The sequence below is a fragment of the Nicotiana tabacum genome, chromosome 2, assembly GCF_000715075.1.
Source record: "Nicotiana tabacum cultivar K326 chromosome 2, ASM71507v2, whole genome shotgun sequence".
In the NCBI taxonomy this organism is placed as follows: domain Eukaryota; kingdom Viridiplantae; phylum Streptophyta; class Magnoliopsida; order Solanales; family Solanaceae; genus Nicotiana; species Nicotiana tabacum.
This window is the reverse complement of record NC_134081.1, coordinates 26,749,744-26,821,832: the sequence shown is the minus strand read 5'-3', so window position 1 is coordinate 26,821,832 and position 72,089 is coordinate 26,749,744. Positions and strand designations below refer to the sequence as shown.

At 37.1% G+C, this 72,089-nt stretch overlaps 2 protein-coding genes and 1 long non-coding RNA gene across 11 annotated transcripts; 1 reads left to right on the top strand and 2 right to left on the bottom strand.

Moving 5' to 3' along the window:
* Window positions 1-18,757: 18,757 nt before the first annotated feature.
* Window positions 18,758-21,956, top strand: LOC107822315 (clathrin light chain 2). The gene is made up of 3 exons (XM_016648846.2): window positions 18,758-19,086; window positions 20,595-20,748; window positions 21,379-21,956. The coding sequence occupies exons 1-3, from the start codon at window positions 18,842-18,844 to the stop codon at window positions 21,718-21,720; spliced, it is 741 nt and encodes a 246-aa protein (XP_016504332.1). The 5' UTR covers window positions 18,758-18,841; the 3' UTR covers window positions 21,721-21,956.
* A 74-nt stretch (window positions 21,957-22,030) lies between these two features.
* LOC107822314 (putative serine/threonine-protein kinase) lies at window positions 22,031-25,849 on the bottom strand. The gene is made up of 7 exons (XM_016648845.2): window positions 25,709-25,849; window positions 25,491-25,601; window positions 24,660-24,772; window positions 24,220-24,430; window positions 23,532-23,769; window positions 23,307-23,457; window positions 22,031-22,564 (listed from the first exon to the last, which is right to left on the bottom strand). Exons 2-7 carry the CDS (start codon window positions 25,552-25,554, stop codon window positions 22,205-22,207), a joined length of 1,137 nt encoding a protein of 378 aa, XP_016504331.2. The 5' UTR covers window positions 25,555-25,601; window positions 25,709-25,849; the 3' UTR covers window positions 22,031-22,204.
* A 3,313-nt stretch (window positions 25,850-29,162) lies between these two features.
* On the bottom strand, window positions 29,163-46,624 carry LOC107822316 (uncharacterized). 9 transcript variants are annotated; one of them, XR_012699717.1, is made up of 7 exons: window positions 45,518-46,624; window positions 42,309-42,396; window positions 40,792-40,877; window positions 34,722-34,809; window positions 31,005-31,176; window positions 29,743-29,830; window positions 29,163-29,342 (listed from the first exon to the last, which is right to left on the bottom strand). It is a non-coding gene; the product is annotated as an uncharacterized LOC107822316 (long non-coding RNA). The 9 variants fall into 9 exon arrangements; XR_012699720.1 differs by having other exon boundaries at window positions 31,005-31,160; XR_012699718.1 differs by lacking the exon at window positions 34,722-34,809 and having other exon boundaries at window positions 45,518-46,623.
* Between the last annotated feature and the right edge of the window lie 25,465 nt (window positions 46,625-72,089).

Here is a 72,089-nt window from a genome sequence, read left to right as displayed (position 1 = left end):
TAGCTTTGACTATCATACATTATTTCATAAGAAATTAGATGACAAAAGAGAAAATGACATCAAAAGAGACAAAATCCCTAAAGTAAAGTGAAGATTCGACTGTTTTCCCCCAAAATCCTAATTTAAAATCCCAAATAATAAATAATTTGTGCATGCAGACAAAATATAGCTGACTATCACACAATATTACATAAGAAAACATATGACAAGATAAAATGGCATCAAAAGAGACAAACTAACCTTCAGATCCTATAACGTGACTGGAATCGAAAGCACATACCAAACGAAGCTCGATCAGAACGAGATTAATAAATAATAAACGAAAATAATATAATGGTAAGTGATTATGATCGATTTTGGAAGGGGGTGGCTGATTTTTCAAGCCATTACTAACCTAGGTTTAACAGGGGAGGGTTTGGTTACAGAGGGGTAAAAGACGAAATGAGTATTTTTTGGTTGGTCTATTGAATAAAAGAGGGGGGGACCCCGATCAGTTGGATTTTGTTTTCGCGCCCTTGACGTGTAACAAATCCATTGGTCATTTGCTGACTGGATGGACACGTTTGTGTATGTATAATACACGTGTGTAGGTTTAAGGGTCAGATGTGTTTATTAGTTAAGGGAATTATGAGTTTGAGTGTTCAAATAGGAAAGATTAAAGTTCATGTATCGGCTTTTAAAAGCCCTACAACTTTAAGTGGCCAGGAAACCATTACGCCTTTAGTATTTTAAATTATTAACTATTATGACTTGTGAAACTTTTTATGTAGTTTTTAAATATGTAAATTTTATTTCAAAAAAATTAAAGAATTTATGTCCAAATTCACATCGAGATTTTGTCAATTTGACACTTATACCCTAAAAAAGGTTCAAGTAAATTGAAACAGAGAAATTATTTCTTTATTCAGCTAATTACTTATCGCTATTTTACATTTTTCTTCCTTTATCATTGATATACCTTTTTCATGTAAAAAATGATAAATTTTGACATATTAGAGTCAAAACGTTTGATTTTTCTAGCTCAATCAGAAAATAAAATTTTAAAATATCTAAATGAAACTATACAAAAGTAGTATTTCTCCCTCACATTTATGAGACACTTTTTCTCTTTTAGTCTACTACATGACACATTCTATATTTAGTTATAATTTTATATTATTTTTTTTGTTTACCCTTAATACGATAATTTATAGCCATAAAATATCTATAAGCATTTTAGACTACAAGTTTAAAAAGAAAAATCTCCTTTAAACTTAGTTTTCAGTGAACACTCACACATAAATTGGAATGGAGGAAGTACTTCCTAAAAAAAATCTCCTTTAAACTTAGTTTTCAGTGTACTTCCTGTTGATCAAAATATGGGAAGATTTGGTATTCACCTACCCTCTAAATGGTCCTATTGCACTATTCATCACCAAGAAAATGAGGAACATTTGTTTCTTAACAGTATGGTTAGCCAGAGGGTATGGAAATATTTTAACCAGGCCTTTGGGATTCGTCAACAATATCATTGTCTGAGGCAGCTGCTTATTACTTGGTGGATGACCAAAGAAAAAAATGATTATCAGAAGATGGCTCTACAAATCCTCCCTGGTATTATTATTTGGAATATTTGGAAGGGTAGTTGCAAGAGAAGGTTTGACAATGTAAGTATGCAATCTCACCTAATTATTCTCCAAATTTGTGATCAACTTATCATTATATCTCGTAAACAATTTCCAAAGATTTCACCTCTTTTAAATTGGAAGACTTTTCAAGAGATCATAGAAATGGCTAGAGATCACGTTACTTTTGTGGCTGTCAAATGGAACTTTCCTCAAACTGGATTCATGAAACTCAACTTTGATGGGTGCTCCAAAAGTAATCCAGGTCTTAGTGCACGAGGTAATATTATCAGAAATGATAGAGGGCATCTAGTGAAAGCTTATGCTATTGCTTTTGGCAACATGACCAATAATAAAGCTGAAGCTACGACCCTCAAATTTAGAATTCAATGGCGTAATGTGGCTGGCATAAAAAATCTAGATATTGAGTGTGACTCTAAGCTACTTACTGATTGGATTTCCAAGAACAGCGATCCTCCTTAGAATATTTTGGATACTATCAAAGACATACAATGGTTTCTTTCACATATGGTGTAACGACTCGGATGGTCGTTTTGAGAATTATAACTCTGTTCACTTATTTACTGCTCAATTTATGCTTTACAGTTATTTTATGACTCACCGAGTTAGTTGGTTCGGGTCCGGAAGGATTTCGGAGTGAAATGAGACACTTAGTCTCTTAGTTGAAAACTTAAGTTGGGTAAGTTGACCAAATATTGACTTATACGTAAATGATCTCGGAATTTAATTCTGATAATTTCAGTAGCTCCGTATGGTGATTTTGTACTTAAAAGCGTGTCGGAAAAATTATTTGAAGGTTCGTAGTGGAATTAAGCTTGAAATGGCGAAAGTCAAATTTTTAAAAAATTTGACCGGGGGTTGACTTTTTGATATTGGGGTCAGAATTCGATTCTAAAAATTTTAATAGGTCCATTATGTCATTTATGACTTATGTGCAAAATTTTAGGTCAATCGGACTTGATTTGGTAGGTTCCGGTGCCGTTTGTAAAAATTAGAAGTTCAAAGTTCATTAGGCTTGAATTGGGGTATGATTCGTGTTTTTAGCATTGTTTGATGTGATTTAAAAGCTCGACTAAGTTCGTATGATGTTTTAGGACTTGTTGGTATATTTGGATGAGGTCCCGGGGGCCTCGAGTGAGTTTCGGATGCTTAACGGATCGAAATGTGGACTTGGTAAACTACTGAAGAATGCTGGTTTTTTGTCACTGGTTTCCTTCTATGCGATCGCGTGAGAAGGTCCGTGATTGCATAGGATTGTTTGAGCAGATGTGAGATTTGTTCAGTGCGATCGCGTGAAGGCAGTGTTGATTTTGTTCTTCACGGTCGTGTATGGTCAACCGCGATCGCGTATGTTGGGCTAGTCTGTGCTATGCGAACGCGTGGGATAGGCCGCGTTCGCATAGGAGAACTTGAGAGGAAGCTGGGCCATGTGTTTTCTCTATGCGATCGCGTGAAGAGGGATGCGATCACGTAGAGCTGGGATCTTGTGCATCGCGATCGCGTGAAGACAACCGCGATCACGTAAGGTCTTTTCTGGGCAATGAAAAATTGTGCTTCACGATCGTATGTGTTTGTCCGCAATCGCGTAAAGCAAATGACTGGGCAGAGAGTTTAAGTTCTGAAAATGGGACTCCATTTTTACCGATTCGGAGCTCGAATTGAGGGTCGAGTTGAGGTCGGATTTTGGTAAAATTGATATGGTTAAACTCGTGGTTGAATGGGCTTTCGGGTTTTATAACTTTTGTCAGGTTCCGAGACGTGGGCCCCACAGGCGATTTTTGAGCTAAAATTTCGAATTTTGTTGGAAAATTAATATTTTCTTTGGAATTAATTCCAATAATTTTATTGACTGAATAGAATTATTTTTGCCTAGATTCGAAGCGTTTGGAGGCCAATTCAGGAGGAAAAGACATTGCAGGATAAACAATTACACGGCTTGAGATAAGTAACAGTTCTAAATTTGGTCCTTATGTATTATGTGATTGGTTTTGAAGTGACGCACATGGTAGGTGACGGGCGTGTGGGCGACTGGCGTGTGAGCGTGCACCGTAGGAATTATGACTTGGTCAATTCCATGGAACTGTGTAGTTGAAAAATCTGTTGATATCCGTATATTTTTTCCCGTATTAGAGAAATTGATCTATGAATCATGTTTAAATCATATGTTTACACTGTTAGGGACCCACAGAGGTCGTGTGTTGTGAAATTATTTACTAAATTGTTGTTTTGCACTCAGTCATAGCTTTATTTACACATTTTTACCTCTGTCTCTCTTATTCATTATTGATGCATCATATCATTGTTGTTGGGCTGCTTATCATGATTTCTGAGAGCCCGAGAGACTGGAGAGGTTGATGACTGAGTGAAACCGAGGGCCTAATTATTATGGATCGGGCTGCACGCCGCAGCATATTTCATTGATTTATGTCATGATTGTCTTGATATAGCGCTTGGGCTGAAGGATCCCCTCCGGAGTCTGTACACACCCTTAGTGAGCGAAGGTACCTACTGAGTGCGAGTGTCGAGTGCCGAGTGATGAGCGACTATGAGGAATGAGCGACTGTGAGGAAAGAGTGATTGTGAGGAAAGAGTGAATTGAGTAACTGTTACTCTGAGAGGATGCATTGATATTATTATTTGCTGCATTTCAGCTGTCATATATCACTATTTTTGGAAATTTCAGAAAAACATTATTTTCTGGTTCGGTCAAACTTGATATGAAATTTCAGTAAAATCTTAAATGTTGAACTTGAGACCATGCCTGTATTTGGACTTAGCTGAGAAGCTCGTCACTACTTTCAGTTCTTTATTTATTATTGTTACTTACTGAGTTGGTTGTACTCATACTACACCTTGCACTTCGTGTGTAGATCCAGGTGATCCCGGATACAGTGAGTGTTGATTCTTTTACACAGTCATTTTTCTAGAGATTCAGAGGTAGCTGCCATATTTTGCAGACCTTGTCTCTCCTTCCCTATCCTTTTGTTTATTGTATTTGGTCTCATATTATTATAGACCACGTTTTCCAGACTTTTAATGTCTAGATGCCCATGTACTCAGTGACACCAGGTTTTGGGAGTGTTTGTATTGATATTTGCGAGACTTGTGGATTGGTTTTAAATATTATATTTTCAAACTTAAAAGAAATTATGGTTTATTGAGGTTGTCGGCTTGCCTAGTATCGAGATAGGTGTCATCACGATAGATTAGGATTTTAGGTCATGACAAGTTGGTATCAGAGCGAGCCAGTATGATGATCCCCATTTGCTTGTCCTTAAGGACATGGTTCAGCACGGTGATGCTTCGGAAGTCACTATTGTGAATGACGGTGTATTACGGATGCAGGGCAGGCTATGTGTGCCTAATGTAGATGAATTGCATAAGTTGATTCTCCAGGAAGCTCACAGTTCGCGGTACTCCATTCATCCAGGTGCCGCAAAGATGTATCAGGACTTGAGACAACATTATTAGTGGAGGAAAATGAAGAAATATATAGTTAGGTTTGTAGCTCGGTGTTTAAATTTTCAACAGGTGAAGTACGAACATCAGAGACCTGGCGGATTACTTCAGAGACTTGAAATTCTAGAGTGAAAGTGGGAGTGTATTACCATGGACTTCGTAGTTGGGCTCCCACGGACTCTGAGGAAGTTTGATGTTGTTTGGGTGATTGTGAATCGATTGACCAAGTCCGCGCATTTTATTCAAGTTGGTACTACTTATTCTTCGGAACGGTTGGCTGAAATTTATATCCGCAAGATTATTCACCTACACGGTGTGCCAGTGTCTATCATTTAAGATCGAGGCACGCAGTTTACCTCACAGTTTTGGAGAGCAGTACAACGAGAATTGGGCACACAGGTTCAGTTGATTATAATATTTCACCCTTAGACGGACGGTAATCCAAGCGCACTATTCAGATATTGGAAGATATGCTACGCACTTATGTCATTGACTTTGGAGGTTCTTGGGATCAATTTCTGCCACTGGCAGAGTTTTCTTACAATAACAGCTACCAATCGAGAATTCAGATGGCTCTGTATGAGGCTTTATATGGGAGACGGTGTCGGTCTCCAGTGGGTTGGTTTGAGCCTTGTGAGACTAGACTATTGGGTACTGATTTGGTTCAGGATGCTTTGGAGAAGGTTAAATTGATTCAGGAGCGACTTCGCATGGCGCAGTCTAGACATAAGAGTTATGCCGACGGGAAGGTCCGTGATGTTGCTTACATGATTGGGGAGAAGGTTCTGCTCAAGATTTCACACATGAAGGGTGTGTTGAAGTTCGGGAAGAAGGGCAAGTTGAGCCCTCGGTATATTAGGCCTTTTGAGATACTTAAGAAAATTGGAGAGGTGGCTTATGAACTTGCCTTGCCACCTAGTCTATCAAGTGTTCATCCAGTGTTCCATGTGTCCATGCTTCGAAAGTATGTCGGGGATCCGTCTCATATTCTGAATTTTAGAACAGTGCAGTTGGACGGTAATTTGACTTATGATATGGAGTCGGTGGCTATTTTAGACCGGAAGGTTCGAAAGTTGAGGTCAAAGAACATAGCATCAGTGAAGGTATAGTGGAGAGGCCAGCCAGTCAGAGAAGCTACTTGGGATATAGAGCAGGAGATGTGAAGCAAATATCCACACCTATTTGAGACTCCAAGTATGATTCTAAACCCGTTCGAGGACGAACGTTTGTTTAAGAGGGGGAGAATGTAACGACTCGGCCGGTCGTTTTGAGAATTATAACCTTGTTCCCCCATTTACTGCTCAATTTATGCTTTACAGTTATTTTATGACTTACTGAGTTAGTTGGTTTGGGTTCGGAAGGATTTCGGAGTGAAATGAGACACTTAGTCTCTTAGTTGAAAACTTAAGTTGGAAAAGTTGACCGGATATTGACTTATTTCTAAATGACCTCAAAATTTAATTCTGATAATTCCAGTAGCTCTGTATGGTAATTTTGAACTTAGGAGCGTGTCCGAAAAATTATTTGGAGATCCGTAGTGGAATTAGACTTGAAATGGCGAAAGTTAAATTTTTGGAAAATTTGACCCGGGGGTTGACTTTTTGATATCGGGGTAGAAATTCGATTCTGAAAATTTAATAGGTCCATTATGTCATTTATGACCTGTGTGCAAAATTTTAGATCAATCGGACTTGATTTGATAGGTTCTGGCGTCGTTTGTAGTAAATAGAAGTTTCAAAGTTCATTAGGCTTGAATTGGGGGATGATTTGTATTTTTAGCATTGTTTGATGTAATTTAAAGGCTCGATTAAGTTTGTATGATATTTTAGGACTTGTTGGTATATTAAGTTGAGGTCCCGGGGGCCTCGGGTGAGTTTCGGATGCTTAACGAATCGAATTTTAGACTTGATAAACTGCTGAAGAATGCTTGTTTTCTGTCACTAATTTCCTTCTATGTGATCGTATGAGAAGGTCCGCGATCGCATAGGCTTGTTTGAGCAGAGGTGAGATTTGTTCAGTGCGATTACGTGAAGGCACTCGCGATCACGTAGGCTTGTTGAGGCAGTGTTGATTTTGTTCTTTGCGATCGTGTGAGGATCGCTTAGGTTGGGCTAGTCTGTGCTACGCGAATGCGTGGGAGAGGCCGCGTTCGCATAGGGGAACTTGAGAGGAAGCTGGGCCACGCATTTGCTCTATGCAATCGCGTAGAGCTGGGATCTTGTGCATTGCGATCGCATGAAGACAACCGCGATCGCATAGGGTCTTTTCTAGGCAGTGGAAAATTGTGCTTCGCGATCGCGTGTGTTTGTCCGCGATCGCGTAGAGAAAATGACTGGGCAGAGAATCCCATTTTCCATTTTTACCGATTTGGAGCTTGAATTGAGGCGATTTTTGGGAGATTTTCAGAGAAAACAATGGGATAAGTATTCTTAACTCAATATTGGTTAAATTACCTAAATTCATGGTTGTTTTTATCATTAAATGGGTAAATTAAGTTGGAAAATTTATAAAACCTTTTTGGTTTAAATTAAAGATTTGAGGGTCGAGTTGAGGTCGGATTTTGGTAAAATTGGTATGGTTAGACTCGTGGTTGAATGGGCTTTCAGGTTTTGTAACTTTTGTCGAGTTCCGAGATTTTTGAGCTAAAATTTCAGATTTTGTTGGAAAATTAGTATTTTCTTATGGAATTAATTTCAATAAATTTTATTGACTGAATCAAATTATTTGTGGCTAGATTCGAGGCGTTTGGAGGCCAATTCACGAGGAAAAGACATTGCAGGATAAAGAATTATACGGCTTGAGGTAAGTAACAATTCTAAATTTGGTCCTGAGGGTATGAAACCTCAAAATATGTATTATGTGATTGATTTTGAGGTGAAACACATGCTAGGTGATGGGCGTGTGGGCGTGCACCATAGGAATTATAACTTGGTCATTCCATGGAACTGTGTAGTTGAAAAATCTGTTGATATCCGTATATTTTTCCCCGTATTAGAGAAATTGATCTATGAATCATGTTTAAATCATATGTTTACACTGTTGGGACCCACAGAGGTCGTGTACTTATGAAATTATTTGCTAAATTGCTGTTTTGCACTCGGTCACAGCTCTATTTGAACATTTTTAGCTCGATCTCTCTTATTCATTATTGATGTATCATATCATTGTTGTTGGGCTGCTTATCATGATTTCTGAGAGCCCGAGAGACTGGAGAGGTTGATGACTGAGTGAGGCCGAGGGCCTAATTATGAGGATATTTATGGATCGGGCTGCACGCCGCAACATGTGTCTTTGATTTATGTCATGATTGGCTTGATATAGTGCTTGGGATGAAGGAGCCCCTCCGGAGTCTGTACACACCCCTAGTGAGCGTAGGTACCTACTGAGTGCGAGTGTCGAGTGCGAGTGCCGAGTGCGGAGTGATGAACGACTGTAAGGAATGAGCGACTGTGAGGAAAGAGTGACTGTGAGGTTGGAGTGAATGGGAGGACTGGGTGACTGTTACTGTGAGAGCATGCATTGATATCACTACTTGTTGCATTTCAGCTATCATATATCACTATTTTTTGAAATTTCGGAAAAACATTATTTTCTGTTTTGGTCAAACTTGATATGAAATTTTAGTGAAATCTTAAATGTTGAACTTGAGAGCATGCCTACTCTTTTATATCGGAAAGTACTGTATTTGGACTTAGCTGAGAAGCTTGTCACTACTTTTAGTTCTTTATTTATTATTGTTACATACTGAGTTGGTTGTACTCATACTACACCCTGCACTTCGTGTGCATATCCAAATGATCCCGGATACAGTGAGTGTTGATTCTTTCACACAGTCAATTTTCTGGAGATTCAGAGGTAGCTGCCATGTTTCGCAGACCTTGTCTCTCCTTTCCTATTCTTTTGTTTATTGTATTTAGTCTCAGATTATTATAGACCATATTTTTCAGACTTGTAATGTATAGATGCTCATGTACTCAGTGACACCAGGTTTTGGGAGTGTTTGTATCGATATTTGCGAGACTTGTGGATTGTATTTAAATATTATATTTTCAAAATTAAAAGAAATTGTGGTTTATTGAGGTTGTCGGCTTGCCTAGTATCGAGATAGGCACCATCACGACAGGTTAGGATTTTGGGTCATGACATATAGAGAGTTGGTCTATCACACACTACTATAGAGAAGGAAACAAAGTGGCAAATACTTTGGCTAACTATGGTCTTGAATGCTCTGAAACTACTTTCTTTTCTGAGTCTCTATATATGTCTAGGGAGGCTAGAGGAGAGTTACATATTGATAGAATTCAATACCCTTCATTTAGGTGGAAGACTCATAAAAGCTCCTCTTGGATAGATAAAAACTTGTATAGGATCTATAATTTGATGTCCTTTAATGGGTGTTCATATTGTATAGAAGAGGTTCTGAGTGTTTGATTTTTTTGAGAGCTTACTTGAAATCCTACTTGATGTATAGAATGGAGCTTGTTCCATTCTTAGTAGGGGCAGAGAGCTTATGTGACTCTTCTGTTATGTATTTACTACAATTATTAATAAACTAGTAAATTTGCTCGCGCTTCGCGCGGTTGTTAAAAACTTTATTCGACATACAAAATAATCCTTATACTAATATTCGAATATGTTAAAGATTCATACAGTTTTCCAACCCCAATAGATTAAATTTCAAATTTTAATCCATCTTTTATCCAACAAATTAGTTTTAAAACCTCTTTCTAATTTTCCATCAGTTATGTGTTTCTAGTCTTCTAGACCTCCCCAATATAAAGATAATAACAACACAAAATGAAAGAAATTAAAAGAAAATGGGTAAAATCAAATATATATCCACAAAAAAACGAAATCAAATTCTACAAATATTTTCTCTAATTTTTTCCCTCCCTTTTCAATTCCATTTTCCTTTTTCTTCTATTTCTTTTCTCTGTTTCTTTTTCCTTTCTTACATACTTACCCAATTATTTTTCACAAAAAAAAAAAAGACAAAACTATTTTTTTCAAATCTAATAGATTGTAACACCCCAAAAAATTTCGAAGTGTTTTAAGACCATTAAGAAGATTGGCGGGGTGCTAATTATATTAATTCGGGTATGAACAAGACTGATAATTTGAATGATATCAATTGATCATGATAATATATGTATGAGGTGCATTAAGAATGGTTTATGGCCTAAGAAGAGCCCTAAGGCTAAGTCAAGTTGAAAATTATATAATGGGATAAAGTTTCAAGTGAGTTCGCACAAGACCTAACTTCAAACGATCATATATATCACGATATGAAGAGTTATATGGTGTATAACCTATCAAATGAAAGTTCTATGTGTCTAGTTTCTACTATTTTAAACCGTTTGTCATTTGGAGTTTCCTACAAGAAGTTATGACCTTTTTACTAAAGGGTAGAAGAACAGCTACGCTAGTCTTGTGTAGCCTGCGTAGCCTACGCAGGAGGCTACATAGCTTCAAGGGTCATTTTAAGGAGCTGAAAACATGGGTTTAGAGAGAGAATGTGTTAGTTCTTCATCTTGGAATGGATTTCTAGAAAGAAGGAGGAGCTCTTCCATCATGAATACACTTCAAGGTAAGTTATCTTGGTACAAGAATGATTATATAACACCATTTAGTGATAACACTAACATTATTATGGATCAAATCCATAGGAAATGGGTTAAATCTTCAAGAACACCAAAAAGAGAAAAAGTTATATTCTTCCACCAAGAGGTAATCCCTTCACTTGAATGTCATATTGGAGTATGGGTAGCATGTTTATGAGTTTTATTTGAAGTTGTAATGGGATATTGTATGAACCCTAAGGAGGGTCTTGAAAATGATATTTTGGGCAAAGAAAAAGATGAATAGTGATGAATTGATATAAAAGAAATTGTTTTGAGTTTCTAATAATTCCAATAGACTTGATAACTTAATTGATGAACGAATTGAATAGGGAATCACCATTTGGACAAGATACAACACTAATTCTTGAAATGGGTGTTCTTGAACATATGGTTTTGTTGGAGAAGACAATGAATAATGACTTAATGATGTTGGATAATTAACATAGTATTATTAATGACTCCAAATGAGTGTTAAATTATAAGAATGGAATTGAATAGGATAATGGGTGAGCCTATTGGATAATTTATGAATCTTTTCGTATTTATTTTGATGTAGTTGGGATATCTAATGGTAGGTATTGAATTGTGGGTGATATTTGAACATTTTAATCAATTGGAGCATTGTAGTATTTTTGGAGTTTAAAGGTTGAGGTAAATAACACTTCTAAACTTGGTTTTGAGGTTATAAATCCCTGAATTTCGTGTTGTATGAATTGTTTGGAGATGACGCACATGCTAGGTGATGGGCGTGTGGACGCGCATCATGAAAATTGTGACTTAAATTGATTCCTTGGAGTTGCATAATTAAATAAATGACATTATTCGCATATCCTCCACATATTAGATAAATTGAGCTGAGACTCATATTAAAGATCATATTTAGGCTACACACCGATATATTTTCGGACCCACGTGGGTCGTATTATTGTTGAATTATTGTTTAAATTTATAAATTTTGTACTCAGTCACATCTATCACTTGCATATCATATCTCAGTCTCTATTATTATTCATTGATACACCATATCATCATTTTGGGCTAGTTTCATGACATTGTGAGCCCGAGAGACTAGAGAGAGTGGTGACTGAGTGAGGCCGAGAGTCTGATTGTGAGGTTATTATTATGGGATCGGGCTGCACGCCGCAATAAATTTTATTTACTTATGCCTGGATCTGGCTTATTATAGCGCTTGGGCTGAAGGAGCCCATCCGGAGTCTGCACCCCTACGGTGAGCGTAGTTGATATATATATTTGGGATGGATCTTCCCTGGGCATGGATCTTGCCAGAGATATATATATTGAGGGATGGATCTTCCCCAAGTATGGATCTTGCCCGAAGCATTTATATTGAAGGATGGATCTTCCCTGAGCGTGGATCTTGCCATAGATATAGATATTGGGGGATGGATCTTCCCTAGGCATGGATCTTGCGCGAAGCATTTATATTGAGGGATGGATTTTTTCTGGGCATGGATCTTGCCGAAGTATTTACATTGAGGGATGGATTTTTCCTGTACATGGATCCTGTCCGAATTATTGATATTTGGGGATGGATCTTCCCCTGCGCTGGATTGGCCTTATACTGTACTGAGTGACTGACTGTCAGTTGATGGATATACATATATATTTTGGGATGGATCTTCCCTGGGCTGGATTGGCCATATAGAGTACTGAGTGATTGGGTATTTTAGATTGTGAGTACACAGAGTTTTCATTAAGGTGCATCACATACAGTATGTACAGGCATATAGATACAGAGATGTCAAATTTCTCGTATTGTCAGAATTGATCTGTTTTATTTGTACTAAAAGCAACTGTTGAACTTGAAAGCATGCCTACATTTATGTATTGATATTATTTATACTGGACTGTACCTGCGGAGTTCGTCACTACTTTCAGCCCAGAGGTTAGTTTTGTTACTTATTGAGTTGGTTGTACTCATACTACACTCTGCACCTCCTGTGCAGATCCAGGTACTCCTGGATACGGCGGTTGCCAGATTTAAGGATTTAACTGTTGGAGACTATCAAGGTAGTTGCTCAGTATCCGCTGACCTTGTCTCTCTTTTCTTCAGTTATTGTATTGTTCTATACTTTCAGACAGTGTTTTATTAGTCAGACTTTGTATTCATATTAGATGCTCATGTACTCAGTGACACTGAGTTTTGGGAATGTATTTTTATGTAAGAAATTGTGAGATTTTCTATGAAATTCAATATTATGTTTTCAAACTTAATGGAAATTGCAGTTTATTGAGGTTGTCGACTTGCCTAATATTGAGATAGGCGTCATCACGACAGATTAGGATTTTGGGTCGTGACATAGATTAAACTTCAAGTTCTTAATCCATTTTTCATTTGACAAATTAGTTTATGACTTTTTTTTCTGGTTTTCCACCACTAATGAGTTTTTAATCTTCTAGACTTACCCAAGACAAAATAATAACACATAATGAAAGAGATTAAAAGAAAATGGGTAAAATCAAATCTGTTGCACAAATCAATGGAATCAAATTTTACAAATATTTTCTCTAGTTTTTTGCTTCCCTTTTCCATTTCAGTTACTTGTTTCTTCTATTTCCTTTTTCTTTTATTACTCCTTACGCATTTATTTAGAAAAAAAGAAATACAAAACTCCTTTTTCTTCTTCTCTAATTTCTCACAAATAAAGATAGCAAGTAACCAAAGATACTCATGCATAATAACAATAGGTAACCAGTGAGATTCATAGGCATAATAATGGTATGTAACTAAAGAGACATAAAGCATTATTGATGTGATTTTTTAAAATAAAACTACCAAAAAAAAAAAAAGAATGGAAGGGTAAAAGAATAAGAAAAATAAGAATCCTTTTTTAGGAAGGTTATTGAAAGACATAGAAAGCATTAGTAGTTATTCTCATTTCGTATAAGAAGGGTACTCTCACCTCTTTAATTCTCTCTTATTCCCTGAACACCAATGAGAGAAAAATCAAACGCATAAAATAGCAAGCACATAAAAAGATTAAAAGGGGAATATGTACAAAAAACCATTGCATGCAATTTTAAAATAAACAAGAAAAGTCATCATCCCACTCAACACAAACAAAAAGAAAGAAATTGAGAATGAACTATCACAAGTCCCAATCTCCTTTGAAATCAGAAAGAAATAGAAGTTACATGAATCAAGACAAAAAACTAAAATAGCCGACGTAACGGAAAAAAAATTAATTAAAATGGACCGAATAAGATAATAAAATAGACTTCAAAGAAGATAAGGAAGCAAAACTAAGATAGCCGATATAAGTTTTCAATTATCAACGACATATATAACAATAAAATTTTAAGTACTACATTTCGTAAACTGACCCGTTATCCTTTCTCAAAAGCTATTTCTACCTTATACCTTATTTTATCAATATCATAGTACATTTATGCATTTACCATGTCAAAAAAAAATAGAATTTTAGTCATACTTTTAGTGTATTTTTCTTTTCTTTTGCCGTTGTGTAATTTTTCTTTTCCACCTCATAGCCTTTGACATAGAGATGGCCAACCATTGTAAGCATAATATATCAAGTTGCTCCTATAAGTATTCCTGCTCCTCTTGCATATATTTACCCAAGAAGCAGTAGAGTATCTCAATTTTATATATTTGTACAAAAATATCCTAATTTTATACATATACCAATATACGTATTAGAAATTACGTAGAACACTTGCACCATTTCACTCCTCTTTTTTCTTAATGCACTTCCTTTTCCATAAAGATTGCACCCGTTCTTCCCAAAAAGACAAAGAGGAGATAATATAGAAAAGAAAAATTACTCAAAGCCTTTGAAGAAATTGAAAAATAAAGTTAGTAGTTAATCAATTGAAGTAAATGAAAATATATATAGTTTCATGAAACGATAAAATCTCCAGATGTGAAATGAAAAGACAAATTAGGATTTCATAACAAATAATACCTCTAGCACACCTTCATGAATCTGCACTTTCTATTTTCTAAGTTATCACGTTTCTTCTCATAAGCTTATTTCTATTTATTCTCATAAAAATTTACTGTTTAGAATATATAATGTTTAGATGAAAGATTAAGGGTTTCAAAAGAATAACATTCAAACGTTAAAAAATTTTGTAACTTTCAACAGTTACAATGACTTTTTAATTTATTGCTTAGTGAGCTATTAAATATAGTGAGTGAGACTTTATTAAAAAAACAAATATATAGAATGAATGAGAGGAATAAAGAAAAAATTGCCAAAAAAGGAGAAAAAAAGATAAATGGATGTAACGACCCGGTCGGTTGTTTTGAGAGTATTAGCTCCGAACCCCAATTTATTGCTCCCTCTATTTTATTTTGTGGCTACGTGACTTGCCGGGAGGATTTATTTTTGGTTTTGAGTGAAATGGGACACATAGTCCTTAAATTGGGAGTTTAAGTTCTATGAATTGACCGTAGTTTGAATTATGTGAAGACGACTCCGGAATGGACTTCCGATGGTTCCAATAGCTCTGAAGGTAATTTTGATCTTAGGAGCGTGTCTGGATATTGATTTGGAGGTCCATAGGTCATTTTAGCGTCAACCGGCGAAAGTTGGATGATTTTGGAAAGTTTGACCGGGAGTGGATTTTTTGATATCGGGGTCAGATTCAGATTTCGAAAGTTGGAGTAGGTCCGTAATGTCAATTAAGACTTGTGTGCAAAATTTGAGGTCAATCGGACTTGATTTGATAGGTTTCGGCATCGGATGTAGAAGTTTAAAGTTTTAAGTTCATTAGTCTTGAATCGATGTGCAATTCATATTGTTAGCGTTGTTTGATGTGATTTAAAGACTCGACTAAGTCCATGTGATATTTTAGGACTGATTGGTATATTTGGTTGAGGTCCCGGGGGCCTCGGGTAGATTTCGGATGGTTAACGAATCAAATTTAGGCTTGTGAGAATGGCTGAAGGCACCAGTTATGGTACAACCGCACCTGCACAAGATTGACCGCAGGTGCGAGCTCGCAGATGCGAGCAATTGGGCGTAGATGCGAGGCTAGAAGAAGTGGCTTGTGGTCGCAGGTGCAACGTGAATGCCGCAGAAGCTGAGTCACTTGTGTGGAAGAATGAGCGCAGAAGCGGAAAGGCCATGGAGGCCTGTTGATCGCAGATGCGGACGAGGTCCGCAGGAGTGCATGTGCAGAAGCGCTCCTTGGCCACAGAAGCGGGTGCGCAGATGCGGTTGTCCCTTCACAGAAGCGCACACGCAGGTGCGATTAGGGTGCCGCAGAAACGAGATTTTGTGTCCTAAGTAATGGCCGCACCTGTGATGGAATTTCCATAGGTGCGGAGCCGCAGAAGCGAAATCGTTGGGCAGAAAAGGGCCAATTCCGAGGGTTTAATTTCATTCTCCATTTTTTAACTTAGAGAGCTCGGATTGAGGCGAAATTTCGAGGGTTTTTTAGAGAAAATATTTGGGTAAGGATTCTTGACTTGTTTTTGATTAATTCCCACTAAGATATCATTTATTCTTTATTTAATTTAGAATTTGGGTTAAGAAATTTTTGAAAGAGGTGAAAAAATCCTTAGGCCGAATTTTGAGATTTTGATCGAGAATTTTGTATCTGATTTTAGTGATTTTGGTATGGGTAAACTCGATATCGAGTGAGTGTTCGTATTTTGTGACTTTTACCCGATTCCGAGACGTGGGCCCAGGTCGACTTTTTGAGGCGATTTTTCGATTCTTTGCTAAAGTCATAGATTTATTATTTAAATTAGCTTCTTGTAGTTGTATTTATAATATGAAATTGCTTTTGCCTAGATTTGGGCCGTTCGGAGTCAAAAAATCGAGGGAAAGGCATTCTTACTGACTGATTGAGCTTGGTTTGAGGTAAATGACTTGTCTAACCTTGTGTGGGGAAAATTTTCTTAGGATTTGGTACTGTTGTAACAATTTATGATGTGTGAGTGTCGTATACGCTAGGTGACGAATGCGTACACGGGCTAAATGTGGAAATTCTGGTTCTTGCTGAGTAGTCTTCTTTTAAATTTCTTAACTGAGTTTCCTTAGCATGTGTAGCCGTCACGTTTAGCTTAGTATCGCATGTCTACGTGTCTTAATTTTTGCTTGAAATTTGTGCAACATGCTTAGTTGAATTACTTGCCTCCGTGATCTTGTATTCAACTTTTAACTGTATGATTCCTTGTTGTAAATTCGTTGTTCCATAGGTTATGAGTTGTGTATTTACTTCTGGGACTACGAGGCGGTACCTTGGGAGCTCCCTCTGTCGTGTATTTACTTTTAGTACTACGAGGCGGTACCTCGGGAGATCCTCTGTTGCATATTTACTTTTGGGACTACGAGGCTGTACCTCGGGAGATCCCATATTGCATATTTACTTTTGGGACTACGAGGCGGTACCTCGGAAGATCCCCTGTTGCATATTTACTTTTGGGACTACGAGGCGGTACCTCGGGAGCGCCCCTATTGTTTACCTCTATTTGTCGTGTTGTTACTTTTATAAAATTTCTCGTTGTTCATTTCTCAGTCATTTTATTGTATTATTATATCTTTTGCCTTGCTTTTCGTTTAAACTAGTAGGGGCCTGACCTGACCTCGTCACTACTCTACCGAGGTTAGGCTTGGCACTTACTGGATACCGTTGTGGTATACTCATACTACACTTCTGCACATCTTTTTGTGCAGATCCAGGTTCTTCCTACCAGACCAGATACTAGTGAGCTGGACCGTACATGGAAACTTCAAGGTATATTTGCCAGCGTTCGCAGACCTCAGAGTCCCCCCTCCATCCTTATTATGTTGCTTCCTTATTATTATTTTCTCTTAGAAGCTTGTGACTTATTTTTACCGGACTTTAGGAGTTGTAATTATTTAAATCGCAGATCTTGTTATATTTCATATGTTGAGATTTGAGTTCAGTCTTATATTCAGTTATTCCGCAAATTGTTAGGCTTACCTAGTCTTAAAGACTATGTGTCATCACGACATCCTACGAAGAGAAACTAGGGTTGTGACAATGGCAATCCTAGTCTAAGGCCTCATTTGTTTTTTTTAAGATTAAGACGTTTGAATCTGAATACACACCTGAATATCAAGATGTGTATTAAGATTAAGACATTTGAATACACATCTGAATACTAAGATATGTATTAAGATATGAATACTAAATGATTAAGATTGTTTGATTTTTAATATCTGAATGTATAAAATCTTTATTTGAAAATTAATAAACATAAAATACTAATTAATCTAATATTCTATCAATAATATATATATATTTTTAAAAAATACGATAGTTGCTGGTGGTGATGGCTAACGGTGATGTTTGTGAATGCCAACTAAAGGCGGTGGTTGGTGGTAGTTTTGGTTGATGGTGGTGGTTCAGGGTAGTAGCTAATGGTGATTAATAGTGGTGTCGATTATGATTGAGGATGGTGGTGGTAGTTAATAAGGGCATGGTGGTGGTGGTAGTTTACAATGATGGGCAGTCCGATTATGGTTATTGATGGTGATGGAGTGGTTAGTTGTGGTAGTTGAGGTGGATGAGTGTTGGTTGTGGTTGAGAATGATGGTGGTGGGAGGGGTGGGGATGATGAAATGAGGTAGCAGATAATGGTTGCGGCTATGATTGAGGATGATGGTGGTAGTGATGGTGGTGGCATGATGGTAATTGATAATGGTAGGCGATGGCGGCAATTAATAATGAATATAAATGATAGCATCTTAATGAATTAAGTCTCTATTATAGATCTTAATCATACGGGTCTATTCAGACCCAATAAGTGATTATGAAATAAAAAAAAATAAACACACTTAATGATTAAGATCTGAATAATTAAAATTTAAATTTTAAAAACAAACGCATTTAATATGTAAGATCTGAATGACTAAGATTCAGACATCAATTAAGGCGACAATCACTCACTCTCTGTGAGGGAGTTGGAGAGATTGTCAAAAAAAAAATTAAAAAAATCCAATAGTCAAGGTCTTCGTAAAAGTTGACACGTCTTGTAATGGATGAAAGTGCGATGTAGGTGATTAGTACTCCTGAATGCTTACAAACGGTTGATTTCTTCTGACTTGTTAGGAGAAAGCGAACAAGCGCACACAACTGAAACTGCGTGAAGGGACCAAAAAGGAAGAGTCATCAGACATGTCATCACAGTCAGCACACGACTACGCCGCTGACGGCGGGGCTGCGGTGACTCCGCCGTTGGACGACGATGGCTACGAGGTGGTCAAGGGTGCAGGTGAAGACTCGGGGAACCATTATTTTGGTTCGCAGCCGATGATGTCTGATGAAGCTGATCAGTCGTCCACCGGAGAAAGTGGACCGATTCTCCCTCCGCCGGAACGTATGGTGGCGGAAGAGGGCTTTGCCCTCAAAGAGTGGCGGCGGTGAGCAAAAATTTTCTGCATGCAACAAAATATATGTATATATGTATATGTAGTATAGTATGATTTAATTGATTTATATTCGTATAAAATGATTTTTTACTTCGGCGGTTACTCCAAGAAACATATTTAGTGGATAGATTTAATTGATTTATATTCGTATAACATGATTTTTTACTTCGGCGGTTACTCCAAGAAATCTATCCACTAAATATGTTTTTAGTTTGAGTTGGACTCATCATAACTGCTTGCGGTGTTTCTTGCCAAGTAATTAAATAGAGTACTGTCTTTCTTTTTCCCTTTTCTCTCTGAAACAAAATATTTGTAGTAGTTTATAGAACCCATGAAAAGTTCAATTCTCATTTTGTTTGTTTTTGTTTAGCAAAAGTACTGCTTTAAAATGGTTTTAATTTTTATTAAGTTCACTACTTCTTTAACAAGGAAGCGAATCTTTGTCCAACACTAGTACTTCCCTTAGCTCGAGCAATTAGTTGGGGTCCGTGGGAATAGTGAATTGGAATTGATGTTGTCAACCCCCCTAACATAAATTCGTTGAAGAAGAAAATTCTGCTAATACTTTTTGGAGGCCTTTGATACTGTGATAAATGAAAAGTTGATTACATGGTCTCTGACTCGAGTTAGTGTGTGGCCCGAAGATAAATTAGTTGACAAAGAAAATTCTGATTATACTTTGAGGCAGCCTGTGATATTTATTAATAACTAAGTTGTTGATGAAATAATCTAGCCATGTCATAATTAAAGATGGATCCAAGACTTTAAGCTGGTGGGTGTGCAGTACCAGCTACTTGATTTTGGCAATAGGTTCGAACTTAGTATAGATATGTGTTCTTTTGGACGGACATAGCTTATAAATTATGGGTTCACGAGAACTCAGAAGCTTTTGTCCGAACTATCTATTTAATAAGAAATCTATTAAATATAGATAAATATTTGATTGTGAATCTAATTATTATTTTATATTAACTTGAGGTCGCTGTAGGAACCCGTAAACTTCAAATCCTCTGCCTTTGAGATTAGTCCATGGTGGTAGTTGAATTGAGTTTGCCTTCTAAAGCTTTGAGGAAAATTTGCAATTCTCTCTATCCTTTTGAAATGCTTTGAAGCTGATACATAGTAGAATATTTAGTAATTCATTGTTAATATGATGTGCACTTGTATTTCTGTTTACAGCATGAAGCTTCTTTACTCATGTGTCAACGTGCTCCCTTTTCTTGATAACATTGTGTGTAGATTGTGTTTATCGTGCAGCTTCACATAGATTCTGTAGTTGAGAATATCTCAGCGTATACTTATGATGCTTTTTCCCCCCTTCATGTTTAGCTTATATCTTATGATGCTTTCAAATCTCACAATTTACTTTTGTGTGATGATTGCAGCCTCATTCACGTCCTTGCTCATTCCTTATGTTGTATATATTTGAGATGAAAATCACATGATTACATTTATGGACCTCCTTGAGTGAGAGGTATAATATTTGTTTCGTTTTCCAGATTGAATGCAATATGGCTTGAGGAGAAGGAGAAAAGGGAGAAAGAAATTGTAAGGGAAATAATTGAAGAAGCAGAGGAATACAAAGCAGAGTACTATAGGAAATGGAAACTTAGATGTGAAAACAACATAGCTGCTAACCGGGAGAAGGAGAAGGTGAGACCTAGAGCTATAAAATTTAAAAGTTTTTCTAATGCATTTTTAGGTTTGTTAACTAGTTTTGGTATAAGTTTGCTGTTCTTGGTGTTTGTTATGCTAAGTAGTGGCTTTAGTTGGAAGAAAAATTAACTGGTCCAGCGCGTTGTGCATCTAGTTACCTTCTCTTCCTAATTGTTGCTTTCAGCTCCTACTGACGGGTATATGAGCATAGAGAAGGGAGGATTAACCTAGTAAAAGTATTATCCAATTTTTAATCACGGTACTTCCTACTTAACAAGGGCAGGCACACTGAAAATTGCAGCTTCTATGTTTATCTGTTTATACTTCACATGATTTAGTGTTAGCGTTAGGTGTAAATTAAATTTTGAAAGTGGATAATTTCCACTTTAACAATTTGGAAAATTTCCCACCTGTGATCAAAATATGCTGAATGTGCTTGTGAACTTTGGTACAAATAATCTAGACTGAGTAGTTGCGGTTTAGGTGAGTTTTATTTGCTAATCTGTACAGAACCAAAATCTTTGGTCATATGATTGTTAAATCTCTAAAAGTAGTTCCCCAGTACAACAAGTTTCTCCATAGTAAATCGACGTATTGCAGTTCATGTGTCATCTTTTCTTTCCCCAGTTATTCCTGGCAAACCAAGAGAAGTTCCATGCTGAAGCTAATAAGACTTATTGGAGAGCAATTGGAGAGCTTATCCCAAAGGAGGTCCCGACGATAGAAAAGAAGGGAAAGAAGGATAAGGAGAAGAAGCCATCCATCAATGTCATCCAAGGACCCAAGCCTGGGAAGCCAACTGAGCTCTCTAGAATGCGTCAAATACTTGTGAAACTCAAACACAACCCACCTGCGCATATGACGCCTTCACCAAAACCATCTTCAGAACCGGGAAAAGATGCAAAGACAGGAGCGAACACTCCTGCTGTCTCTTCCTCTGCAAGACCTCAAGCTACTGCAGCACCTTGAAGAGGACGATGAAACTACTACTATCTTGATCTTGTAAAGTCATCCCTACATAAACTTGAATGTTATGAGTTTGAGAGTAACTCGTATCAGGAAGCGTTTACCTTCATTTCTAGTTGTAGGAGCTAACATGTGTATAAAGGAAAGGTTTCTCTTCTCTGTGACTCTCAGCTGTAAAATTATACTTTGATCTGTAATTTGGAGTTGCATAGTAGCTCATCCTGTTGGATTTTCTTAAATTCCTATCTAGATCTGTATTCTATTTCCGTGCTTGCTTATTTCCGTAACTATTTAAGAGGATATAAGTAGTAAATTTTTGTACTAAAAATATTTCCGTGCTTGCTTATAGCTACTGCTAACTTCATATTACATGAGAAGGTTTAAAAAAACCAATATATTAGTCCATGCCATAAGCCCAAGGGGGATTGCCCAGGTTAGGAGAACAACAATATACAAGTATAAAGATATCTATAAACATCAGTCAACATTATCTAGGAAGCATTTGTGTGACACTCTGAAAACTCTCAAACTTTGTTGATGTTGCAAATGGATTAACAGATTGCACCCCTTTCTTGTCCCGGGAGGATGATTTCTGCAGACTACTATAACTTGATCGTTTCGAGCTATGTGGTCTGTAGACTCCTGGCTCAGTTAACAACTTCTCATTGAGGTTAACTTCTTTAGACAACATCTCAATCACTTGTTTCATGTTAGGTCTTTGGGTAGGTGCTGCTTGTGTGCAAAAAAGAGCTACTTTGATGAAGCGCAGTAATTCAGCTTCTGAATACTCTATTAGCTCTGGATCAACGATATCTAGTAGCCGCCCTTCTTCTCTAAGCTTCCATACCTGCAGAGTGTAAACCTTCAGAATTAAAGTAACAATTATGATCTTTTTGAATAATGCTAATGGTTGGCCCATCCACTTTGTATTGACTTACGGACTTGCAAGAGTGGTCTAGCGGTCAATAAAGTAGTTGAAAACCACGGGGGATCAAGGTCCAACTTCCAACAGGGATAAGAAATTTCTTTTCATTTACCTAAACCTTGGTTGGCACAGTTTTGAAGGGGAGCCTTGGAGTAACTAGTAAAGTTGTTGAGGAGGCCACGGGTTCAAGCCGTCGAAACGGCCTCTTGCAGAAATGCAGGGTAAGGCTGAGTACAATAGACCCTTGTGGTCTGGCCCTTCCCCGGACCCCGCACATAGCGGGTGCTTAGTGCACCGAGCTGCACTTTTTGGTTGGCACAGTTTATCCGGTGCATTCAAGCAGGCTGAGACGCCACCTTTATCAAACAAAAAGAGTACACTGTCCAAAGATCCAGAAGACTTATTCAAAGGTTTCAGCTAATGCATGAACTTCAGAATCCATAACTCTTAGCATTTCTTTTTTCTTTTATTTCATAGAGTGAGTAATCATGATTTAACATTTACCATTTTCATATGATCTGTGATTGATCCAACATATATTAGATTTAAGTTAGGAAAAGTGCCATCAGATGCAGATATCTAAGTATTTTTAGCTGACTTCCATTTAAAACATAATTATTACTAATGAATCTTGAAGAACATAAAGCTGAAAGTATACTCCTACCCATTCCACCAGAATCAAGAGATCCACTCCAAATGCTGCTTTACTACTGCTTCTTCCACTTATGATCTCAAGTAGAAGAACTCCAAAACTGTAGACATCGGCCTTCTTTGTGAGTTGTCCAAACAAGGCATACTCGGGAGCAAGATATCCTCTGCAACACATGAGAAGATCAATAAACAATAAGACAGGAAACACGTTATTGAAATGAAATTATATGGAACTCACACTGTTCCTGCCACTTGCGTACTAAGATGAGTCACATTTTCAGGGAAAAGCTTTGCCAGACCAAAATCGCCAATTTTAGGTTGAAGGTTTTCATCAATAAGGACATTACTGGCCTTAATATCTCGATGAACAATTGGTGGTGTTGCTTCCTCATGAAGAAATGCTAAACCAGATGCTGTACCTAAACATATAGCAACTCTCTTGGGCCAATCCAGGGCAACACGTTTACCTTTAGAACCTGCAATGATAATTTACACATTGGTGGTTAGCCATGCACTTGGATTTACATTCCTTGAGAAAATGAAATACGGCCAAGGTTCTATTGGAAACAGCCTCTCTATCTCCACAAGGTAGGGTTGAGAAAATGAAATACAAAATAATAAATCTCAGATAACTTCCAAGAACATTTTCAACGGCTCAAGTCCAATTGTCAAGATATTATTGCCCCCTTGGGTTTTAAACTCAATAAAGGAATTCTTGTTCCCGCCTTATATGGCTAACTTTCCATCCCATTCCAATGTGGGATTTTCCAAAGGCAAGCTTCATATGGAACCCCTGACAAGTTCAATCGCTATTACATTTTCTGCTAATCAACCATATCTTCATGAATTGTAATGGGAACCCATACGTTCAACTAGTATATGTTCCATTTGGTTCAGAATGAGTTTTCTAACTTTGTGAAAATTACCAAGTAAAGCACAGGCAAGGCTGTTATTCTCCAAGTATTCATATATCAACATTCTATTGCCACTCTCAACACAACAACCAATCAACTGAACAAGATTTGGATGTCGAGTATCTGAAATAATATTAATCTCTGTCAACAATTCCTTGGTCCCTTGTTTTGATTCAGCAGAGAGACATTTAATGGCAACACGACTTCCATCTCTCAAAACTCCCTACATTTATAGAACAAAGTTGCGTAAGTACAGACTTACTCTAATGAAGCATATAACACAGAGTGTAAATTACTTAAAAAATTTGACTTATAAGTATATGATATCAATGTATTTTTAGTTGTAGCAAGTATTAATCCGCCTTATTTTCTAACTTACTAATCCCATTTTTTATAGACAGTTACTTGGAGTTATCTTTTTAGGGTAATTTTGATATTGCAAAAAAATTTACCTTATAAACAACTCCAAAACCGCCACCTCCTATCTTGTTAGATGGATGGAAGTGTCCTGTTGCTGATCTCAATGAGTTATATGAAAAAAGCCTCACATTGTTGGTGGCAAGCTCTAAACAATTTGAACATAAGAAGAATGTGAAATTCTCAAAACTGGATATAAAAAAGCACAATATAATCAAAAGAATTACTCCTAAGACTCTGTAACCATTCAAACTATACAATTTAGTTGCACAAAAGATATAGAAAAACATTTCTTTAGTGTTTTATGTCCTATAGGAAGCATTCAACATCCGAAAATTTAGGCCAATTTTAGCATAGAAATGAAATGGCCATATATTTACAAATTAAAATTCTCAAGCAGTAATAAGATCTAGACTTAGAATCTAAATCCCAACTCAGGCTCGAGCATCGGAAATGGAGAAACACATAGTAGGCAGGGCTACTCCTTTACTAGCACCACACAACTCGAATCTGAAATAGTCAGATCAGTGAGTTTTGGATATCGGATTGGACAAAGGGAAATTCAGAAATTCGGAGAGGACAAGTTTTGAATAAGTTACTTTGTAAACAAACAAACAAACAAACGAAAAGAAAAATTGGATTTCCTTTCTCTGAAGCTCACACATAATAACATGAGAGAAAAAGATGAAGATAGGGAAAAACAGGACAGGATCTACTACAATTCTAGCAGTTTGATGGCTTTTAGAGTTTTCAATTAATTCTAAATAGCAAAAAATCAGGCTGGGAAATTAAGAGAAAAGTAGTTACCATGATGTCACTAAGAAAAATCTTGAAAGACACAAAATAAGAGTTATGACTGTTGTTACCTTGGACTTGAGTCTCTCTATTGTTCTTACATGATTGAAAAGCACCAAAGCAACTCCAATCCATTGCTGAATAATTCAAACTTTCTAGTCCTTCTATATTATCACCTATCTCTGCAAAATTCACCAAATATAGAAAAAGAAAGAGAATAACATAAAAATCAACAATAGGAGATTCACTCAAATGGGACAATATCAAAATTTAGAGACTAATACTGTACCTGATTTCTTGGTGTGTTCGAAAATCCCAAGCCATTAGTGCGAAGAGAGTATAAACAAAAGCATGCTGAAGGCCATATGTAACTTTATAGTAGTTGCTATTATATAGATAAATTTCTATACTTTGTACCTGGTATTAAATGCTAGTATTAATTAAATGTATTTATAGTAACTTGTAAGAGAGGGAGTTAATACAAAATGAGAGGGGTTGGCTAACAAGAAGGTGAATAAAAGAGAGAAGCTGCTATTGATGTTGACTTTGTATTTTCTTTTTACATCTTTTTTTTCTTTAGTATATTTCAAGAAGAGAAATGGATTTTACTTTCTTTTTGTTGACAAGGAGCTTAAATAGTCTACTATATATAACAGTATGTTGAAATCTTTATCAGGATAGAAAAGCAATAGAATTGGTCCACCTAAAAAGAAGGTCATTTTCAACTACCATCTTACTTTCTGTACCTCTTGTGGTGTTAGGTAGAAGGAACACTATTCAACATATTTGGCATTTATTTTTATTTCAAGATTTAAATTTCATTAGTGTAATAGGAGTACTTATTTTATACAAATAATATAAAGTAATAAATTAGTGAAATTAATATCTTAGACTCTTGTATCCAATCAAATAGTATATGATTATATAAAATAAAATGGATGAAATATTTAAATTTAAATAAATAAAAACAAAAGAAGCATTCAAAGCGGAGAACGCGCAGAGGAAGTATTACGTAATTGCTCTATTTTCAGCCATAAGCTTCTTAATCTTTATTTAAAATAAAATAAAAAAGAATCATTCTTTTAGTGGGTTGAGCGACCACATATCTACATATAATATGCATGCCGTGCAAATCAAGATGTAATGTTGGAATAAACCTTTCTTTTTTTCATATACTATACTCTTTTATCAAAATCTCTCACGAAATTAAATCTTGACTTGTGATAGTAATTAAGCCAAAAAAGTCAATACACGCTATAACCTTTTTTTCCCGTAGTGTTAAAATCTTTAGGTTATAAACACAAGTTGTTAAATTAAGTAAAAGAGTTAGGTTCTAACATAAATGTGGTATTGTTTTTATGATTAAAGGACACTTTTTGATCCGAGTTCAATCTTTCAATAACTCCATGAGCAAATGAACAATAATATATAGTAGAAAGGGAACTTCAAGTGACATGAAATTTTATTTTCTTAAGTACATTTTTCTTTTCATGAGGAAAACTTTTTATATATGAGCACAGTAATCAAGAATCTGTACTCGAGCATACCATTAGTCTTTTTCAGAATGAAGAAAGATGTCAAATTCTAAGAGCATGTCTGGATTTTGGAAAGCCACAAGGAAAATGGATTTAAGTGTAATTGTGTGTAATTACACATATTGGTATGTTTATTGGGCCAAATAAATGCTTGGCTAGTGGGAAATTTGATGTAATTAGAAGGGAGTAATTACACTGCAAAATTCTCAAAGAGAAATAAAAAATTGGGTATAATTATAATTACATCATGTAATTACAAGGCAACGTTTCAAATATCCATTTTAATCAGGGAAAACAAATCAAGCAAATCATTTCTACTGCAAACTTCTTCGCAACGTGTTGATCGATTATGTACACTATCTGATAGTTAAATATATTTACAAAAATACTTGGGCCTAGTTTTGTGCTGATTATGTACAGACAAAAATTTGGGAGATTTTCATTACTAGCAGGCTTTTGAAGAGATATCACAGATGATTAGCATGAGCTAATGATTAACAAGTAGTAGCAGTAAGATATACATATAGCAATTTCCTTTCGATTCAAATATGGTATAATATCTATACCAAGCTTGCTTGTAGGCGGATTCAGGATTTAAATCTTATGGGTTCAACTTTTAAAGTTTTTAGCATTGAATCCATTATATTTTTAAACTTATGGGTTCATATCTACTATTTTTTTATAATTTTAATGAATTTTTACACATAAATTTTTACTCTGCGTCAAAAGTTAAGGGTTCAATTAAACCCAGTGATACTACACTACATCCGCCATTGCTTGTAAAGAGAAACGGTGTTAACATATTTAATATATTTCCTAATTTTTCGATGTAAACCATTCTTCCATAACATACTTAAATGGTAATATTTTCCCTATTTTGTCGTCGAAAACCAATCCATTTCATAACAGATATTTTTCTTTCCATACATGGACTCTTTTATAAAACGTAATCCGAGCAAAATTATACTTATTATGTATAAAATATTCTGTTATTATATCTTTATGTAGGATATATTATAGCATTTATATATTTATTTGTTTACCATATATATTGTGTATGTTCAAAGAATAAAAGACATATATTTCGTGAAAAATATAATGTATATGTGGTATATATATACATATATGTATAGTATAATATTCGTACATAATAACGTGACATATTTTGTTTCTATATACATATTATACCAAATTATTAAAAAAAAATAGAAAAAAGTAAAAACTATATATTATACCAAGTATAAACCATTAATTATTACACCTATAATTATTTTTCATTTTTTTGGCCCACTCGGTAGTTGAAGCCTATCGTATATTTATACATAAGGAATAAAGATGGTATATATATAATTATATAAATATTAAATTTTATTACTGTTTGTACATATAATGTATATTGAGTAATAAATAATATATTCCTCACATATATAAAATATATATATGTCAAATATACATAAAATATATTCAGATTTCATTAAATATACATAAATACATAACACATACACCGAATATGTAGAGAATTTTACGTTTTTAAATAATTATACGTCAAATATATGCTATATACATAAAAAGATATGCATATATTATGCATTTGTCTTTGACAGAAAATGAAAAATGTGATTTTAAGAGCAACTATCAATTCAAAAGGAAATTTTCATAAAAACGGTAAGTGCATAAAGTTTAGATTAATGACGAGAGAGAATTGTGGATAGATTAATATGAATCAAAACTAATTCCTTAAATTGTGGGTTAGTGTTTAACTGTTTATGTTTACGAAATTGAAGGCCATTAAATAAGGTAAATAATCTTTAAAAATGCTAAAATTGTAAATGAATATGTTGTTTTTGGAATAAAGCAAAAATACTATTACTTGTATAAATATTTTTTAATAAGAGTCCTACCGTGTAAAAATCTCCAAAAAGAAATTACTCCTCAAGATCAACCTGTTTCTATTGAAATGATAAACCAGCTCCTAGCAAATTCATCTTTCGGCATTACTAAGTCTCAAACATATTTAATTGTATATTAGAGTACAATTCAACCATTTGTCTTTCCTTCATCTTATGATACAATACTACGTGGCCCGGGCCCGGGCTATTCCAAACATCTATGTAAAAAAGTGGCCCGCTCAAAAAGTATGTCATATTTGTTCATAATTGTTTAGTAGGATAACCAAAAAAGGAAGCAATACCATCAGTTGACAAAATATTAACATAACATGCTTCATATTACGTACATTCATTTGTAGAATAAAGTTGTACAATTACATTCTTAAATATGCTTCCTTGAGAATGAGAAATACAAAAAAAATAAATTATTCATGTTCATGTTGGTGGTCTAACTTAAACATGCTGCAGTTGATTGCACATACTTTCATCTCAGTATCCGCTGAAAGAAAAGAAAATCGAGCTTTAGAATCAGAACATAGAATGTCAAGCTAAATGTCAGATGCTCAATACAAAGCAGAAGAGAGAATGCAACAATTGACAAATTTTGGAAGATTCTTAAGTTGCTTCTTCATAACTGAACAATTATATCTAAAGAGTAGGCTTAATAACCATAAATTAAACATAAATCATTTGGGGCTAAGGAGCTAATTGATACAGAGGATGACATTGAGCTTCATCTATCACTCTTTAATTATAATGTTCTATCTAAACAAAGTTCAAATGTGATAGATTTAAGAGAAAGCTTCGGACAACAGAAAGGAGGTTAAACCGCGTGCTAATTATATCATGCGCTTGAGTCAAATGGCAAAAAAAATAAAAAATAAAATATGCTAATTTACCTTCAAAATGTGTCTTTATAAGTTATGCTAGCATATGTTAGGTGCACCTTTGTCTTCTCCTTGGATTTTCAAGAAAAGCTCTATCAACCTGGAAAAAAAAACAGGAAGAAGTAATGATCTAATGTTGAGTGATATTTACTTCTACTCCCACAAATAACATGAAACTTAATTGATAGACGTGCAGTCAAAACCACAAGAGGAAAGGTAAAAAAATTTAGCGGGGCTTTTCTCCTTCTCCAACCCAGCAAAGTTAAAATGTTAGTTAAGAATAATTAGTTGGATTTTCTGCTATACCCGAGTAAAGAAGTCAAATTTATATTTATGTTGTAGTTTGGTCAACAGATTAATGCATTTATTGAAGCCGTGTTCCAAAGGTTTTTATCATACCTTTTCATCATACTTTTTTTCTTGATAAGATTTCTAGTGCAATATAGGCCGGATTTCCTATTGCAGATTTGGGATGGAAATGCAAAGCTGCATAATAAACAAGGAAATACACTGGCCAGAAACTGAACTGAGAAAGAAACCAATCCCAACATAGATCATAGTTCTGGTTCATTGCCTTTTGCTGTTTTATACAGTAAGTAATTTTATTGACAATGGGAAAAGCTCCCATATACAAGAGGTACACTAAAGAGTACAGAACCTACATCAAACATGATTCTTTACGAAAGACATCCGGTCAGCAATACAAGTAGAAATCTCAAGGGTGTGCACCAAAAAGCTAGTTCATTGCTTTAGATTTTCCATTTATATATTTTCAGACATGGTGTAAAGCTCCCATCTAACAGAGTATTTTAGAGCTTAAATCAACACGAAACATTTGATGGAATTCAAGAAAATAATCACACCACAAGCTCGTAATCTAAGAGTAAACTAATGTTTCTACAAATAAACCAATTCAAAACAAATAGAGATCTCTGTAGTCCTTATACCATTGAGTGACAATAATTGATTCCTGATATAAGTTATTGGAAGAAAAACCTTGCATGAAGAGAAATAATCACGATAGGACAAATACATCAGTAACAATACATTCCAGGATAAGGAAGTGAAAGAAATAGCTAGTAAAATTTTGAGATGCCAGCTACTATGCAATAGAATGAAACTGAAAGCAGCTAATTATTGCTAGGTTTTTCTCAAGAAGAGGAAATAATTTGGTGGCTATGTGTTACATGGCAATCTTTGCAGCACTTCCAATTACACACACACAAAAAAAAAAAAAAAAAAAAAAAGAGCAGAATTCTAGAATTTTATGTTACCTCATCTTTAGTGTCTAAGTTCCAACCTATTCACTGCAACCCCTTCTACTACATGCTTTTCATGCTGCCTTAGCTGACGAGCATTGGTGATCATGGAAAGAGTTATAGTTGGTAATAAGTTTCTTTTCTGCTTGTCTGTAGCTCCAACTCCACTTTCTACGTATTAAATAACCTAATCAAGCACAAAACAGTCTAAATATAAAAAGCATCTCCTAATAGAAGAATTATGAGTACCAGTATACTAAGGAGGTACTGGATCAGTTGAAAACCTATTTATTTTGAATGTGCACTTGTCGCAACCACTTTTAATATCAGCAAGACCATTCTTGAGATTCTTTTTCTTATACCGCAGATAAATTTTATGTGACTAAACAGTAAACACTAAGTTACCTACATGTATATATCAATTTATCCTAATGGGGTATGTCAGTTAACAGATTAAGTTATATACAGAGTTTAACTTTTGAGTATCAAATGCACCCAGCTGTCTTACAATCATGTCATAGACAAACAACAATTAAAACGATATATAAATCCATCAATAACTCTTTAGCTTTGAAGTAAGTAGTGAATGCATCATTTGAAAGATATTAACTGAAATTTTCTCATTTTCATTCATAGACATGTACAGATCTTCAGAATTGTCAGTTATTCTCAATTAGGTGCTCCAGGAAAAAAATGAGAAATACAATTTTATACAGAACTTTCAGATTAGCAGATATGGTACATAAACATTGGGGACTATTTGCTCCGCATATACTTGCACTCTTGTAGAGAATGAATACAGAAAAAGATCAAATTTCATGTCTCAAATGACATGGACTGTAAGAGCAATGCAAGTTTATAGTTTAACATGCTTGGAATCCCGGGATTTTGAAAATTCAAGGAAATGTAATATCAGTACAATAAACCTTGTGTTAGTTTCACCTCTGCTATTATTTTTTTACATTGAAAACAAGGAATCTGCATCAGGTTCTATTTAACATTTTGTGGATACTACAAACAAAGAACAAGTAATGTGGATCAACTTCTTCCCATAACTTAAAACAAAAGGGGTTAAATGGCAGTAAAAACCCCATTTCTAATCATTAAAAGTGTACTACGTTCTTGATTAATACAGTAGTCTCCTCATATACCAAACAAAGAGCTATTTAAATTATGATTGCAATCAGCCATAGAATGAAAAATATCATCAACACTAAGAAGTCACAACATAACTAAAAATACATATACAACATCATTCCGCATAGAAATTTTGTTATTCCAAGTGATAGTACAATACTGTATGGGACTCTAAATAAGTACAACTATAGATCTGTTGTATAACATAAATATTTCATGAGCATTCACCCAACAAATCAAAAAGGCAAGTAACTTTATCCTTTTCCTAATCAAGTATTACAATAGCCAACCTCCCTTATGTACCTCATCCTTTCCCTTCGGAAGCTACCATAGCTTATAAGCAGTAACGAAATAAGGTAGTAGATTTTCCTCTACCATTGTTGTCTTAGGCAAAAAGAGTAAGAGAGATGACGCATAGAAGGCTTGAAAATAAAATTTTAGTATTTCACACAGATGCCCCACACTCTGGATTTCTTTCGACATTCTAATGATGCCAAGTGAATGTAGAAATTTGGAAGTTCTAAAAGATGGATCTCTTTCCTTTGTTCCAAGTTGGCTGATTCCTTGGTGTTCTAGATATGGTTTATTTAAGACCTGTAGTGTAATTTGGAAAATATTTGAAGCTGGTAAAGTGAGAGTCCGTAGTTGTCAACACTCAAAATCCAACTAGTCATGATCGCACCTAACTCAACCCGTTAGGTAAGCCAATTACCAACTATCCAATTTCAATAATAATTATTAAAGCAATTTAAGTGAATAAAGATCTTAATTTTGTACAATCCCCAAGAACTGGTAGTACAAATCATGGGCTTCTAAGTCCAATTGTACATATGAAGGAAACACTTCTCGTTATGTTCAAATCGTCTTAACACATCCCGCGGTCACATCATACCCATCATACCGCCATTTCACCGCTCATCGAGCCACAAATTTCACTGTAGGGTCATCACCGGGCATATAAGTCCAATTGTACGAGTTACAACTGAAGCTACCGAGCCTAAGCTGCGGTCTAAACCTAGCCTCAAGTCCTCCAGACTGGCTCATCACCAAAACATAGAATACTCATCTCGAACTTCGTTTATGGAATCACAAGCCGGCGATACACAGCTGATACCGAGCGCTCATGTGCGCATACGAATACGTGAAAGGAATTCAAAGAGTTTATGTCTCAAGCTGAATCAATCTCGCACGATAAGGAAAGAAAAATGGGAAGTATATATCCTAAATGCCCTGTAGCCTCTCGAAGATAAGTATGGACGTCATCATACCGATCCGCAAGACTCTACTAGACATTTGCTCATGACTTGTAGAACCTATGAACCTAGAGCTCAGTACAACCGACCCCATGTACTGAGTAAGTAACAAACCTAGCCTTAGGTTGAAAGTAGTGACGAGCTTGTACCAAGGTCAGAGTCCAACTTCCATAACCAACAATAGTTCATAACAATATTAAACAAATAATACCAGAAGTAACTCAAAGAATAAATGCTCAACTAAATCATGACTTCTGAAAATAGTTCTGCCTTTCAAGTACATCAATGAAAACCCAAATCGTTTACCGAAATTACCAAAAATATGAATAAGTTTGAAAACAATAATTTTTTTCAAAATCCTTTCAATAATAAATAAAATATCTCATTTTCTTTCCAGATAACCAGTGTAAAACAAATGCATCACTATGCCCATCTGTCAACATGTGTGAGAAATCATGAATAATGTGATACCGTACAGCATGAGGAAAACACATCTCTATGCATATATGTCATGTGTGCATGTCAATGCAATGTATCTCAGAGATTGTACTCATGTACTCACACTCTCAGAGTACTCAAACTCATTGTCTCGTATTCTCTCTCACTATGCCCAGCACACTCAATCACTCAGCTCTATACAATACTTGCTGCGGCGTGCAGCCCGATCCCTGTTTATAGTCGATTGCGCTCACTAGGGGTGTGTACAGACTCATGAGGGGCTCCTACAGCCCAAGCGCTATAAGCACGGACAACTCACGTGCTGCACGGACAACTCACGTGCCATAATATAAATATCTGGATCCGCACGGCCAACTCACGTGCTGCACGGCCAACTCACGTGCAATAATAAGCCAATAAGGCATGCTGCAGGTGGGCAGCCCCGATCAATATAATAGTAATAATATATATAAAGCCAACATGGCCTACTGCGGCGTGCAGCCCGATCCCAAAAATATCTTCACAATCAGGCCCTCGGCTTCCCTCAGTCATCAATCTCTCCAGTCTCTCTCTCATGGGCTCACAATGTCATGAGAATAGCCCAAAATGATAATATGATATATCAATAAATAACAACAGAGACTGAGATATGATATGTAATGAAATGAATATGACTGAGTATGAATTTTCAATTTAAAATAAATATTTCACAACAATATGACCTCTGTGGGTCTCAATAATACTAGCACATAACCTCAACATGATTTTTAATATGCTTATGTCACAATTTCTATAGTGCACGCCCACGCCTGTCACCTAGCATGTGCGTCACCTCCCAACAATTCACATAATACATATATTCAGGGTTCATACCCTCAGCTCCAAGATTAGAAGAGTTACTTACCTCGAACAAGCCAAATCCAATGTCGAGCAAGCTAAGCAATGCTCCAGAAATTCCATTCTGCGCGTATCAACTTTCAAACGGCTCGAATCTAGTCACAATTAATTTGATTCAGTTCACAAAAATTATAGGAATTAATTCCATATCAAAATATTAATATTTTCCAAAAATCCGAAATTACACCCCAAAAATCACCTGTGGGTCCCACGTCTCGGAATCCGATAAAACTCACAAAATCCGAACCCCCATTCAACCACGAGTCCAACCATACCAAAATTACTCAAATCCGACCACAACTCGGCCTTCAAATCCTCAATTTAAACTAAGAAGGTTTTCAAACTTTTCCAACTTAATTCACCAATTAAATGATAAAAACAACCATGAATTCGGGTAATTTAACCAATATTAAGTTAAGAACACTTACCCCGTTGTTTCCCTTAAAGAACTCCCGAAAATCACCTCTTCCCGAGCTCAAATCCGTTAAAAACTGAAAATAGAACTTAAACTCTCTGTCCAGACCTCTCTTCTTCGCGAACGCGACAGGTCCCTCGCGTTCGCGAAGCACAACTCGACAGCCCACAAATTTAACCTTTCGCGAACGCGACCACGGCTTCGCGAACGCGAAGCTTTACCAGCTCAGGCCTTCGTGAGCGCGAACGCCACCTCGCGAACGCGTAGAACAAGGACCCGGGGGTCCCCAATAGCCTCACTCCTCTTCGCGAACGCGACACCTCTCACGCGTTCGCGATGCACGCACAAACCATACCTTCACGTTCGCATCCTCCCCTTCTCGGACGCGAAGAACAAAACCTCACACTCAGAAAACACTCTTCACGAACGCGAGGGCCCACTTGCGAACGCGAAAGAGAAAATCAGAAAAAATGCAGCAACAGATATCAGCAATCTCACCAAGGCCAAAAATGATCTGTTAACCATCCAAAACTCACCCGAGCCCCTCGGGACCTCAACCAAATATACCAACAAGTCCTAAAACATCATACGGACTTAGTCGAACCCTCAAATCACCTCAAACAACGCTAAAACCATGAATTACACCCCAATTCAAGCCTAATGAACTTTGAAATTTCTAATTTCTACAAACGACTCCGGAACCTATCAATTCACGTCCGATTGGCCTCAAATTTTGCACACAAGTCATAATTGACATAACGGAGGTATTCAAATTTTCAGAATCGGATTCCGACCCCGACATCAAAAAGTCAATCCCCCGGTCAAACTTCCCAAAAATTCAACTTTCGGCATTTCAAGCCTAATTCCACTACGGACCTCCAAATAATTTTCCGGACACGCTCCTAAGTCCAAAATCACCATACGGAGCTATTTGAATCATAAGAATTAAATTCCGAGTTCGTTTACACATCAGTCGACATCCGGTCACTATTTTAACTTAAGTTTTAAACCTTGGAACTAAGTGTTCAAATTCATTCCAAAACCTCACCGGACCCGAACCAATTGCCCCGGCAAGTCACACAACTGTAAAGTACAATTTGAACAGTAAATGGGAAAACGGGATTGTAATACTCAAAACGACCGGTCGGGTCGTTACATTCTCCCCCACTTAAACATACGTTCGTCCTCAAACGTGCCAAGAGTTGTTTCCAAGACATCAAATCACTGTTCCATCTTACCACACACGTACCCGGGGGTGAACCCACGTCACCCTATCCCACATAAGGCTTGACTACACAATGCAACTGAAAATCATTAATTTAACCTTAGCCCATAAACCTTGGAGTTTAATTTCCAACCTTTAAAAATTTCTTTTAAGATACAAATCTTACATTTACACACCGTATAAGTCCGAACAAGTTGCATCGAGCTATAACTATAACCCCGGATATAATCAACCAACATATTACACAACTCGCATGCTCGTAGCACCATTCCTAATCGTAGTGACTACTCCAAAACCAACCACATACTAGTATTAAACCCATATCGAACCAAACCTCATCCCAAAACCTTCGTACACTGTTGATAATAAAAGAAACACGCAGAATCTCGTAACCCCTTATCAGACCAACAGGTCATGGAGATCTCTTGCCCCAACCAGAACCATAATCACTTTTTGAGCCGATTTTCAATATTATACTCCCGAATATACCAAAATTAAACCTGATAGTACCCATTCCAGGTCCAATGACCTTATATTACTAAACATAACTGTTCCACAGACATACCTCACCAATATAACTCAGAGCCACAACTCGTACCATCCGTGCACCAATACGCAATAATTCAAATATACCCAGTCATGCAAAATGACTCAAATGAGAGAAATGCTCCGCCAGATTAACAAGTACCTCCACAACGAAACGCTGAAAATTCATCATACACCGTAGAACCATCACCCGATTCTAACACGAGGTTCATGTTATATACTCCGAGCCACCCTGCTCCGAATTAATAACGACAGAAAGGCAAATGACAAAAATACCACACAACCTGAAAGGACATAACCATTACGCTATCGATCATGCAATACCCAAATACTCATCACACTCAAATTCCGCTATAAAGCTCAAATAGAACTGCACCATCTGTGCACATAACAGATGAATCACAACTCTTCGTAGCATAAAGAAGTAACTCACAGATCATTTGAGAACACGAATAAGTTCAACATCAACCGAATGACACATCCCTCAATAATAGCAGTATGGGGACAACCATTCCGGCACGGTGTAGAATACACATCTTAATTGGGCCTGCCTATAGACCCCCAAATCAACTCGGGTTACCCACAAATAGATAAAAATCCCTTCGAAAATCCATAATGACTGAATCATAACACATTTCATCATCCGGCTAGCTCCGGCCACAACTTCACAGTCCACAACTATGAAACAATCCGCTCCTGGGAACTCCCAATCTCCAAATCTATAGAACACGCGAATCACCATATTTGATTCCATCTCCACCGCCCGAATGCCTAACACTTCTTCTCATACACGATCATCCCACGAGAAATACTTTGAAAGTTCTTCCGTACCACTTGACAAAATTTGAATATCAGCAGTCTATCAACCATGTGAGTACCACAATACTAATTTATACATCCGTAAGTCAAAATACAATGCGCCTTCTGAAGTCCGCCCCTTTCTCATACAACACCAAGTAGTAATAGTATTCATCTAGTTATTTGAAACCGTCCATGTTGTCCAACATTCGTTACCTTCTCTTCAAGACTATACTGCCACCTTGTACATGAAAATCTAGCTTTCGTACAACACATAACATCTATCTTGCCATCATGTGAAAAGCACAAGAATCTTATTATCAACTTTGAGTCACCAATAATTTACATACCATTTTAGTTAGAAACCTTTCTCTTGTTTCTTTCCAGGAGGAAATCACAATACACAACACATTCTCCACACAGGTAGAAACCATCAAGAATACTTTGAAATCCATTTGCGCATAATCAAGCCCTTAAAACTAAATTCCTCTAACTCGACCAAGCCACGCAGGTCGCCAAGTCCAAGTGTATTGCCACAAAGCGCCTGTAGAAAACCCCCACATCATAAGCACCCAAAGAACCGATCATATCCATTACCATACTGATCCAACCTACTACTCAGTTGTCCTATTTTCTCTGAGTCCCTTCCGAATTTGTCTTCAGATTGATACTTCTTCTTGCTAAAATACCATGATCTTTAACCACAACTCACCCTACAAACCTTAGCATAGAACCACAACGCCCTACGGCCCATAAGCAACTGTATTTTTCTTAAGCACCTTCAAAAATACCACAACTATAACACTCACTCTGAGAATACATTATGTGAATTTGAAATTGTTCTTCTTACCTTCCTTATATAAAAGTGTAGAATCCATAGTCATACAGAATTCCCGCAAGTCCAGGCACCATCAAACGAAAATCTCAGATTTTAACCATACGCAGGTCCGGAAACTTTCTCAATTGTTATATATAATTCTCATACCCACTTGAATTTTTCTCGGGAGTCACCCACTTTGCTCAAATTTAATTGCACCGCCCAAATGGGCCAAAAGACACGTGCCCTATTAGCACAACAACACTCAAAGAAGTAACTCTACTTTAACACCACATATCAAATTCATACTCCGTGCGCACTACATTATTCACCAATAACAACTCACTCAACCCACGATTTTTGTTTTTTCATATACTCATCCGTAACCAGGAATTTTCCTTATTCGAGTCATTTTCGAACTCCACCTCTGCAAGTCATCACTGATTCCCAAGTATACTTTAGACCCAAACAAAATTTGACACATACCCATGAATTAATTTGTCTATAGCAGGCTCCCCCACTTGGCTCAAAGCCATAGATTAAAACACTCCATAATTCACAATACCCATACCCTATTACTGTCATAATACCATAGTCAGTGCCATAAAATTCTTCTCAAGCTCATGCAAAGCCAACCTAAGTTGCTCCGACACGGCAGTTTAGGTGTCATACCCGTGTCGACACGACACTGGTATGGGTGTGGGTATGGGATCCGTACCGAATTTGGTCAAACAATTTTGGGTACTTTGACCGCGACGGACGGAAAAATTCGAGACGGGATACAATTTGATTCCCGAAATCAGAATAAAAACTAGGGCGAATTTGAAGAAAATAGTATACCTTATCTAAGAAATCAATTCTTTACTTATCTACAATTTGAGAATAAAAAAGAAATCCACACTTTACAAGCTATACATAAGTATTTCACCATATTCCTCATAATTTAGATATATTTTATTTTTTTTGAATTAGTTTTAGCCGGATCCCCGCACCCATATCCGTACTAGGATACGTATCCCCGAATCTTAGAATTTACATCTCAAAGGATCCGACCTCTAGATCCGCACCCGTGTCGGACACCCGCACCCGTGTCCGAGCAACTTAGATGCCAACCATAAAAATACCCCAAATCATCCGCTAAGATCGCGATCATTCTCTTAATACTCAGGTCGACTTTCTCAGCCAAATTCGAATTCAAATCTCCACACATACGCCTCACTGGCAGAAAAGAAACCCTCCACTCATATTACAAGGAACATACCTATGTAGATTACTCTCCAGGAGATAACCCACCTCCCTAGCCTCAAATTGGTATCTTGTTATATCTTTTCGCAGCAACAAGTTCTACGCAATCACTAAATGTTTCTGAGTCCAAACTCGTTAACCAGGCCTGAGAGTTTAATTTGTCCCATAATTTAAACACGTGAAAGATCTTTCAAAACATTCACACTCGAGACTATACGTCACATCAAATCAAAAATCAAGCATCCAATGGCCTTCCCTTTACATATGAAGGAAACACTTCTCGTTATATTCAAATCGTCTTAACACATCCCGCGGTCACATCATACCTATCATACCGCCATTTCACCGCTCATCGAGCCACAAATTTCACTGTAGGGTCATCACCGGACATATAAGTCCAATTGTACGAGTTACAACTGAAGCTATTGAGCTTAAGCTGCGGTCTAAACCTGGCCTCAAGTCCTCCAGACTGGCCCATCACCAAAACATAGAATACTCATCTCGAACTTCGTTTATGGAATCACAAACCGGCGATGCACAGCTGATACCGAGTGCTCATGTGCGCATACGAATACGTGGAAGGAATTCAAAGAGTTTATGTCTCAAGTTGAATCAATCTTGCACGATAAGGAAAGAAAAATGGAAAGTATATATCCTAAATGCCCTGTAGCCTCTCGAAGATAAGTATGGACGTCATCATACCGATCCGCAAGACTCTACGAGACACTTGCTCATGACTTGTAGAACCTATGAACCTAGAGCTCTGATACCACCTTGTCACGACCCAAAATCCAACTAGTCGTGATGGCACCTAACTCAACCCGTTAGGTAAGCCAATTACCAACTATCCAATTTCAATAATAATTATTAAAGCAATTTAAGTGAATAAAGGTCTTAATCTTGTACAATCCCCAAGAACTGGTAGTACAAATCATGAACTTCTAAGAATAGAGTATACAAAGCGGAAATGAAATAAATACATAGTCTGTTTGAATAATACATAAACAGAGCTTTTATAAATCTAAGGCTACCCTGAACAAGAGGCAGCTACAACAGGAGTGCATGTACATCTTCAAATCCAGCAACCATCGAACACAGCAACAATGGCAGCCAATATCTGCACGCAATGTGCAGAAGTGTAGTATCAGTACAACCGACCCCATGTACTGAGTAAGTAACAAACCTAGCCTTAGGTTGAAAGTAGTGATGAGCTTGTACCAAGGTCAGAGTCCAACTTCCATAACCAACAATAGTTCATAACAATATTAAACAAGTAATACCAGAAGTAACTCAAAGAATAAATGCTCAGCTAAATCATTACTTCTAAAAATAGTTCTGCCTTTCAAGTATATCAATGAAAACCCAAATCGTTTACCGAAGTTACCAAAAATATGAATAAGTTTGAAAACAATAATTTTTTTCAGAATCCTTTCAATAATAAACAAAATATCTCATTTTCTTTCCAGATAACCAGTGTAAAACAAATGCATCACTATGCCCATCTGTCAACATGTATGAGAAATCATGAATAATGTGATACCGTACAGCATGAGGAAAACATATCTCTATGCATATATGTCATGTGTGCATGTCAATGCAATGTATCTCAGAGATTGTACTCATGTACTCACACTCTCAGAGTACTCAAACTCACTATCTCGCATTCTCTCTCACTATGCTCAGCACACTCAATCACTCAGCTCTATACAATACCTGCTGCGGCGTGCAGCCCGATCCCTGTTTATAGTCGACTGTGCTCACTGGGGGTGCGTACAGACTCATGAGGGGCTTCTACAGCCCAAGCGCTATAAGCACGGCCAACTCACGTGCTGCACGGCCAACTCACGTGCAATAATAATATAAGGATCCGCACGGCCAACTCACGTGTTGCACGGCCAACTCACGTGCAATAATAATATAAGGATCCGCACGGTCAACTCACGTGTTGCACGGCCAACTCACGTGCAATAATAAGCCAATAAGCCCTGCTGCAGGTGGGCAGCCCCGATCAATATAATAGTATTAATATATATAAAGCCAACATGGCCTGCTGCTGCGTGCAGCCCGATCCCAAAAATATCCTCTCAATCGGGCCCTCGGCCTCCCTCAGTCATCAATCTCTCCAGTTTCTCTCTCATGGGCTCACAATGTCATGAGAATAGCCCAAAATGATGATATGATGTATCAATAAATAACAACAGAGACTGAGATATGATATGTAATGAAATGAATATGACTGAGTATGAATTTTAAATTTAAAATAAATATTTCACAACAATATGACCTCTGCGGGTCCCAATAATACTAGCACATAGCCTCAACATGATTTTTAATATGCTTTTCAGCTCAATTTCGTTAACTCATAAAACCGCATGGAAAATGCTAAGATCATTTAACTACAAAATTCCAAAGAAACAATTATGTCACAATTTCTATAGTGCACGCCCACACGCCCGTCACCTAGCATATGCGTCACCTCCCAACAATTCACATAATACATATATTCAGGGTTCATACCCTCAGCTCCAAGATTAGAAGAGTTACTTACCTCGAACAAGCCAAATCCAATGTCGAGCAAGCTAAGCAATGCTCCAGAAATTCCATTCTGCGCGTATCAACTTCCAAACGGCTCGAATCTAGTCACAATTAATTTGATTCAGCTCATAAAAATTATAGGAATTAATTCCATATCAAAATATTAATATTTTCCAAAAATCCGAAATTACGCCCCAAAAATCACTTGTGGGGCCCACGTCTCGGAATCCGATAAAACTCACAAAATCTGAACCCTCATTCAACCACGAGTCCAAGCATACCAAAATTACTCAAATCCGACCACAACTCGGCCTTCAAATCCTCAATTTAAACTAAGAGGGTTTTCAAACTTTTCCAACTTAATTCACCAATTAAATGATAAAAACAACCATGGATTCGGGTAATTTAACCAATATTGAGTTAAGAACACTAACCCCGTTGTTTCCCTTAAAAAACTCCCGAAAATCGCCTCTTCCCGAGCTCAAATCCGACAAAAACTGAAAATGGGACGAAGTCCCATTTTGAGAACTTACTCTCTGTCCAGACCTCTCTTCTTCGCGAACGCGACAGGTCCCTCGCGTTCGCGAAGCACAACTCGACTGCCCACAAATTTAACCTTTCACGAAAGCGACGTGGCTTCGCGAACGCGAAGCTTTGCAAACCTTACACTTAGCGAACGCGACCACGACTTCGCGAACGCGAAGCTTTACTAGCACAGGCCTTCGCGAACACGACCGCCACCTCACGAACGCGTAGAACAAGGACCCGGGGGTCCCAATAGCCTCACTCCTCTTCGCGAACGCGACACCTCTCACGCGTTCGCGATGCACGCACAAACCATACCTTCACGTTCGCGTCCTCCCCTTCTCGAACGCGAAGAACAAAACCTCACACTCAGAAAACACTCTTCGCGAACGAGAGGGCCCACTCGCGAACGCGAAAGAGAAAATCAGAAAAAATGCAGCAGCAGATATCAGCAATCTCACCAGGGCCAAAAATGATCTGTTAACTATCCAAAACTCACCCGAGCCCCTCGGGACCTCAACCAAATATACCATCAAGTCCTAAAACATCATACGAACTTAGTCGAACCCTCAAATCACCTCAAACAACGCTAAAACCATGAATTACACCCCAATTCAAGCCTATGAACTTTGAAATTTCTAGTTTCTACAAACGACTCCGGAACCTATCAATTCACGTCCGATTGACCTCACATTTTGCACACAAGTCATAATTGACATAACGGAGGTATTCAAATTTTCAGAATCGGATTCCAACCCCGACATCAAAAAGTCAATCCCCCGGTCAAACTTTCCAAAAATTCAACTTTCGGTATTTCAAGCCTAATTCCACTACGGACCTCCAAATAATTTTCCGGACACGCTCCTAAGTCCAAAATCACCATACGGAGCTATTGAAATCATCAGGATTAAATTCTGAGGTCGTTTACACGTAAGTCGACATCCGGTCACTATTTTAACTTAAGATTTAAACCTTGGAACTAAGTGTTCCAATTCATTCCAAAACTTCACCATACCCGAACCAATTGCCCCGGCAAGTCACACAAAAATTGTAAAGTACAATTTGAGCAGTAAATGGGAAAACGGGGTTGTAATACTCAAAACGATCGGTCGGGTCGTTACAGTAGTATTGTATGTTATTGCATAAGCAAATGTACTCTAGCTAGTTTGTTGTACATATCAGCACAATCTCTGTTGTTTTTTAATAAAAAGTTTACCTCTGTAATCAAAGGAGACATAAGGAGAAAATATGGATAAAGAATATAAAATCAGGGTTGATTAACACACTTATCCTGAAACAAAAAGAACTCAACTTACTAAAAAGATTGATTTAATCTGCTCAAGCTCAGCTAAAACTATACTTCCCCCTAAAGTAGGATTAGGATTGCTCTGAAAATCCACATCACGAGATTTATAAAAGAACATCTTAATTTTCCAAATAATTCATTGGTCGTTTTCCCAAAGAAAGGTTTTAACATTCAAAATCTCTATAAGAAGACAAAATGGAAGGAAAGCTGAAGTATTTTTCTTTGCTAAACATTTAAAAATTAAATAAAAACACATTTGAGACTTTAGTTTGCTATTTCAGTACCGCAGAAGTAGCCTTGTATAACATGAATTCTGATAGCCTAATATACAACCATTTTATGTTAGCACAACAATCCTATAAAGCATGCATCAATAAACCATCAAAAGTCAGATAAATACTACTTCTCCTCAAGCTAGTTCTCAATTTCTCATAGACTAAAGCATGTAAGAATTTATAAGAATACGGAATAATAGTCCAAACTTGCAAGGCAAGGCAAATTTTTATATGCACTAATTACTACATAACACCTGCCAAACTACTGATTAAGGAGGAGGAGGAGGAAGAAGAGGAGGAAAAGAAAGGAGGAAGAAAGGATGTCGCATGAAGAAAAAGAGGAGGCGTCTCAAGTTGTAAAAATTAGGATATACAACAACAACAACAACCCAGTATAATCCCACTAGTGGGGTCTGGGGAGGGTAGTGTGTACGCAGACCTTACCCCTACCCTAGGGTAGAGAGGTTGTTTCCGATAGACCCTCGGCTCCCTCCCTCCAAAAACTCCCCACCTTGCTCTTGGGGTGACTCGAACTCACAACCTCTTGGTTGGAAGTGGAGGGTGCTCACCACTAGAGCAACCCACTCTTGTCTTGGTGCCAAATATGTGCAACAAAAAAAGATCTCTATCCTCTCATGTCTTTAGAGAGCTAGGAAAATCTACAAAAAAATGTTTACATCCTGGGAGCATCTTACAATTACACCAAGAATATAAAAAACTGCAATGATTTGAATTGAACACATGGTAAGGCCTGTTAAGTATTTTCAAAACGACTATAATATCTTTCCACGTTGTCCAATAAATGCACGAAGGAACTTATTATTGGATGCCTTTGTGAATGTGAGAGGACATCAAACATCTAAAACAGGTTAAATATGTTGGTACAAACAGTCAAATCAATATTTAACACTGAAAGCCAATTGGAACACACCTATTCTGGGTAATAACTCTTATAACAGTACTAACCAGCAAACCTTATTTATGACAGGAATTGTATTGACTGTAATTCTTCTTTCAGTTTTTTCTTCACTTCTCAACCTTAGTCATCAAGCTTATTTCGCAACTAAAAGAAATAAACAAATGGTAAGAGCACAAGTAGCAAGGATGAATGAGTACCAGCTATCTTTGACAGAGGTAAGAAGGAAGGGCATTTGTCTCCTCCTTTTGATTTCCTAACATTAAGTCAGCGCAAAATAAATTTGTTAGCTCAAACACACAAGAAGCCTTTTTACATAAAAGGTATTAACGCATAAAAAGCTTGTAGATTATGAGATCTTTAGGAAGTTGCTGATCTATCTAGAGATTTTCGCTAGGAAGGTTCCATTTTTGACAATGAAAAAAATATGTCCATTTCTCTAATGAAATTAGCACAATAGTCATAATAAGCACTTGCATGGCAAAAGATCAGTTAACAAAAGATGCAGAAAGGGTCAAAAGATCGAAATTAAGTATCAAAATACTACAAAGTTCCAAAGAGAAATTCAAACATAACTAAGACGAAGACATGCTACAGTAGAAAAAGAACACCAGGTAAGGCATATAGTCAGGATAGTATCAGTTTGGACAATTACGCTAAGCTTCCCCTTGTCTCTTCTTTAGCTGATGATAGAGCAGATCCCTAAAGTCAAAGTAGTTTGAGAAGGTAAGAAAACATATCTGGCATGAGTATGTTCTATGTCATCATTGTTTCAAGTGTATCGACACAACAGCTACTGCTAGAGCTATCTCCTGAAGCAGTAGGCATTATTTTCCTGACATTTTAGCAAACACTTTATGGGCATCAGTAACATCCCCTGATGTTATCTATAATCAACACCACTTCGGATACCATTCTCTAAGGGGCTATGAAAAATCCAGATATCAAACGAAAGAGAAACCTATCGACATGCAAAAAAAATATGTATAGAATCATGTCCTTAAGAGAAAATCTTAACCAAATTCTTAAAACCCCAATTTCAAACCTTAAATTGAAAATCTCAAAATCCTTGTAAAACTATAAAATCAAAATAAATTACCCTCATGCAAAAAGTAAAACCAACAAATCAAGAATAAAGAAAACCAGCGAGGAAGAGAATAATGAAGAAGAAGAAGAAGAAGAAGAAGAAAGTCGAACAAAGAATAAATCCGCAATCAGTTCAAAATCGATATAGCAACAATCTCTGAAGTCCCCACTACTACCAAAACATGAAATAAATCAAACATATGCTAAGCATCGCTAAGTTAAACATGTTATAATTCTATATTTCTATAATAAACAATTAAACTTTCTTAAAAAATAAAACAGAAAGTTAGTAATACTTATTTAACGAAATAAATTCTTGAAAAAAAGTATAGGAATAAATCGAGCTCACTGAATACACAGTGTGTCCTTAAGAAAATTATTCTCCTCAAGTACCCGAGGTGCTGGAATATATCCTCCCAGGATAGAATGATTTAACTCACCGGAGTATTGGTACAAAAACGTCGGTGAACAGCGAGTCACTCGAAGGTTGTAAAACACACTGGAATTTTTTTTGTGCAGAAGAAGAAGCTCAGAAAATTTCGTAAGGAAAGATTCTGGGATTCAAACTCTATTTATAGAGTTACTGACATTGTTTCTGAAAAGTTTTGTAACCTTTCAGAAACAGCCATGGCTGTTGATACGGGAAAATGTATTTAAAATAATCCGGGAAAGAAAACGTGCCTGACCGAACCGGGTCGCGGGTCATGGGTTATTCCGGATTGAATTTTTCGTTAATTATTTAATTAATTAATTAAATAATTGAAAGAAATTTTGTCCAAAAAGATTAATCAATCAATCTTTGACTGAAGCCGAAGCCGAGCCGAGCGAGCGAACGACGACGACGGCGCGAGGCTTGCCTTCTTCTTAACTCTTTAAGAGCTAGAAGAAGAGCAATTATATATATATACCCATCAAAAGCCTTTTCTTCCTCCGATATGGGACAATGTCCCTTTGCCAAGGGAAACTCAAATATTTTATTTTCCCTCCATTTCTCATTCACCCTCTTTAAGCTACACAAGCTTAAAATCCCAACAATCCCCCACATGAATGGGGAATGGCTATAAAATAAAGGAATGCACGGACGCGTGTGTGTTTTACATGCAAGAATTAATTGCATCTGGATAAGTAGGTTTCCCTTTGAACTTTCCGTAGTGAACTTATATCGGATATACTCGGTCAATCGGTAGATTTGATATCTTTGAACCGTCGAGCTTTGTTGTATACCTAGACAACATAAGTCACACAATCAATCCTTAACCATCTATGGTTCTCACGGTTGTGTTCGTTTCAGCCATGAACACCGCCTGGTTTCATGAGTGCTTAGAGAATGGGCCTTTACTTTCATTCCCCTTGAAGCGGCTTACACTTCACACTCACATAGGTGATTTCTAAACGTGTAATCCTCTAGACACATTATCTGGTCATATCCTGCCAGACTTAGCAAATCATTAAAAACCTTTAATCTTTGTTGACTCATCAAAAAGCCTTAATGTTTTACCTCAATTTCTGAACATTGTCTTCATCACGAGAATGGGTTGAGTTATTTGACAATATTGAACCGTCATTCATAACTTTGTTTGATCTCCAGTCTGCTAGGTAGAGTTACCGTCATGATAACTTGTCCTAGACCTTAACCCTATTCCCTTTGATGATCTTTCAACTGCCTTTCTAGATAGGCCTTTTGTAAGTGGATCCGATACATTATCTCTTGACTTTATGTAGTCAATTGTGATAACACCACTAGAGAGTAGTTGTCTAACAGTATTGTGTCTCCATCGTATATGACGAGATTTTTCGTTATACATATCGCTCCCTGCCCTACCTATTGCCGCTTGACTATCACAATGTATATAAATAGGTGCCAAAGGTTTTGACCAAAATGGAATATATTCCAAGAAATTCCGGAGCCATTCAGCTTCTTCACCAGCCTTATCTAAAGCTATGAATTCAGATTCCATTGTAGAACGGGCGATGCACGTTTGTTTGGATGATTTCCAAGACACTGCTCCACCCCCAATTGTGAAAACATATCTACACGTGGATTTAACTTCAGATGATCCAGTGATCCAATTTGTATCACTATATCCTTCGTTCACGGAGGGATATTTGTTATAATGCAAAGCGTAATTTTAGGTATGTTTGAGATACCCCAAAACTCGTTTCATTGCCATCCAATGTATGTGATTGGGATTACTTATAAACCGACTCAGTTTACTAATAGCACATGCTATATCTGGTCGTGTACAATTCATGATATACATCAAACTTTCCAATACTCTTGCATAATCCAGTTGTGAGTCACTTTCACCTTCATTCTTTTGAAGTGCATAACTCACATCAATTGGAGTCTTGGCAATTTTGAAATCCAAATACTTGAACTTGTCAATTACCTTTTCAATGTAGTGAGACTATGATAACTGATAATGCTAGACCTTGTGGAGTCTTGTGAATTCTGATTCCTAAGATCACATCAGCAACTCCTAAGTCTTTCATATCGAATTTGCTAGCCAACATGCGCTTAGTAGCATTTATATCTGTCATGTTTTTTCTCATTATCAAAATGTCATCAACATATAAACAAACAATGACTTCATGACCTGCAGTATTTTTAATGTAAACATATTTGTCGCACTCATTGATTTTAAACCCACTTGCCAACATTGTTTGGTCAAATTTGGCATGGCATTGTTTGGGTGCTTGTTTAAGTCCATAAAGCGACTTAACAAGTTTGCACACTTTCTTTTCTTTATCAGTTACCACAAAATCCTCAGGTTGTTCCATGTAAATCTCTTCCTCTAATTCTCAATTTAAGAAAGCTGTTTTAACATCCATTTGATGAATTTCAAGACCATACACGGCCGCTAGTGCCACTAACACCCTAATAGATGTTATCCTCGTTACTGGCGAGTAAGTGTCAAAGTAATCAAGGCCTTTCTTTTGTCTATAACCTTTGACAACAAGTCTTGCCTTATATTTGTCAATAGTGCCATCAGCTTTCACTTTCCGTTTAAAGATCCATTTCGAACCTAAAGGCTTATTTCCCGGAGGAATATCTACCAATTCTCATGTATGGTTATCCAAAATTGATTGAATCTCACTATTGACTGCCTCTTTCCAAAATGCTGAATCAGAAGATGACATAGCTGCTTTAAAAGTTTGAAACTCATTTTCAAGCAAGAATGTCACAAAATCTGGTCCAAAGGAAGTAGATGTTCTTTGACGTTTGCTAAGCCTTGGATCTTCTATACTTGGAGTATTTTCCTTTGGTTCTTCCCGAGGTCGTTTAGGTCTTTCACTTAACGACTCACATTCAGTTTTATACGGATAGATGCTTTCAAAGAATTCAGCATTATCTGATTCCATTACCGTATTAACGTGAATTTCGGGATTATCGGATTTATAAACCAAAAACCGACATGCTTTACTGTTTGTAGCATATCCAATAAAAATATAATTAACAGTTTTTGGTCCGATTTTAACCCTTTTAGGTAAAGGAACTTGTACCTTTGCTATACACCCCCACGCTTTGAAATATTTCAAGTTGGGTTTTCTTCCTTTCCATTTTTCATATGGAATAGATTGCGTTTTGCTGTGGGGTACTCTGTTGAGTATTCGGTTAGCTGTAAGGATAGCTTCGCCCCACAAACTCTACAGTAATCCGAAACTTATTAATAAAGAATTCATCATTTCCTTTAATATCCGATTTTTTCTTTTCGCAATTCCATTGGATTGAGGTGTGTAAGATGTAGTAGTTTGATGGATAATTCCATATTCCGAATATATTTCTGCAAATGGAAATTCATATTCTCCACCCCTATCACTTCTAATCATTTTGATCTTTTTATTCAATTGATTCTCCACTTCATTCTTGTATTGCTTAAATGCTTCAGTTGCTTCATCCTTACTATTAAGCAAATAAACATAACAATATCGAGTGCAGTATTCAATAAAAGTAATAAAATACTTTTTTCCCACCTCGAGATGGTGTCGACTTCATATTACAAATGTCAGTATGAATTAAGTCTAAAGGATTTGAATTCCTTTCAATAGACTTATAAGGATGTTTTACAAACTTAGACTCAACACATATTTGACATTTTAATTTATTACACTCGAATTTAGGTAACACTTCTAAATTAATTAACTTCCACAAGATTTTGTAATTGACATGTCCTAAACGAATATGCCATAAATCATTTGACTCCAATAAATAAGAAGAAGCTGCAATTTTATTCATACTGTCAACATCCATTACATTTAGTTTGAAGAGGCCCTCTGTGAGGTAGCCCTTTCCAACATACATTTCATTCTTGCCTACAACAACTTTATCAGAAACAAATATACATTTGAATCCATTCTTAACAAGCAAAGAAGTAGAAACTAAATTCTTCCTAATAGTAGGAACATGAAGAACGTTGTTGAGCATTAACACCTTGCCGGAAGTCATCTTCAGGAATATCTTCCCATAACCTTCAATCTTGACTGTTGCAGTATTTTCCATGGAAAGCTCTTCTTCGGGACCAGCAGTAGAGTAAGTCGCAAATGCTTCCTTGACAGCACAAACATGTCGAGTGGCTCCAGAGTCAATCTACCACTCCTTCGGATTTCCAACTAGGTTGCATTCCGAAAATATTGCACACAGATCATCAATGTCATCATTCTTCTCCACTATGTTGGCCTGTCCCTTCTTCTTATACTTTTTCGGGAGACGACAATTAGGGACTTTGTGACCAATTTTTTCACAATTATAGCAGCTACCCTTGAATTTCTTTTTGTTCTGCTCCTTAGTCTGTCCAGAAGACCTCTCTCTCTTCTTACTTTTTGGAGCAGTCTCCTCAACGATATTAGCTCCCATGATCGTTGAATTTCCACGAGACTTCTTCATTGTTTTGTTGTCTTCCTCAATCTTAAGATGAATCACAAGATCTTCCAACTTCATTTCCTTGCGCTTGTGCTTAAGATAGTTCTTGAAATCTCTCCACGAAGGAGGCAATTTTTCAATCATTGCAGCCACTTGAAATGCTTCATTCACGACCATACCTTCAGCAATAAGGTCATGAAAAATAAGTTGAAGCTCCTGAACTTGGGTTCCAACAGTTTTACTGTCTATCATTTTATAGTCTAGAAACTTGGCAACCACGAACTTCTTCAAGCATGCATCTTCAGTCTTGTACTTCTTCTCAAGTGCGTCCCATAATTCTTTCGAAGTATTCATCGCATTGTACAAGTCATCCTCTAAAGCGCTTAAGATATAGCCTTTGCAAAGAAAATCTGCCTGCTTTCACGCCTCAACAATCATGAATTTCTCGTTGTCCGGCATGTCCGCAGCAGGCACTGGAGGTTCTTCACTAGTGAATTTCTGCATACCAAGTGTGGTAAGCCAGAAGAACACCCTTTGCTGCCATCCTTTGAAGTTGGCTTCGAAAAATTTCCCCGGTTTCTTTGCCGGTGGAACAGCAGTCCGGCTTGACGAGGCTATCATTATTGCCGCAATAGTCGCAGAAGAATTTCCGTTATCAATTGACATTTCTCACTGTAAACAACAGAAGAGTTCAATTAATGGAAAAATCAGAACAGTAAACAATACTGTTATTAACAAAAACAGTATGTATAATAAATAAAACCGAAGTTTTTATATACTGTTTCACAGAAAAACGATGAAGTTTTTATGTTCTTCAAATCATTTTATGAATTTCAATACTCTAATGAAGTTTTTTATATCTTCAAATCAGAATAGTACAATTCAGAAGGAGTAGAAAACCACACAGGTTTTAATCTCCACAAATAAAATACAGAATATAATAAAATAATTTCCTTAAGAATGTTATAATTCTGTATTTCTGTAATAAATAATTAAACTTTCTGAAAAAATAAAACAGAAAGTTAGTAATACTTGTTTAACGAAATAAATTCTGGAAAAATAGTATAGGAATAAATCGAGCCCACTGAATACACAGTGTGTCCTTAAGGAAATTATTTCCCTCAAGTACCCAAGGTGCTGGAATATATCCTCCCAGGATAGAACGATTTAACTCACCGGAGTGTTGGTACAAAAACGTCGGTGAACAGCGAGCCACTCGAAGGCTGTAAAACACACTGAAATTTTTTTGTGAAGAAGAAGAAGCTCAGAAAATTTCGTAAGGAAAGATTCTCGGATTCAAACTCTATTTATAGAGTTGCTGGCATTGTTTCTGAAAAGGTTTGCAACCTTTCAGAAACAGCCATGGCTGTTGGAATAGGGTGGTTTGAAATATTGCGGGAAAATATATTTAAAATAATTCGGGAAAGAAAACGGGCCTGACCGAACCGAGTCGCGGGTCATGGGTTATTAAAGATTGAATTTTTCGTTAATTATTTAATTAATCCGAAGCCGAGCCGAGCGACGACGACGGCGACGGCGCGAGGCTTGCCATCTTCTTAACTCTTTAAGAGTTAGAAGAAGAGCAATTATATATATACCCATCAAAAGCCTTTTCTTCCTCCGATATGGGACAATGTCCCTTTGCCAAGAGAAACTCAAATATTTAATTTTTTCTCCATTTTTCATTCACCCTATTTAAGTTACACAAGCTTAAAATCCCAACAAAACCCACTTAAGAATAACCATCAATGTTTTCGCATAAGATCTAACAGTAATTCTTCCAAAAGCACTGGTTAAAATAAGTTGCCTACTTTTTTGAGAGAGAGAGAGAGAGGGACTGAGAACTGACAGGATACTATTGTATTCTATTTTATTGTATCATATGTATCGTTTGATGAATACAATATTTGGATAGATTTTATCGTTTGTTGATATTTTATGATATCACACACCACCAATATGGAGAATAAACTTGCAATATTATAAAGAAAAATTATAATACAAGGTAAATTTATTATATAAAAAGGTAGGGTAAATAATAAAATAAAATTATTTAATAATAATGAAGGGTGAGATGAGAGAAAAAGACAAGATAACGACGCAATCACACCAAATCGGTCATTATATAAAGTGGCATATTTCATCGTAACGATAAATTTAACAATACGATACAATAAAATTTAAGTAATAACTAAAACAAATATCATATTTAAAATAACCGTACGATACAATAGGTAACAACCATCCAAACAAGTTGTGAGAGAAGCATAAGAGTAGAAGCCTGAAAAGTAGAGGAAAGAGAGAGTGGCTTTTGATTGCACAAACGGGGATACACGTGTTGAAATTTGATGCCCACGGAAGGCACAAAGGAGAAATCAACTGATCGAAATTTTATCAAAATCCCATAAAAGCCCTTCGTCGTTCCTGCAAGGTTCACTTATTATATAGTTAAATTAAAAACCCAATTTGCATGGGTTTATTTGCATCTAATTTGTTATTGCAATTTTAGTTACAATATTATTTATATGGAAGATATTAATTATTTTTATGATATTTTTACTATTTATAATTATTTAATATATTTTGTTACAAAAATATATATATTAACATATTATAATAAATATTATTTTGTATTTATTAAGTATATACCTAATATTTGTCACACGGTAAAACTTATTTACATGATAATTTAAAAAAGAACTATTTAACTATGTAATTATGCATGTACAATCAAACATTGCGCTGGTAATTATACTGTAATTACATCATGACAAATAAATAGTTCATTGTACTGTGTAATTATCATACTATATAATTACTGACCTTGTAATTACACAACCATGTAATTATACTGGGCTTTCCAAACTGAAAAATATTTTTTATCTTTTTTACCCTTTAAAAATAAATTTTACATTAGACAAAATTGTAATTTTTGTTATTTTTCTAATATTTAGTACTTTAAAATCAACTAAAATTTTGGTTATTAAATCTTTCCTTATTTGAATTATGTAGGAAGTCTTAATATTTAGGGCTTTAACATAAATATTGTTTGGGAGAAATAAGAATATTCTATTTTCTTTTGCTTATATTTGCTTACTCCAATTTCTATATGTGAAATATGTTTGGACTTATACATTCTAAGAGGAGGATTCTATTTATTCTTACTACTATAAGAGACACGTATGTACTTAACTAACTATTTTTTAATTATTAAATATAATTTTTAAATATTATGTGAAATATCGACCAAGAGAAAAAAATGTTGCTCGAGTAAGAAAGGAGTTCAAAAATATTTATATTTTCTATAACATTATAAAAGCACAAATTCTGAATGCAAAAAATAAATAAATTATTTTTTAAAATTTTATAAATATTGTTTGATAATATTTACGTAATTTTAAAAAAGACATAGGGTACAAGTAACACCAGTACACCACTATATACCCACAAAAAGAAAAAGGTGCGATACATAAATAATGATAATAAAGAAAACCAACCAAATATCAAGCTCCACTTCCTTGCCATTGATTGATCTAGTGGATAAAGAACACTTGACAATTTGTCTTGTTTATATGGGTGAACTAGTTATATTTTAAAAGTTGACAATGTGATCAATTAATTCGGAGCTTTCCCACGTATAAGTGGTATTAGTTCGATCAACTGCCACTAATCAACATGTTTAATTCAGATAAGTTTGGAGTTTTAATTTGTTTGTTTGCTCTTTTTATATTTTAGGATGATATATGATGACACTATATTTACACTAAATACAGAACTCAATGAACAAAAATATTAAAGATTTTTATTTTCTTATATTCTTATTTAGCATTACCTGAAAAATATTAATTAACCATAATGAAGTGGTAGATTTATATAAAAAGACTTGAGTTCATCTCCAACCCTGCTCCATTTTTGCCTCCAAACTCCATTTTTGAGTCAATAATGGAGGAATTTTTCTCCAACCCAGCTCCAAATTTGCCTCCATTCTGGAGGCTTATTAGTGTCACTCCAAATTTAGAGTGATACTATTCATCTACTCCATCACTATTCTTTATTATTATTATTTTATTATTTAACCCTTTTAATTTATTATATTGTATATACCTAATTATATTTATGTAATATCTTTATAATATTAATTTTACATCTTAATTTTAGCGTATAATTTTGATAAATTAATTTTCGTGCATATATTATTTTTATGTAAATTTGTAAGTTAATTTTATTATAAGTTATAATTGTATACAAAAATATCTAACCATCACAAAAATGAAAGATGCAAATATAAAATACAAAATGTTGCTAAAACTGAAAAGTGAAAATTTAAAATACATTAAATAAAAATATATTAAAATTAGAAATACAATAAAATTTATAATACATTAAATTAAAAATACATCAAAATTGAAACTACATTAAATAAATAATAATTTAGTAGGGACCTAAGCCATTTCCAGATACACCAAATAATTAGAGTATTTAAATTAAATTTTAAACTACATGTAATATGTATTGAATTATCTTGTATCTCAATGATTTTACTTTTATTTGAATTATCCATTAATATGTATAATCTATAATATGGTATAAAATAATTATATTTTAAATGGTTATATAAGAAAGAAATATGAATTATATGGGATGAATATGTAAAAATAAATAAATATAGGATTCGTTTAATGGAAATAAGAAAATAAAATTTAAATAAAAGATAATACTATAATATAGAAGAGAGAGAAAATATAAAAAAGGAATATTCTTTTTTGGAGTAAAAAATGAGTAATGGTTGAAGTTAGTTTACTCCATTTTGCTAAACATTAAAGTGAAGGTTGGAGATGCCCTCAATAGATATTATGCATATATTAATTTGGTGTATATACCAAGTTTCAGGTAAGTTTTCTTCCCATTAAATACTTAGTTTAAAATGTAGAGTGAGGGGCAGTTCAATTAACAATATAAAAAGGAAATCACCATGAAACCTAGGACAAAATAAACAAGTGAGACAACCGACGCAAAAACATATATTTATTCATATTTTAATTGTGAACTTCGGCTCAAGCAACATATATATTTGCAAGTAATCGAAACGAACAAACAATTTTTTAAAATAATCAAGAACAAGTCAAGCAATTAACGCTCTATTTATTTTCCATTCTACAAAAGAATTATACGCACTTCAACTTTTTGAAAATTTGAGAGTTGAGACTCTTTTATTTTTCCTAAAGAAGAAACAAGATTTGGACTAAAGTCCGTTTTTGCAGAATTTGAAGTCCAAATCAAATGGCTGCCTTTTATTTTTTCCCTCGAAATTCAAATTTCCAACACGTCTACAAAGAATTGTGTTTTCTTAAATTTATTGATAACTCCAGATTAAGAGAAAGTATGATATCAAAAAGAAAAAAGGATTTAAGAAGGCAAAATGTAAAGTTATAATTCCTCGTCTTGTACCTAATCACTCTTTTTAACAATTTCACGTTTGTAAAAGAAGATCGATGCCAAAATAAAACATAACAACGAATTAAAGTGTTACAAGTTTGAATTGTTTTCCAATTGTGCTTTTTCCTCGTTAACGGCATAAAAGAAAAGATTTTTAAAAACTTTTTCTTAATGACTGTACAAAATTATTATTGTAGAAGTTCGTAAATCACCTCTTTCTGATTTTGTCATTTGCTCATTTCTCTCGTATTTAGTTGGCATTTCATGTATATCTATGTTCTGGATTCTTTATTACAATGTATTTCTGCCTGATTTAGAATCATTGTAATATTGAAGTTTGTATCTTTTGGTTGTTTCGTTGCCCACCTTGTCATATTCAATTAAGTACCCATAAAATATACATAGAAACGTTACTTTTTGACTATTTGCTTTAATGGTACTATACTTTTGGACAAGGGTGTACAAATGAAACCCGCAAATCGCACCAACCCGATAATCAGAATCAAATCAGAAAAAAAAAATCCGACTGTGATTTGGTTTGATTTGGTTTGGTGTTGGAAAAAGAAACCCGACCATATTTGGTTTGGTTTGATTTTAACTAAAAAAAAGTTAAATCGAAATCAAACCAATCTGACATTATATGTATAGAAGTTTTAATTTAATACATAAAAATATTTAAGTGTAGTTTATAAATATTTCTTAAGTTTTTTTATAGTTTATTTTTTAACGTATTATTTCAAGCATAAACTTATAATTTTTTGATGCTCCAATAAGTTTTATTGTCCATAAATATTAGTAACTCAAATAAATCCTAAACCAAAATCAAATCAATACTAATACTAATAAAAAATATTCAATTCAATTGTACTATGAATGAAAATAGTATTGGATATCTATTTTTTTTAGCTTATTCATGGTTTAGATATAATGCATAACTTAGTGTTTAGTCATATAAATAATAGTACTTATTAGTCGTACTTATTTTAGCAACTTATTAGTAATTTTAAATTATATTTATTTTTATTATGGCTTATTAATAATATTTATTTTATGCTGATTTTATTATCTTTATTGTTGAATATTTTAGTACAATGCCATAACTTATCTCATATTTATGTTATTTTATTAAAAAAATACCTTATATAGTTCTGTCTTATTAGGATTAAAGAAATATTTGGAGCACAACACATTCAATGATTTCTCAAACCCGACAAAACTTATTAAATCCTACAACACATTCAATTACGAGTCCAACCATATCAGTTTTACTCAAATCCGACTCTGAATCGACACTGATATCTCAAAAATTCGTTTCTATGAGATTTCTAAAATTTTTCCAAATATCTATCTCAAAACACTAATTAAATGGTGAAAACAATGATATATTCATGTATATTGACCAAATCCGAGTTAGAATCACTTACCCCAATGTTTTTCCTTGAAAATCTATCAAAAATCGCCTCTCCTCAAGCTCCAATTTGTCAAAAATGACGAATGGGACGAAGTCCCCTGCATTATAATTCTGTCCAGGCAGCCCTCGGTCCTGCCTCGTTCCTGGCCCTCGATCATGGCCTCGATCATGGTCCTCGATCCTGACCCTCGATCATGGCCCTCGATCCTGGGCCTCGATCTTGACCCTCGATCCTGGCCTTCGATCCTAGCTCTCGATCTTGGCCTTCGATCCTAGCCTTCGATCATGACCCTCGATCCTGGCCCTAGATTTCTGGGCTCCCCGAATTTCTAGTAGAAACAAATTGCAGCAGTTGGTTTAGTCCAACTTTTGATCCGTTAACCATCCGAAACTCACCAGAGGCCCTTGAGACCTCAACCAAATACACCAACAAGTCCTAAAACATCATATAAACTTATTTGAAACCTCAAATCACATAAAACGATGCTAAAATCACGAATCACACCCCAATTCAAGCTTAATGAAATTTTAGAATTTCCAACTTCTATATTCGATGCTGAAACCTATCAAATCAAGTCCGATTGACCTCAAATTTTGCACACAAGTCATAAATAACATAACGGAGCTATAAAAATTTTCAGAACTTGATTCTGACTCCGATATCAAAAAGTTAACTCCCCAGTTAAACTTCCAAACTTAAATTCCTATTTTAGCCATTTCAAGCCTAATTTAACTACAGACTTTCAAATAATTTTTCGGACATTCTCCTAAGTCCAAAATACCATACGGAGCAATTGGAATCATCAAAATTTAAATCTGTGATCGTTTACATATAAGTCCACATCCAGTCAACTTTTCTAGCTTAAATTTTCAATTATAAGACTAAGTATCTCATTTCACTCTAAAATCCTTCCGGACCCGAACCAACTAACACAAAAGGCCCAATATACCGAGGGCTCAACTTGCTCTTCCTCCCGAACCTCAACACACCCTTCATGGGTAAAATCTTGAGCAGAACCTTCTCCCGAACCATGTAAACAACATCACGAACCTTCCTGTCGGCATAACTCTTCTGTCTAGACTGCGCCGTGCGAAGCCATTCCTGAATTACTTTGACCTTCTCTAAATCATCCTGAACCAAGTCAGTACCCAATAGCCTAGCCTCACCCGGCTCAAACCAACCCACCGGGGACCGACACCATCTCCCATACAAAGCCTCATAGGAACCATCTGAATGCTTGATTGTAGCTATTATTATAAGCAAACTCCGCGAGTGGTAGAAATTGATCCCAAGAACCCCCGAAATCAATGACACAAGCGCGTAGCATATCCTCTAATATTTGAATAGTGCGCTCGGACTGCCCGTCCATCTGAGAATGAAATGTTGTACTCAACTGAACCTGTGTACCCAATTCTCGCTGCACTGCTCTCCAAAACTGTGATGTAAACTGTGTGCCCCGATCTGAAATGATGAACACTGGCACACTGTGTAAGCGAACAATCTCGCGGATATAAATCTCAGCCAACCGCTCCGAAGAATAATTGGTACCAACTGGAATAAAATGCGCGGACTTAGTCAACCGATCTACAATCACCCAAACCGTATCAAACTTCCTCAAAGTCCGTGGAAGCCCAACTACGAAGTCCATGGTAATATGCTCCCATTTCCACTTCGGAATTTCAAGTCTCTGAAGTAATCCTCCCGGTCTCTGATGATCGTACTTTACCTGTTGACAATTTAAACATCGAGCTACAAACCCAACTATATCTTTCTTCATTCGCCTCCACCAATAGTGTTGCCTCAAATCCTGATACATTTTCGCGGCACCTGGATGAATGGAGTACCGCGAACTGTGAGCTTCCTGGAGAATCAACTCACGCAAACAATCTACATTAGGCACACATAGCCTGCCATGCATCCGTAATACACCGTCATCTCCAATAGTGACTTCATTGGCATCACCGTGTCCTTAAGGACAAGCAGATGTGGATCATCAAACTGGCGCTCTCTGATGCGATCATATAAAGAATACCGAGAAACCACACAAGCCAAAACTCGATTCGGCTCTGAAACATCCAATCTAACAAACTGGTTGGCCAAGGCCTGAACATCCAAGGCTAAAGGCCTTTCTGCTATCGGTAAGTATACTAAGCTACCCAAACTCTCCGCCTTATGACTCAAGGCATCGGCCACCACATTGGCCTTTCCGGGATGATAGAGAATGGTGATATCATAATCCTTAAGAAACTCCAACCACCTTCGCTGCCGCAAATTAAGATCCTTCTATTTGAACAGATGTTGTAGACTCCGATGTTAGGTATAAACCTCACAATGGACACCGTACAAATAGTGCCGCCAAATCTTCAAGGCATGAATACTAGCTGCTAACTCAAGGTCGTGGACTGGATAATTCTTCTCATGTACCTTTAACTGTCTGGACGCATAGGCAATCACCCTACCATCTTACATAAGTACTGCACCGAGACCAATCCGCGACGCATCACAATACACAGTATAAAACTCTAAACCTATAGGCAACACCAATACTGGAGCTGTAGTCAAAGTTGTCTTGAGCTTCTGAAAGCTCTCTTCACATTCATCCGACCACCTGAACGGAGAACCTTTCTGGGTCAATTTAGTCATAGGCGATGCAATAGATGAGAAACCCTCCACGAAACGATGATAATAACCGGCCAAGCAAAGAAAACTCCGAATTTCAGTAACTGAGGATGGTCTGGGCCAACTCTGAACTGCCTCTATTTTCTTCGGATCCAGCTTAATCCCTTCACTGGACTCTATGTGTCCCAAGAATGCCACTGAACTAAGCCAGAACTCACACTTAGAGAATTTGGCATAAAGTCTCTCCTCTCTCAATCTTTGTAATACAATACCCAAGTGTTGTGCATGCTCCTCCTGGCTACGTGAGTACACCAGGATATCATCAATAAATACTACGACGAATGAATCAAGATATGGATGGAATACACTATTCATCAAGTGCATAAATGCTGCTGGGGAGTTGGTTAGCCCAAAGGACATCACAAGAAATTCATAGTGGCCATAACGAGTTCTGAATGTCGTCTTTAGAATATCCGAATCCCGAATTTTCAACTGGTGATACCCAAATCTCAAATCAATTTTGGAGAACACCCTCGCTCCCTGAAGTTGGTCAAATAAATCATCGATACGCGATAAATGATATTTATTCTTGATTGTAACTTTGTTCAGTTATCTGTAATCAATGCATATCTGCATAGTACCATCTTTCTTTTTCACAAACAGAACCGGTGCACCCCGGGGTAACACACTAGACCTAATAAACCCCTTTTAAGGAGTTCCTGAAGTTGCTCTTTCAATTCTTTTAACTCAGTTGGTGCCATACGATATAGATGAATAGAAATGGGCTGAGTGCCCTGCACCAAGTCAATACCGAAATCAATATCCCTGTCGGATGGCATACCCGGCAGGTCTACAGGAAATACATCCGAAAAGTCTCGCGCGACCAGTACTGAATCAATAATAGTAGTATCTGCATCAACATCTCTCACAAATGTCAAATATGACAAACATCCATTTCCAACCATACGTTGGGCCTTCAAATAAGAAATTACCCTGCTAGGAACAAAATCTAGAGAACCTCTCCATTCAACCTTTGACAACCCCGGCATCGTCAACGTCACGATTTTCGTGTGACAGTCCAGAATAGCATGATATGGATACAACCAATCCATACCCAGGATTACATCGAAATCAACCATACCGAGTAATAAGAGATCAACTCTAGTCTCCAGTTCCCCAATAGTTACCACACACGATCGATACACACGACCCACAGTAATAATATCGCCCACCGGTGTAGACACACAAACAGGTGAAACTAAGGACTCACAAGGCATGTCCAGATAATGAGCAAAATACGATGATATATATGAATAAGTGGATCCAGGGACAAATAATATAGAAGCCTCACTGTGGCACACTGAAACAATACCTGTGATCACTGCATCTGAAGTAACAATATGTGGCCTGGCAGGAAAAGCATAGAATTGGGACTGACCGCCACCTGACCGGCCTCCCCCTCTTGGGCGACCCCTAGCTGCCTGACCCCCACCGCGAGCTGGATGGACCGGTGGTGAAACTACTGGTGCTGGTGCCATTGGTCGAGAACTCTGCTGTAGAGCCCCACTCAATAGCATAGGACAATCTCTTTTTAAATGACACAATTCTCCGCACTCAAAATAACCCATCCTCTGATGGAACTGCTCCTCCTGATAACCCGAGGAATTACCTGTAGAAGCCTGAGCGGACGAAGCATGATGAGAACTCTGCGTTGGTAGTGCACTGAATGAAGACTGGCCTGAGTGAGGACTGTAAGAATCATGGCTAGCTGATGCACCACGATGAGCTGGACGAGTCGCCTGAGCGTGTCTGAAAGAACGACCCTTACTGCTGTAAAACTGACCCCCTGAAGGAACACCGCTGAAATCACTTGAACTACGAGGCCTCTTAGCCTCCCTCTCAACCTGTTCCTGACTGCGAACCATCTCAATTTGACGAGCAATGTCGACCACCTCATCGAAAGTGGCACCAGACACTCTATCTCTCTAGTCATGAGTAATCGTATCTGAAAAGTGAGGTCATCTATGAACCTTCTAATCCTTTCTCTGTCTGTGAGAATCAACCAGATAGCATGACGGGCCAGCTCTGAAAATCTCATCTCATACTACATCACGGACATATCACCCAAATGAAGCTGCTCGAACTGTTTGTGCAGCTCCTCTCTGCGGGACTAAGGCACGAACTTCTCCAGGAATAGACTGGAGAACTGCTGCCAGGCAAGGGGTGTTACCCCAACCGGCCTACGCCTCTCGTAAGCCTCCCACCATTTGAAGGCAGCCCCAGAAAACTAAAAAGTAGTGAACAAGACCCCACTGGTCTCCAGAATACCCGTTGTCCGAAGCATCCATTGATACCTATCTAGAAAATCCTGAGCATCCTCTCACTAAGTATTGCTGAATGGTGGAGGTCGAAGCCTCTCAAATCTCTCAAGTCTCCTCTACTTATCGTCTGCCATAACAGGAACTACCAGGGCCTGAGCAACTACAGCCAGCTGGGCTGGTAGTGCCCCCAGTATCTGAAGTACCTGTGCTACCTGGTCTGGAGTACGGGCAACAGGGGTATGAGTACCTCCCCTGGCCTAAGAAGTGACAGGTGCGGCCTGAGCCGAAACCACATGAGCAAGACCAGTACAAACTGTCAATATATGGGCCAGAGCCTCCTAAAGGCCTGGAATCACAATAGGTGTAGTTGGTGCCTGAGCTGGTCCCGCCAGCTCAACTGTATCCAGAATTTGTTCATGAGCTGGAGCAACTGGTGGTACTACAGGTGCTGCTCCAACTGCTGCACGAGCTATACCTCGACCTCTACCTTGGCCCCGGCCTCTCGCGGCCCTAACTTGTGGCACTGGTGGCTAACCATCTGATCCGGTAGTACGTGTCCTCACAATCTTGTGAGAGAATAGAATAACATAAATTTAGTTTCCGTAATGAGCAAATTCGCACGATAGAATACAAGAAAGTGAAATGTTTTCTAAGGGTTCTACAGCCTCTCGCAGATAAGTACAGACGTCTCTGTACCGATCCATAAGACTCTATGAAATATGCTCATGACTCGTGAGACCTATGTAATCTAGGCTCTAATACCAACTTGTCATGACCCAAAAATCTCACCTGTCGTGATGGCGCCTATCTCAATACTAGGCAAGCCGAAAATCTCAATAAACTCCCATATCTTTTTTGAGAACAAAATGATTAAATTTAGCGGAAGAAATCTCACAAGTACAAATATAAATACTCCCAAAACCTGGTGTCACTGAGTACATGAGCATCTAGTATGAATACATGTCGGAAAAATACGGTCTATAATAGTCTAAGACCAAATACAGTAAACAAGGAGATAGGGAATAAGAGACAAGGTCTGCAAAACACGGCAGCTACGTCAAAATCTTTGGAAAATCAACTGCGCGAAAGAATCAACACCCGCTATGTCCGGGAATACCTGGATCTGCACACAAAGTGCAGTGTGTAGTATGAGTAAAACCAACTCAACAAGTAACAATAATAAATAAGGAACTGAAGATAGTGACGAGCTACACAGTTATAGTTCATTTCCAGTAATTCTAGCAAAGAATAGACATGCTTTCAAATCCAACATTTTAAGTCAAATCAGTTTTATACAGTTCAAGTTCATATAATCCGGATATAAAATCTTTCAGAGAATTTCACAACAACGACAGATAGCAACTAAGTGCAACAACAAATAAAAAGCAAGTACAACCTCTCAGGACAATAATAACTCACTGGGCTCCCAGCCTTCAGCACTCACACTCAATGGGTACCCGTGCTCACTGGGGGTGTACAGACTCTGGAGGGGCTCCTAAAGCCCAAGCGCTATAATCCGCATGGACAACTCACGTGCTGCACAGACAACTCACGTGCTATAATATCCATACCTCACCGACAGGCCCTCGGCCTCACTCAATTATCAACCTCTCTAGTCTCTCGGGCTCTCGAAAATCACAAAGATCAGCCCAAACAAAGATAACATAGTGTATCAACAAAAATCAAGAAAGACTGAGATATGATACGCATGTAAAATCATGACTGAGTACAAGACATCAATTAGCAAATAATTCAACAAGTACGTGACCTCTGTGGGTCCCAACAGTACTATCACATAGCCTAAGCATGATTTACAGTCAAATTTCTTTAACACATAGAGAGCATATAGTAAACAACAAGTTATTCAACTTTACAGTTTTGCGGGACGGACCAAGTCACAATCTCCTCGGTGTATGCCAACACGCCCGTCACCTCCAAAATAATCACATGACATAAAAATCTGGAGTTTCATACCCTCAGGACCAAATTTAAAACTGTTACTTACTTTAAACCGTGAAATTCTTATTCCGCTAAGCCTTTGCCTCGTGAATTGGCCTCTATACGCCTCGAATCTACCCACAAATAATTCGATTCAGTCAATAAAATTTATTGGAATTAATTCCATAATAAAATGCTAATTTTCCATAAAAGTCCGAAATTCTGCTCAAAAATTGACGTGGGACCCACATCTCAGAACCCGACAAAAGTTATAAAATCCGATAGCCCATTCAATTACGAGTCCAACCATACCAGTTTCACTCAAATCTGACTCTAAATAGACACTGAAATCTTTAAAATTCGATTTTATGAGATTTCTAAAATTGAGCAGTAAATGTGAGGAACAAGGTTATAATACTCAAAACGACAGGCCGGGTCATTACACTTTCAGGGGAGTGCATGTTAAATAATGCCATTCACAATGCGGCAGTGATATCGTACTTGTTCTCTTACTGCTTGTTCATTACTAATATGTTATAGCAAGGTTTCTGACTTTGATATACGTTTTGTAGGCCAACTACCTTGCTTCCGAGGGCCTTCGGAGATTGATCCTTGATAAAGAGGGACTTATGTCTGAACGGGATCGGCTGTTGGCCGAAAGGAATCAACTTGGTGTGCGCCTCCCCGTGCTGGAGGCAAAGGCTTCTGAAGTAGCCGAGCTTGAGGTCCAATTGCAGCAGAGTGAGCAGGAAGTGATGGCCTACAACCAAAAAGCCACTCAGCTATATGCACAACTTCAAGATGCTAAGGGTGGGATGAGCTTCATGAAGTTGTTCTTGTTGCTGCCGAGCACGAGTTTCCCCTCGTTGAACATGTGAGTAATTTGGAGGCAGCCTTGAACTCCAAAACCGAGAAGGCTAATGCCTCCGAGGAGAAGCAGGCCTAGATGGAGGAGAGATTCAAGAAAATCATATATCAAAATCGGCTTCACTTTTCCACAATCCGTGATCTTGACTCTAGCCTCGTTGCCACGAGATCCGAGAGGGATGACTTTTTGGCCAAGGTTGACAGACTTAAGGCAAAGCTACAACACCAATGGGATTCCCTCGTCTTTGAAACGACGTACGCTATGTATCATATGAGGATAAAATCCTTGGAAGAGGCCAAAGCGGTCATTGTTGATATTGATGATGAAATCACTAAGGCCCGAGCACTAGCGTTAACTGCTCAAGAACGTCTCCCGGCTCGGCTTAACACAACTGAATCTTCAAGTATGAGTTTCGAGTATTCGGTAATCGAGGAGGGACTTGAAGAGAAAGATGATGAAGGCCCAGGTCCCGTACCGGTGGCTGATCCGCCCACTTCTCCTGGGGGTGTAGATGTCTCTCTCCCCCGAGTTCCCGTGGCGATAATGTTTAGATTTTTCCTCTTTTCGATTGTTATTTTCCTTTGTACTTTTGTACTTATGCCATTTGGAATTTTTATAAATAAAAAAGACTTTTGCTTAAGTATTGCGCAAAGTTCTATTCTTTTTGCGTCGAATTAGATAAGGCTTTCGTCTGATAGCTTTATGTTCCGGGCATAAACTCTTCTATAACCTACCCTTTACTATGAGAATTTCATAAAAGAGGACCCTCTTATATTTACTATGCTCTTGAAGAGGATGTCTCATGCTCATTCCGGTACAAACATTTGAAGTTTTCTGTTAACTTTCAAATGATAAAATTAACTCATCGTTTAGACAAGAAACAAGATAAAACAAAAGGACTTTATTTTATTCCTTCCACCTTTAAAAGTACATAAGCATTCGATTGCTAAAGAAAAGAAATTGCCAATATACGTGGCTAACTCATACAACTTATTTCTATGGGGCTGGCCATGCAGTCCCCGGTCCCTATGAGACATTGTTGTTCCCGGGTCTCGTAGTCCTGGTTTTCATGGCATCCTTCCTGCATTATCCAATAATATCCCCCCTCCATCCAGTGTTCGAATTCAAAGTATGCGAATTGGAACACTGAAGGTCTTGCTACGTTGGATAAATACTAATAAATAGTTGGATAGTCTTTGGTTCGATGGCAAGGTTTGTTTCCCATTAGGAACTTGCCATCAAGCCAAAGACTATCAAACCATACCATAGTGGTTTATGATCTCAATGCCTTGTTATTTAAAGGTCTTATCGTTGTCGATGACACTCCTTTCATAGTACGCTTTCCATTGCTGCCTCGTTAAAAACCATGCCAGAAAAACATGATTGGGACAAAAACTGGTTGAAGGGAAAAAGTGTGCAGCTCATACTTTTAGTATAGGTAGGATCCATCAGCAGTAATACCTTTTGAGTTGAGTCACATCCCAATTACTGGGCAATTTGACTCCATTTTGATTCTCGAGCTCGTATGATCCTTTCCGGTGACAACTGAAATCCGGTAGAGTCCTTCCCACGCCGGGCCCAACTTCCCAGCGTTGATTTCCCGAGTGTTCTGAGTCACTTTTCTCAAAATCAAGTCTTTTAATTTAAAGTAGCGGATATTGTCCCTACGATTATAGTATATTTCCATCATTTGCTTCTGATCCACCATCCTCACGTGTTCCAAGTCCCTGCATTCATAGAGCAATTCCATCTTCACCAGCAATGCCTTATTATTTTCTTTTTCATCCGTTCGGCAGAACCGTAAGTTTGTTTCTCCTACTTCCACCGGGATCATAGCTTCCGCTCCGAAGACGAGAGAGAAAGGTGTCTCTCCTTGCTTGATTTTGCCATCATCCGGTATGCCAATAGCGCGCCCGATAACTCTTCGGGCCATTTGCCTTTAGACGTTTCTAATCTCTTTTTGAGGTTTTGAATAATCACCTTAATGGTCCACTCCGTCTTTCCATTAGCGCTCGGATGGTATGGTGAGGATGTAATCCTTTTGATTTTCAAGTCTTCAAGAAATTTTGTGACTTTGGAGCCTACTAACTCTGGTCCGTTATCGAAGGAAATATCCTTCAGTATTCTGAAATGGCAAATTATATATTCCCATAGGAAGTCAATCACTTCGCGCTCACCAGTCTTTTGGTAAGGCCCTGCTTCAACCTATTTAGTGAAGTAATCAGTTAAAATTAAAAGGAATCTTACCTTTCCCGGACCCGATGGCACCAAACCAACTATATCCATCCTCCATTTCATGAATGTCCATGGGGACAGTACCGAATGCAAGAGTTCCGCCGGTTGGTGCACCAACTATGCATGGTGCTGACACTTGTTGCATTTCTGAATGAATACTTTTGTGTTTTGATCCATCCGGGGCCAATAGTATCCTACCTTAACAAGCTTTAGCACCAACGAATATGCACCGGAATGGTTCCCACAAATTCCTTCATGGACCTCTCTCATCACATAGTCCGCCTCTGAGGCTCCTCAACATCGGGCCAACGGGACTTGGAACGATCTCCTATATAGTTGTCCACCCAAGAGGCTGTAGCGAGCCGCTTTGGTGTGCAGTGTCTGGGATGCCTTCGGGTCTTCAAGCAATTTGCCATGCCGAAGATACTCGATGAATGCATTCCTCCAGTCCCAGACTAGGTTGGTTGTATTTACTTCACAATAGATATCCACATCTAGTACCGAATGCTGAAGTTGAAAGACATTATCGGAGTCGGATCCTTTCATCTTCGTAGACGCCCTAAATTAGTCGTGTATCTACTTCCACATTCTCTTCCCTCGGATGTCCTCAATGGCTTTTACGCTTGTCAGCTGGTCCGGGATGTCCTCGATGCCTTTTATCTTATCGAAATTTTACCTCGATCCCCCTTTATGAAACCAAGAAACCTAAGAACTTACCGGAGCCAACCCCGAACGCGTATTTTTCCGGGTTGAGCTTCATGTTGTGATTCCTCAAGATATCGAAGGTTTCTCGGAGGTGCTTTAAATGATCACCTGCATTCAAAGACTTTACCAACATGTCATCTATATACACTTCCATTGTTTTACTGACGAGCTCGAAACACACACTTAAATTATGCTCGCTAGTCAAATATAGTACAGTATAATATCGTATCCATATGTATTGAATTTAAACATCATTCTTGTAGTTTCTAGCTTGATTGCTATCCAAGATGATCAACAATTGATATTTCTATAATTTCTAAGTACAATTAACTAAGAATCTAAAGCTATTGACTAATGACAATCGCGACAAAGGTAAGCAAGGAAGTGGTCAATGGGAGAAAATAGGGGTTGATAGGAAAGGTGCAAGATAATTGTTTGGGATCTAACTCTAGATAATTCTCTTGTAATGTTTAAGTGATTCTTTTGAATTCACTCAACTATTTGTTCAAACGTTCAGCAAAAACTCCTCTCTCGATTAAGTCTTAATCTCACAAGATGAACCAATTTAAGCACATGAAGATATGCAAGAATGCGTAGTGGAATGATTTTTAGGAGAACCTCTCTCGATTATCCTCCTAATTAGGTTTAATCAATGATTCAACTAGCCTCTTTCGACTACTAAGAATAATTAAAGAACTCAACTAACAATATAACGCAAAGATATCACAAGTTATGCCTCTCTCGATAACTTGAATAAGTAAATATAGATGCAACAATTAAATCATTCAAAAATGCTTCAATACATAAAAACTAGAGTTATAATCCACAAACAATCATCAATACACTAAATCCATCAAACCCTAAAGAGAAATACTCCATAGATATGGAGCAATTCATCACAAATAAAGTTAAAGTAGAGAAAAACATAAATTCAATCCAAACTCTTGTCTTGAGTGAATAAGGAATAATGAATTCCTTGTGCTCGTGTTCTTCCATCTCCTTAGCGTCCTTAGGTTGAATATGTGTCAAAAGTCCATAAAATAACGTTTTTCATGTATTTATACCAAGTAGGGTCGGGGCCAGATGAAATCACATTCTCCTAGTTAAAATAGAAAAATAACTCTGTAAACATTACATAGGCGCACCGTATGGGGCGACGCGTTGCGCGTCACATTAGTGGAGATTTCCAGAAACTTGGACAATTCCACTCTGCTGCCGTTTCCTTTTGCCGTGTCGCAATACGTCGCACTAGGATATTGCTTCTAATATCTTACGATATTGCTTTGAACATTTTAAATCCAAAGCTCATACCTTTGTGGTTCTTGACTAACTTTCACTTGTTTCGTTTCTTTTCCAATTCTTTGTGCTTTGTCATCCAATATTAACTTATGTCTTTTGCCTGGTGCATTTTTCCATTAGCACCCTATTAGTTACGTTGGCTTGCAGGTGCTAAGAACTATTTTATCCCTTTGTTATTTTTCTCCTTCCAATTTTTCTATGCATGCTCGACTCCCAAACTCGATTCCGGCTTAACTCTCAAATCTCTATTCAGACTACAAGGTTCTCTTTTATCCATTTTTACTCCAAATGTGTGTCTTAGCTCGGATCTCAACCTACACGGTAAAAATACATAATGAGTATAAATTAGCCATATTTTAACTCAGACACAATTAAAATATAGCAAATAATAGGTGCAAAGTAGCCAAAAATTCGTATTTCTAGCCTACCATCATTTACCTATTTGCTTTTCGAACATCTTGTTCACGAGCCTTTGACAAGTGGCTCCAGTATTTTTGAGCCCGAAGGGCATCACATTATAACAATATATGCCAAAGTACGTTATGAACGAAGTTTTTTCCTGATCTTCCAGGTTCATCTTAATTTGATTGTACCCGGCATAGGCGTCGAGAAAACTCATTAACTCGTGCCCGGCCATTGCATCAATCATTTGATCAATGTTTGGCAATGGGAACGAGTCTTTGGGGAATGCCTTATTCAAGTATTTATAATCTACACATATTCAAAACGTGTTATTATTTTTCGAAACCACAACAACATTAGCTAACCATTCAGGATACTTTACCTCCCGGATTGAACCAATGTCAAATAGTCAAGTTATCTCTTCCTTAACAAACCTGTTTCTGACCTCGGCTATCAGGCATTTCTTTTGCCTTCCCAGAGGGACGCTTAGGTCCAGGCTTAGTTTGTGCACGACCGCCTCTAATGGGATACCTGTCATATCCGAGTGCGATCATGCAAAACAATTAACGTTAGCTTTAAAGAAATTAATGAATCCTGACTTGAGTTCGGCATTGAGTCATGTTCCCAAGTGAAACTTCCTCTCCAAGAATTCTTCGAACAAAGCAACTTGCTCGAATTCTTCTGTCGTAGATTTGGTCGCGTATGTCTCTTTCGGTACCTGGAAGTATCTCGGTACCTGGTGGGATTCCGACGACTCCTTGACTTTATCGTCTTCACTTGGCATGGGAGCAAGCGTCGTGTAAGGACCAGTAAAAATTTTAACCAAAAACTCAGGGTTTCGTGGTGCCCAGATAGATCCCTGTGTTACTATCACGCATTAAAAATTTTAACCAAATGTTTTGGATTGAACAGTATCCTACGGACTTAGAGGAAAACTTTTCGTAGAAGAACGCATTTCTGCGGCCCATTATGCAGCCGCATAATCACTCTGCGGACCGCATAATGGCCGCAGAGTGAAGCAGAAAGTTTGGCCAATTTAAGGTCAGCTTTGCGGTCGATTATGCGACCGCATAATCGATATGCAGACCGCATAATTCCTCTTGGGTTTTTGCGGAGGGAGTTCTGCGGTGCATTATGCGACTGCAGAACAAGTATGCGGACCGCATACTGGTCGCATACCTAGGCCGAAGGTTTAGGCCCCTGAGGGCCATTTCTAGGGTCACTTTGCGGACCGCATAACCATTATGCGGTTGCATATGCGACCGCAGACCTGTGTCGGGACACTCTTTTTCTTAATTTAAAATCCGACCCCCATTCCGTTAAAACATTCCTTTAGTCTATTTTGAAGCTCATTTCTGATATTTCTAGAGTGAGAGAGAGGGTTCTAGAGAGAGGGCCTAATTTTTTATCAAATTGATCTTCAACCATCACTCAAAGCTTTGGAAATATTCAAGTAGAGCACCAAATTCTTCATCCTAAAAGCTAAGGCTTCATCATCTCAGCTCTTAATTTTAAGCATAGCTATAATGGGGTACTAGGGTGATACTTCATGGGTATGAGGGTAGTTTATCTTGCATGCATGTGTGATAA

Coding starts and splice junctions, on each gene's coding strand:
- LOC107822315 (XM_016648846.2), top strand. CDS start 18,842: ATGTCATCACAGTCAGCACACGACTACGCCGCTGACGGCGGGGCTGCG. Junction 19,087..20,594: donor GCCCTCAAAGAGTGGCGGCG/GTGAGCAAAAAT, acceptor TTCGTTTTCCAG/ATTGAATGCAATATGGCTTG. Junction 20,749..21,378: donor CTAACCGGGAGAAGGAGAAG/GTGAGACCTAGA, acceptor TTCTTTCCCCAG/TTATTCCTGGCAAACCAAGA.
- LOC107822314 (XM_016648845.2), bottom strand. CDS start 25,554: ATGGATTGGAGTTGCTTTGGTGCTTTTCAATCATGTAAGAACAATAGA. Junction 24,773..25,490: donor TAGAGAGACTCAAGTCCAAG/GTAACAACAGTC, acceptor CAAATTGTTTAG/AGCTTGCCACCAACAATGTG. Junction 23,770..24,219: donor CCTTGCCTGTGCTTTACTTG/GTAATTTTCACA, acceptor TTATCATTGCAG/GTTCTAAAGGTAAACGTGTT.